The sequence below is a fragment of the Meriones unguiculatus genome, chromosome 20 (genome assembly GCF_030254825.1).
Source record: "Meriones unguiculatus strain TT.TT164.6M chromosome 20, Bangor_MerUng_6.1, whole genome shotgun sequence".
NCBI lineage: Eukaryota > Metazoa > Chordata > Mammalia > Rodentia > Muridae > Meriones > Meriones unguiculatus.
In genome coordinates this window covers 10378841-10450929 of record NC_083367.1, presented here as the reverse complement: position 1 = coordinate 10450929, position 72089 = coordinate 10378841, and positions in this window count along the sequence as shown.

Below are 72089 nucleotides of genomic sequence, written 5' to 3'. Positions count from 1 at the left end.
TGTGAATCTTCAGTAAAGCTGAGAATTCACACTGACACACATTGTTAAATAAATGCCAAGAAGACTTGAAAACAGTCTAAGAAAAGGTGTAGGGTTTTTCTTTCTTTCTTTCTTTCTTTCTTTCTTTCTTTCTTTCTTTCTTTCTTTCTTTCGTAAGTAAAATACCAAATCATAGCAAGAGTTTTCTCACCTGAAACTAATAAGACAAAAAGAAAGAACTGACCATATTTCAGTTATTAAAAAGAAAGCAATTTGAGCCACAAATTCTAAAATCAGACATTCAGATTTCTTTTGAAAATGAAAAGAATATTGAGATATTTGAGATGAAAGAAAATGGATGATTTGTTACTAGCATTCAGATCCTCATATAATGGCTCACTGATGTTCCGTCAAGAAAATGAAATTATAACATAAGAAGGCTTGGAATTTTAGAAAGCAAAGGAGTTTGGCACAAATAGGAGGGAATGTCATAAATGGTCATGACAGCCCCAAATTCTATTTGACATTTTACATTTAAATGTGTTTTTATTTTAATTTTTTCATGTTATATATTTTGATCACATTGTTTCCTCTCCCCCAAGTCTGCCCAGCTCCTACAAACCTCCTTCCCATATCTAACTTCTTGCTCTCCCTGTTTTTTCAGAAATACAAAAAAAAAAAAAATCACTGAAGAACAAAATGAAAATCAAAAGAGAGAGAATGAGAGAGAGGAGAAACAAGACAGCAAAACCAACAAAACCCTAAACAAGAAAAACAACAATGAAAAGCACATTCTTTAAAAATCCAGAGATCCATCACTGTGCTGTATGGCCAAAGGGCAGCAGGAGCCACTAAGATGTTCAATTATGTGTTGGAGAGATGGGAGAGAAAGAGAAGTGAAACAGTTTGACCATTACAAAGAGGAGAAGTAAGGGAGGAGAAGTAAGTAGCCTGATGTTCACATATATAAATACACTTAAATATATATATATATATATATATATATATTCTTAGATAGAGGAATATATTTCCTTCTATGTTCTGTATATTGATCCTCAATCCTCTGAGCATCTATATCTATATTTATCATCCATACCTCTTTATTATGTATACTTAAATATAGATATAATTGAGGATTGAGGTTTAATATCTACAATATACAAGAAAGAATAACAAGCTATCAAGAAAACAACAATCTAATAAAAATGACTTTTAGCGTTTTCAAAAGAAGAAATATAGGTGCTAAGGAATAATTTTTTAAATGTTCTTCATCCTTAGAAATAAGGTAAGTATAAATTAAAGCTACTTTGAGATATCAGCTTACCCTAGTCAGAATGGCTGATGAGATGGATCAGTGTTTAATTGAATACTTATTGCTATTGTGGAGGATCTAGATTCAGGTTCTAGCACCCAAATGGAAGCTCACAATTATTCATAACCTTCCAGGGAATCTGATACTTTTCAGCCCTCCATGGACACCAGGCACACATGTGGTGAACATACAGACAGGTAAGCTTAATACTCATATATAAAATAAATATATGTTTAAGATTACACACACACACACACACAAATAGAAGAGAAAAGAAATGGAAAAGGTATTTAAGGGGGGAAAGGGGAAACTTACTCAGTGTTGATGGGAATGCAACTAATTTGGAATGGCATGAGATTTCAACAGCTCTGAAAATCAGTACAGAGATTTCTCATGGCATAAACTCAACCTATTCTACATGCTGCTATTTCCATGTTAGCTGCTGCTCTACTCATAATAGCTAGAAAATGCAATTAGTCCTTGAAATCATGAATGGATGATGAAAATGTGGTATATATACACAATGAAATTCTATTCAGCTACAAATTAAAAACAATGAGAGCTCTTAGGCTACAGTCAGATGGACTGGGGGAGGGTAATGGAAAATGAGGGAGGAAGGATGCTATTGGGAGGAGATGAGGGAGAGGACTACAGCTGGGATACAAAATGAATAAATTATAATTAATAAAAATAAATTAATTTAAAAATAAAAAAACAAAATAATGTAATTTGCAGGTAAATGGATGGAACTAGAAAATATTATAATGAATGAGGAAGCCCACACCCAACAGAGAATTTTTAAATGTTGTCTTTTATGTTTGGATCCTAGCTTTGAATATTTATTTTTCAGTGAATAAAACGAAGTAAATGTAGAATCAAATAAAGTAGAAAAGACCATTAGGGAACTTTGGGGAAGACTTAACTGTGGAGCAGGATGAGTGATAAATATGAATTAGAAAAGGAGGGATAGATACATACTGAAGTGATTGGGTAGCCTTCGGAATTGGTACAGGCCACACCAGGCTTCAAGTTTTGAGAACAAAGGAGATTTTTTACTTGGTGGGGCAAGTAAGTAGGGATCTAGGGTGGATGCCTCTGATTGGGGCAAATGCAGATAAAAAGCAGCAGCAGCAGCAGCAGCAGAAGAGGAAGAAGAAGAAGAAGAAGAAGAAGAAGAGGAAGAGGAAGAGGAAGAGGAAGAGGAAAAAGAAGAAGAAGAAGAGAAGAAGAAGAAGAAGAAGAAGAAGAAGAAGAAGAAGAAGAAGAAGAAGAAGAAGAAGAAGAAGAAGAAGAAGGCATTTTTTTGTTGGTTGGTTGGTTAGTTGGTTGGTTGATCATTGGTTGGTGGTTGGTTGGTTGGTTGGTTGGTGTTGTACAGTAGTTGAGTTTTTAAGGAGAAAATGGGGGAGTCTGTGTTAGGATGAACTGGTAAATCCCGATTGGACAGGTTAGTCAGGGTAGCCAAATAATAAAATTTGGCTGTTGGACGTTAGTGTTTAGTCTCAAGAATGAGTCAATCTTCAAATAAGTGAGCGGGCCTTGAAGAGAGCTTTAGAATTGTACTCTAACGGGTTTTAGCAAGGAACAGAAAAGGGTAGAGTATAAAACATGGCGGTTTGTATTTTCGCCATGCTCAGATCTGTTAGAGAACACTCCATATACCACAAAGTGTGTTTGAAATGCCGTAAGGAAAAGTAATAATTTATAAGCTTCATTTAAAAATATATAACATATATTAAACCAAATACATGAGTAAAGTATGTATATATATTATGAGTATTTTTATATATATTATATAACTATACATAGTTTAATACAGTAATATATAATATATATTTATATATAAACACACATATTTATATATAAAGCTATATCTACAGTTAATACATATTATAAAATAAAGCATACAACTACATATATATATGTAGTTTCATAATTTACTCCAAATAGGACTATAATGATACCCCAAGAAGGCATAGAGTATCAAATAAGAAGACTAAAAAAAATGTGTCACTCCCACTTCCCATCTAATAAACTTCTTTTTGCAGCAAATAGAGGCTATTACTACAGCTGGTCAAGGTGAAGAGATGAAATGACTTTAGAATGCCCATTCTGAATGGGGACATCTATAATACAACTCCTATATGAAGAGAGCAGTGTGGAAGAAATGACAGAAAGTTAGGACTGGAGGGTGTGTGTGGGATGGGCCGAGCTAATATGAAATAGTATTTTCGGGACATGACCAGGATGTTGCATCAATCACATCCCTGCATGGAAAGGGCAAGGACTCACAAGTTTCCACACCTAACTGAAGAGCTACAGGCAGGATAACTGCTAAGGTAGAAAGTTTTTATTCAGGGACAGCTCTTTGATAGATAAGATGAAGACATTTTGAGAAGAGAATATAGGGAAAGATGAGAGGAGTTGGGAGGGAGTTCATGATGAAAAAATGATAATCATGTGTGAAAATCTAAACAAAATAATACACATTTTAAAATCATTATGTTTATAAAGAAGAGACTGAAGTAAATGAATTGTATATAAGTCTTCCAAATTAAAGTATAATCCACTAGATATGGGATAATGTACTGTGACATCAAATTATATATATATATATATATATATATATATATTAATATTTGAATATATCATTAAGAAAAATTCCAAAAGAAATATTCTTATAAATAAATTAAATCCTGAGAAAATATTAACCTGCTACATTGGAAAGAAAAAAAGACCAAAGTCTGAGAAATGGAGACAAAAAATATAAAACAAAATATATTGGGTATAAATCATAAAATATCAATAAGTACCTTAAATATTAATTGTATTAATGTATAAATGGGGAGTTTGGCAGACTGGAAAAAACAAAAACAAAGTGCCGTTTAGAAGACATCCCCTTCAAGTGCTACTATACTTACAGGTAAATGTAAGCTGACAGACCATTTTTGGGTTCTAGAACTACACAAGTAATTCTTAGATGACAAAAAGCAGAGACACTTTACATTAACAGTTGCAGGTTGAACTAAAAGTGCTAAAATATTTTCTTTGAGAATTATTCTGATTAAAAAAGTAATGATAGTCTACAGACTCAAAATAAATATTTTCAAAACATGTATTAGACAGAAATGTTGTATCTAGAATGCCTGAAGAATCAAAGACCTGGGACTAAACAAAGCATCCACTCAGTGAGTGGGCAAAGCTATAAGCAGGCATCTTAGTGTAGAGGATACAGTTAGAAACTACATGCAAAGATATCAGCATTAATAGTCATTAGAGAGAAAGTTGATGTTATAATGAAACATTACGTCTGTATCAGAATGTCAAGGTAAAAATAATCTAGCATAATTGTAAAAGTCATGAAGCAATGAAAAATTTTTAACAAAACATACAAATAATAATAAAAACCATGCAGCTCTACCCTAGCAGTTTTTAAACCAGTGAAGAAATGCAGCATAACAAAGATCCAAGGGAAACAATCTTCTTGGTGCAGTCAGGGCTTTGAGAGCATCTAACGTTTTATTCCCAGCACCAACAATGGTTTCCTCTCAGCTCTTGAGGCTGTTGAAGTGTGTGTGTTAATACATTTTATACTCCCCTGCTGAAGATGTCACTGGTGTTTGTCCTCTTCTCACCAAAGCAATCTCTTAAGTGTTTGTCCTCAGCCTTCTTTTGGTGGACACGTTCCTACAGACTGAGCGTCAGCTGCAGTCCTCAGCACTGGCCTCTTTTGATGACTGTAAACAGTTTATTCAGAACACTCTCTGAAGCTGGCCCCAACAGGTGAGCTGTGAGCTTTCTCCTGAGCACAGCCCTGTGTAGCCTGAGGCTGGGGGAGCTTGCAGAGAGAGTGCGCTCACATTTTCAGCAAAGTTAGCAGTCCGTGGCCCACGTCTTAGCGTCCTCTTCGCCGCTAATGACGCCTTCTTCCACCCCGCACCTGCTCTGGTGTTCTCCACTTAGACTTAGATTGACGTGATGGATGCTGCCACTTTAACAAGTCATTTCTGCGAGTGGGTGCTCAGTCTCAAGGTCTTTCCACCTCTTCAGGTGTTTCATAGACAACAACATACGTGTGCTCTATTTTAATTAGCAAAATATATTTGTGTACGTGGAGGTATAATGAGCCCTGTGTGAAACTTGAGATTGATTCCCTCTTAGTCTAATGAGACTGGATTATTGAAATTTCCTAACCACTACGAAAGATAAAAGGAATAGAATCCAACAGGAGCCGTGATTTCACATGGCCTGGTGTGTGCATGTGTGTGGGGTGGAGGGCAGAGGTCAGCGGTCAGCGTCAGTGTCCTCCTCTGTAGAGCCATGTTTGCTATAAATTAATTCTCTTCTTCATCTTCTTATTTAGACTTATTTAGACTTATTTTAGACTTATCTTATTTAGACTTATTTAGTAGAGCTTATGAATGGGTGCTTTCTTCTGCTAGAGAACCTCAATGTTTCTGACATTGCTAACTATTCAGACATCTCATCCAAGTCCAGTTTTTTTCTCCTTTAATTGGAAATATTCATCCTGCTTAATAAATTATCATAGTTTCAGCAGGGTTTTTTGTTGTTCCTGGAGGTAGAAGGTTATTACTATGCTGATGGAACTGTCATAAATTAAGCTAGCTCTTCACAAGTATGTGCTGCAGGAATTTGTCCTCTTCTCACCAATGGACTCTCTCAGGTGTTTGTCCTCAACCTTTCCTCAAAATGTTTTCATGAAAATGACTACATACTCACTTTCGGGGAACACCGTTACGGAGAGGTTCAATGGTACTCTCTGTGAATGTGCAGCATCTAGCAGCGATGAGTGAAAAGGAGAAGAAGAGCATTTATTTAATAAGTTCCCATTAGTGATCTAGAATCTGGACCATATACTAGTTCCAAAACCTTTCTAACAAGCAGACAAACAAATAACTCACTGTTGTACTGTTGTAGTGGCTGCTGATATTTTATTTAATTTACAGCCAATCACTCCAATGCCATAGCCTTCTATTTTCTACAAAATAAATTATTAAATGCACTAGAAAATTAGCCAAGTCACTTTCATGAAACTCTCCCTGTCCAAAACTTTATATAAACCAGGAGAAAGAAGTATTTATAAGGCTTAGTATCTAGGAAAAGTAAGGAAATGTGTCACTTTTAGGGATCCACGCTATCACCATGAGTTGAGTCTACACACTTACATATGTACTGGGATTGTCTACCAATGTTCTGTATGTAAATTCCATCTGCCTAGTTTTTGCTGCTACAGCATAACACTTGAGTCAAGAGCTTTATTAGAAAAAAAAGTGAGGCTCACTTAGACCATTTTTAGAAGCTTAGTGCTGGTTTCACACTGAGTGTCTGTGAAAGCAAGAGAGAGAACATTATGAGAGAGGAGTTCACAGATTAGGAAGGGGATGTCCTTGCTCTTTGGTAATGAACTTCTCTTGAGAACTACCTTGGGTCCTATGAGAATCCCCTTAGCCCTTTCCACAGGCAGAGCCTTCAGTGACCTAAAAACCTCTTAACAGGTCCCTACCCCTTGAATGTGCAACCTCATCTTAACCTTGCCACTCTGGCATGCAAGCTTCAGACACATGAGTCTCTGGGGGGATACATACAAACCATATCCAACCTACAGCAATGTCTCGAGCATATTACGGACAGGCTACTGCTAATATTGACATCTAGCCTCGCCTTGTGCCTTTATTTTCACGGGGGTCCAAGATAGATTACAGTCATTTAAAAATTACTATCAGAGATATTAAAATCAAGTAGAATGATGGGCTCTCACCTGAGTTCCCTCCCACGAAAGCTTTGTTGTAGACCCTGACTAATATTTTTTAACAATATTTTGCTTCCTACCATGTAATGACACTTAAACACGGTCCCAATTTTAGTGTTAAATGTTCTAGTAATTTCCTATCATGTCTCCTTTAATTCTTTTGTTTTAGCTAAAGCTAAAGCTGGTTTATGTATATATTTGCAGCTCTCTTTCCCTTTTATAAAAAATCCTTCTGTCTTTTCCACTCTCTCATTAGATTATAAGTGTTTTTGTAATCCCCCACAGTTCCATGTATAGTCAACTCTTGATTATCTGAGCTAATGGAGGGGAGCATTAGCATGGATGATATCAGAGGACAAATAAATTTCCCAGGGGTGTGCATCAATTCTATGAAAGCGTCTGAGTCCCGGAGGCAGCAAAGTGAAATAAGCACAGAGCAGGAAGCATTTTGAATGAAAGAGTGAGATGTCACATTCTCACAGGGCCGTGAACTGCTGCTGCAGCTGCTAGTGAAATTTCATTCCACCCTGGCCAGGCTGTCAGGAGATTCTCAGTAGAGGGGCTCTGGGGCTCTTTGGGCATGAATTCTTTACCATTGGATCTCTTGCTTTTGGCATCAGTGTTTGGCATGGCACAACATGAGGCCAGGACAATGAAAATGCAATGAAATAGAAGTAATAGGGAATTCTTGGCAGAGCAGTCAACAAAATAGAGGCCCTTTGAAGCACGGGAATGGGAGCTCTGTTAGTGAGAGCCTTGCCTTCAGGGGAGAGCATGGTGACTGGATAAAGTGTTCCTGTTTCTTCATCCCCAGCTGGCAGCTCATGCATTCAACATAAGGACTTTGTCAGTGTTGGAGGAAGGTGAACAAGCAAACAGGAAAGGAGAGAAACAAGTGATTAATAAGTGATAGAAATTCCTAAGTCATCTGGAAGCCATTATTCATGAAATTCACTTACTGGGCTCACCAAAGATACTTTAGCAATCATTATGAGACGGTTTTTCAAGTTATCTGGTTGTAGCTTTTTCTTGTTTTTGAATCATGTCTACTTCTCTCTCTCTCTGATGTATTTTATATGTATGTATATATATATATATATGTGTGTGTGTGTGTATGTGTGTGTATGTATATTTATATGTATATGTATATAGTCTCCTATTGAGTCCAGTTAGTGTTATCTGTACAGTGTTTAGGGCTGACAAGCTAGGATTGGAGCTCATCTCTGGAAAAACATATTTGTTCTTCCTCAGAAGACATGGATTTTAGGTACACCTTCATCTAGGAGTGGGGTAATGTGAAGTTTTTTCTATCCATATTGGCATATTGATTGATGTGGTCTTTGCAGGTCCTGTGAAGGCAATTGCGCTTTTGAGAGTTTATGGGACCAGCATCCTTGTCCTTTTCCTCAGGTTCTTACAATAGCTCCATCCACAATTCTGAGGTATTTCTTGAGCCTTGGGTATAAGGGCTGTGTTTTAAATGTCTCATTTAGAAATGAGCAACCTATCATCTCTTGTTTTCTGCATTTTGACTAATGTGGCTCTCTATAATATCCTCCTCACTGTGCATAAGAAGCTTTTTTGATGATGGGTCAAAGCTTTACTTATTTGTTAGTATACAGATAAATATTCAGAAGTCAGTGGGAAACAGTAGCAACTTAGCAATATACCTTTTGTTGGTTCTCCTCCAAAGCCTATGACCTTTTTTCCTCATGTTTAGGTTTTACAGTACCAGACTTGACATCCCTCCAATTGATCGTGATTTAGATTCAATTAGATTAATGTCTGTTGCTTTCAAGACATGACTCCCACTAACTCACCATTGAGGGATGTTCTTTTGGCCTGGCCAGTGTTTGTGGTTCTCAAGTTTTATAGCTATGTAAAGGACTTGAGCTATTACTAATTTTTCTTCCCTGACAGCATGCAGAGCATCTTCCAACATTATGAAAGGTAGTCCTCAGGAAAGAGGCTCTTAAGCCAGCAGCAGCTTGATGTCTCCTAGTGTTGTAAAGAAAGCATGTGGTGTTTTTAGCAATGGGTCTTAATTCATGTTCTGACAGACAACCAAGAACAATAGAATCAGTCTATATTGACTCTGTGGTCTCTTGACCCTTATCAAGTTGAATAGAATTATACTTTCCCGGCAGTAGGACCTTTGTAAATCGTTTTTTATTCCTGGGGGAGCATTATCCCACCATGGGGACAACTCCATTAGTATGTAATGACAAGGAGATGAGCCTTCCCAAGGATGAGCCTCTCTAGCGGTTGTCCAATGCAGAGAGTTCCACCCCAAAGCATGTACACAGACACACACACACACACTCACACACACACACACACACACACAACTGGACTCCACAGGTTGTATTTATATCTTTTTTCATAAACATGCATGCAACTATATGTAATAAAAATAATCGAAGTAAAAAACATTATCAACTTGAAAATGCAGGTCATGGAGAGTATCTAGCGGGTATGAAGAGAAGCTAGTGGGAAAGAAAGTGATTTAATACTATTTCAATTAAAGATTTTTTTAAAGATTTGAACATATTACATACAGGTACTAGTTTATGTATGCTTCTAAAATAAAAAAAAGTTTCTCTATGATTTTTCTAAACATTCTTGGTTTTTAATGTTGACAGATCCCTTCAAAAGCAGATCCATTTTACTTAGTATCATGAACGTCAATGACATTATCATTTTTGGAGCATGGACTCTATTCTATGATTCACTTATCCTATTTAATCTTAGCAAACCTGTTTAATCTAGCACTTACAACAACATTATGAAATAATTACTATTACATTCATGTGATATATGAGGCATCAAGATCACACTTTATGAGTAGAGTTCCCAGTTTCACTCTGCTAGTAAATATTAAATTGGACTTTCTTTTTCCTTAAAGATGTTTAGTTTTCCTTCCACATTAAACTACATACTTTTTAATAATTTTGACTATAATTTATGGAAAGTTTCCCTTGGAGTGCACGATAACATTATTACTAACATTTATTTTAGCTTAAGTAGATACTTAAGCTCACCATCTCCATCTCTCAGATGGTTGTGGAGTGGAACAGCCAAGGTCACTGGCATGTTAGAGTCAAGAAATTTGTTTTGACCTTTGCCCCTTGTGCTTCGTTCCTCAGGGTCACATTATTTTCCTTAGGCCACATGTGCTTTATTATGATTAATCTTGAAATTGTGGTTTGGCGGTCTCTATGATTAATTATTTTAAAAATTCTTGAGCAGCAGTGCACTTCAATTGTGTAAGGACTGCGTATATGTCCGTATTCACAGGGAAATGCTCGTGTGTAAGAGGCACCACCCTCTTATGACAGAGTCCAGTCCCAGATGCTGTTAGGACGTGTGTCTAAGGAGGATGATAAAACTCTAACGTTAACACAGCATCACTTTATATAAAAGATGCTTACATAGGAGTCTCTTTTAGACAATTGCTTCTGGTTCTACCTTGTGGCAACCAAAAAGTGACTTGAAGAAAAACAATTTTTTCCTAGATATCGGTCACTGTCTATGAAAGGAATGGGGAAATTTTGATCCAGTGAATTGCTTATTCACAGAACAGGGAGGAAGTTAATGTTCTGAGTTCATCAAGAGTCTGCACTGTATTTACTTGTGAATGTGAATGCATTTCCTTCTTGCAGATATGTACACCACCAAGGAAGGGGAACAGGCCAGGCCTTGTGAGAAAGTCTAGGAGACTTGCCATTCCGTCTCGTGTGGAATGATCTGCCCAGGCAGTGTCTTTTTGGGGACATAAGAGAAGGTGACTACTCTTCAGGAAGAAGGTAGCTGGAACACAGCGATGCCTGTAGCATCTAGGGTTCAATCTCTTTTCTCCAGGGTACAGCTACTCTTACCATCTGGCTTCCTCACACAGCAGACTAGTGCAGTGTTTCTGATGGTTAAGGGGAGAGGACTGGATGAGATTTTCTAATAATAGTGAATTTGGGGGCTAGAGAAAAGACCCCTCAGGGTCTAGATTGTCACCCTCAGAGCTGTCCAAGTTAATACCAGCCCATTATTCTTCTGCCACACCTCAGAGATTTGGGTAAAAACTTCAGCCAGAATCCTAAGAGCTGCACACTGGGTCCATCACCTGTTCTTTCATAGACCTGTCCTTCCATGAACAAAAAAGTAAGAAAGATTTATAAAAAGAAAGAAAAAAAAATGAACAGACTAGATTTCAGGGTAACTATTGCTTACCAACTCCATGATGCTGTTTGACCCTTCCCCACTTCAAGGTGACACAGTAATCTGGCTGACAGGGATGTCTGGGTCTCAGACCTCTATGGAACAGGCCTGCAAAGAGCCCCAGACTTCAGGGTTGAATCTTCTTGAGTGTCCATGAACACAGAGGCTGGCTCTCTGACTTTCCTTCAAGGTCATGGGCTTTTCTTTGTACTCATACATCCTTTCAGGATTTTCTGCTTTCTTTTTGATTTTACTGCTTTTCAATTTATTTGTGTGTGACAGCCTCAATCATCTGGCGGTTATCAATTCAGTAAAATCTGTCTTGCAGAATGTCCATTTTATCATTCAAGCCTGAAATCTGTTCTGCAATCCTTTTATTTCCCTCCTGAATTGCTTTCAAAGCCCTCTAGGGAGCTGGCCTGCAAAAATAGAGAATTCTCACATTGTTTCCATGAAAGGTGCTATATAACCACACAGCAGGGTCATTGTTCCCCTTTTCCTTTCATTTTGGTCGCCCTGACTGGTCTGTTCTGCATTGCTAGCACAGTGGCTTTTTCCATCTTAATTTTATTCACTGCTGTGGTTACTTTCTTTCAGAGACATCAGATAGGTGTTAAGTAAAAGACAGGCATAGGTGTTACAAGGAGGTCTAGGCACCTCCCGTCCCTCATTACTGATTTCTAACACTGACCATTTAGCTGAGACAGGCCTTCATTGCCCTGGTTCCTTCCTGGATGAGATTCAATTTTCCCGTGTACTTTCTGCTTTGTGCACAGAACTATCCTCACCCAATCAAGGCAAACTACAAAATTAAATTAATTTAACTTGTTCATCTAGGTTTCTAATGTAATATTTTGACAGATCTGCATAAACTGAACTTCCTAAATTTTGCATAAGGGAATAAAATTGATGGATTCAAATTCATTTCTGTTGGTGAAATGCGGAGATTTGTAATCCATCAGCTGTTCTCCCTGGTGCACCATCAAGACAGCTCGTGCTGCCTTCGGTTGGCATTAAGTGCAAACACCATTGCTTAAATAAGAGTGGCTGAAGAACAGAAACCAGCAAAAGTGACTTTGTAAATGAAGATGTGACATGAAGTCAATGTTTAAAAAACAATGCAAAGCAAGAAAAAAAGGGGAGATAATAGAAATATTGTTGTTTTTAGAGCCAAGAAGTGGGATTGACGTAGATAATGGAAAAAAAACATTAACTATTAAAGACAAAACAATAAAAATCTCATTGAAGAAAGTCTCTGTGGCTGTGGGGGTGTTGTATATGGATTCATCCAGATGTTGGCTTTGTGGATACTGTTTGTGTTTGTGGTGAATGTGTTCATGCAGATTCTTCTTCTTCCTTTTTTTTCTAGAGGATTTTCTGGTAAAATTAATTGAAGTAGACTGTGCATAGAATGCTGAAACACAAAATAATGAATAGGAAATGACAGAGCCATTCTGAAGAAGAGACAGTCTCAATAAATACAGCATTTATCAAGATATATCAAGTTATTCAAATACACAATGTCTGATTCATAAGAATAAAAATCTAGCATGGTGTGAAAGGATATGAAAAGTGGCAAAGCATTTATTTCTAGCCTTTTATAGTGTGTATTCTGTCATGCTGAGCAGGGAAATGAAGCTTCTTATTTGAAGAATTTAGGTTGAAGACTGTTTTCTCAGCCAGAAAAGAGTGTCTTCAGGTGAATATGTATGGTTTAGTGGCATTTGAGTTATGTTTGAAAGATACTAAAATATGTGCATGCACACACACTCATATACAGCCAAACATATACCATATATATAAATGAATAACTATACACATACACACATATTATATTTCCCTGGCTGATCTCAAACTCCAAGGCTTAAGAACATTTCTTTCTATTTTTTTTACAACTAATAGGTACTCGAGACAAATGTCATCGCATCTAGTTACTATAAATGTTTCAATGTCACGTATGAGCCTAAACATCCAGACTGTTTTGACCAACAAAATAGCTCACAGGAATCAGGTCAGTGATGCACACACCTCACCACTGTTCTCTAAATGTTTATTATTCCCTCTATAATGATCTCAATATTAGAGAATGAGTAATAAAATAATGTAAAATAATAAAGGATCGCGGCTACTTCATGGAATTTGAGATGTTTGGTCATTAAGGCGTATTGACCCGTTTTAGAAATGCGAAGAGAAGGCTCCTGGGTATGTCACTCACAACTGTGCCTGGCGAGAACAGACTGACTGTATAAAGAACATGAAAGCATCGTGTCAGTGAGGTTGCAATGCAAAACCAATGCATTTTAAAGTTTGCAAACTGAAGTTTTGTGGCGATCTTCTATGTCCACGTTCCGTTATAAAAGGTGACTATAAGTGCAGAGTGCTGCTTGGCCAGGCAGCTTGGCTCACACCTTGACCATCTGTTCGGGTTTTCTCAGGTGCCCTTATACCCTGCCCTGTGGCACTCACCCGTATTTACTGGACTGTACTCACTTTAGTAAAAGCATTTACTTTAGTTACTCATAAGTTAGTAAACTTTTTTGATGCTAAACTGCAGTCAGGCATGTGTGTGTTTGAGAGAGAGGGAGAGAGACAGAGAGGCAGAGAGGGACAAAGCCAGATGGACACAGACAGAGACAGACAGGCAGAGAGAGACAAAAAGGGATAGATTTTGAATAGATTTCTGTTATGTCAGTACTGAGACTACCATATTAAATGCAAAAGTTAAATTTAACTTGACATTACCAATAGTTTTAGTTCTAAACTTCTAAATTTCATTTATGAGACAACCATTTTTTTTCATATTTTACACTTGGTGCTAAATATTTCTGAGAATCTGATCTGTTTTGCTAAGCATGTTCTATGTAGGGGGTTAAGCATGATGTTGTAACTTCGAGGATAATTATGAAATGATCATACAATTACAATTCTGGCAATTTCACTAAAGAAAGGAACATCCTATGTAAGTACACATCAGAATTAAGACTACTTTAAAACAGAGTGTTATTAATCTGACATGTAAAGAAGGAAGCTGGGTGGGTTAAAGGTGGGATTAGGGGGGTGTCTTTAGGTAAAGAGCCTCAAGTAAGATTGCCTGGAATCAGGCTTGGATGTGAACAGAGGTACCTGTAACAGGGATTTAAACCCAGCGTCTGACTAAGAATGAAAAAAGAAGACTGGTGGCTGGATGGTGTTTCCCATAACATCAGACCAAACACCCATGTCTATGCTAATATGTTACTTTTTGAATAGAGAAACTAGGATTATAATAGAGTTGGGATCTTTTGTATTGAGTATTGTGCTTTTTTCTCCACAACCCTTGTCTCAGTGGTTCAGTATGTTCTGCTTAAATTAGTTAAGGCAATGGAATAAAGAAAATTAGCAGAATAATAAAGCATCTAGGAATGTTGAGATAAAGCTGGAGAAACATACACTAAAACCTTAGGGGCAGCAGGAAGAAGAAAAGACAAAGCTACGTAGCAAGGTTTGTCTGCAGCTGAAAGAGTGAGCAAGTAAGTGCTTAACCTGTGACATGGGGCTCCCTTCAATTTCTTTTGGCCAACTTATAGGTAGAGCGTGTAGTGTAAGGTAATAAAAACTGAACTACATGGAGTACTAACAGTGGACCAGGTCTGTACTGGCCAAAAGATAGTCACATGTGTGATTACTGAACGCTTATCCCATTGAGAGGATGTAAACACATAAAATGAATTTTAAAGACAATCAACAAAATTAACGAGAAATGGGATGTCCTTTTCATGCTGAGTTCATGGTGAATGTTGGGATGATAATATTTTTACATCAGTCTTTTTAGTTTTTTTTTTTTAATGTGGCTGTTGGAACATTTAAAAATATACTTGTATTGGATTATGTCTTTATTGGAGATTTTACGGTACTTTAGAATGCTGCTAAAGATGATCCTACCCAGAAATAAGGTTGGTTTATAATAAATGCAGTTAAGCAGTATAGAGAACAAAGGTCTGGAGCTGAATATTTCATCAAGATGGAGCATAGTGTACTGACAGTTCATAGTAAACACCGAAAGGAAGATGAGCAACAAATCACTGCTCGGTGAACACAGAATTCTATTGTGATGGCCTTTTGTTGTGCCTGCTTTTTCTTTTTAGTGTTATTATTATTATTATTTATTACAGTTTATTCACTCTGTATTCCAACTGTGCCCCCCCCCAATCCCAGCCTCCCACCTTCTTCCTCTATGCCCCTCCTCTAGTCCATTGCCTTGGCAGGCCACAGAGGAAGACAATGAAGCCAGTCCTGATGCTTGCTCTTTTTTTTTTTTTTAAACTAAACTGTATATGTAAGTTTAAAGATGTTGGACTTAAAAAAGACATTAGTCCTAATAACTTGGGTAGTCTGGGAACAATGTTTAATACTGCAAAAGGAAATATTACACTAGCATAGGTGTTAGCATGGCTGAAAATGCTTCCTGTAATGCCATTGACGTGAACTGGATTTGTACATTAGTCTCTCAAGTAATACTTTCTAATGTGAATATTCCTTCCATAGGGTTTTCTAGCAAAAACAAATGCACAGCTAAAATTAAGTACAATGAAGAGTGATGACACAGATAAAAGGCATCATAACATATTTCTAAGATTTCAAAAAAGTTTCAGAAATTTAAACTATTATTGCATTGAAAATATTTTTGTAAAGTCGAGTCATATTGTTATTCTTGCTGCTCCTATGTACCCAATCTGACACCACAGAATGTCAGTTTTAAAATTAGTAGAAAACCAGGTTAAAAAATAAATTTGTCCATTCATTGAACAAGGATGGTTTGAAGAATAATTAATGAGATGGCTAAGGATGTTAAAATCAACTATAAAATGAACTACAGGGTCCAAAGCAAGCACAAAACTCTGGGCCTAATATTAAGCATCCCCAATCCTGATAGTGGGCATGCATAAGGCACATGAGGCACACAGTGGCACATGACTTCAAGCTGGAGGTGTTCCTCTCCTACAGGGGCAAGTGCAGCAAGCACAAGGTGCAGGAGACTCGATTCCAAAAACAACAAGGAATAAGAAACCACACACACACACACACACACACACACACACACACGCTTTATTAAAAAATCCATACAAATGGGTGAAATCTCCTTTGAAAGTGTTATGCAGAATGAAAATGGGTACACTGTGTCTTTTACCATTCTTGGTAATAATCATAAAGGAGTTGTCTGTTCTCTCCAGAATCATTTCATCTTCTGGAGTCAGTGCCTCCGCTATAGGTGCAACATCAGCGATGGACAACTAGAAATTCTGGCTATAAAACTGTGCCAGGAACAGCAGGACCAGGAGTATTAGAGATGTTACCTCTTTCCCTTTCTCTCCTATTGCTCCCTCTCCTTCCCACCTCGTGTTTTGGGGTACAGGGGATCCACTACAGAGCTACATTCTCCCCCTTCATTATATTATTATGAACCTATACGAGTTTAATTTTTGCAAACACTCTATGCCAGTACATGTATTTACTAGTGTTAATGAAATTAAAAATAATTCCAAGTAAATTTTTTTCTCTGGGGTACTCAGTAAGAGTTCGAGCATTTTACCCTAAATAATTCATTGGTTATTAATCAATGCAGTTTTAAAACAGATTTTTAAATTTAAAATTACGATTGTTTTGTGTCTGAGTGCAGAAATGCAGGTTCCGTGGCATGTCTGTGTAAGTCAGAGGAAAGCTTTAGGGAGCTGGTTTTCTCCCTCACTCATGTGTGCTCCAGCAATTGAACTTGGTTTGCTTGGCTTTCGCAGAAAGTGCCTTTACCTGTACTGCACATCCTGTTGGCCCAAGTTGTGTTTTGTTCAGAGCACAGATTAACAAAAAGAAAACAAACAAACACAATGTTTAGTTCACTCACAGGAATGTCAGAATCCTCATTCTGACCACTGGCATGATGTAATTTAGCTTATGTTATTATTTCTTAAGTCCTTTAACAGTGTGTTATTCCATATGGACAAGCCTGAGCCATCTAATTAATACATATCTATCTTTTCTCTATTTCTTTGGTCTGCCTATATTGAATGATTTTTCTTCATATTTATGTGAGATCCTAACTTAGTCATAATTACATAAGATGATAGCATAGCTATGAATTCACATCAGCATATATATTCTATTTATTATACACTGGTGTCATTACCCCCATAAAATTATAGTTGAAGACAGACAATGTTACGAAGAATGTAAAAGGCTTAACAAATTCTTGCTTTATAAAAGAGATTCTTGATCATAAATGGTATGCATAGGCATAATTGAGCAGTAAGTTTTATCAGACTAACCTTAGCATTTTAATTTCTTTACCTATTAATGATATGTTATAGAATTTTTGAGTTAGGAACAGTACTGACTACATTTCCTGTGGCCTATCATAGAAATGAAATTGTATAGCCTACCTTTCAAGGTCAAAAGAGAACTCTGAATGATGTAATTCCTCATAGATTATAAAAAGAAAGAAAAGGGCACAAACAAAAACAAAATAAACAAAAAAATCACCTTTTTCTTCTTTTTCTTCCACTAAAATTTATTAGAAATGACTTATACAGTGAATTCCTAGAACACATATCTGAGGCACAAAACCTAATTCTTAACCATTACACATTTTTAGGGTTCAGTGTAAATTAAATTTTAGGTTATCATTAGCAATGAATAGCTGTGCTTAGATTTTTCTCACAGTCTCTTGTTTTGATGACCTTTTTGTACTTCAATCCTTTGCTTAATTGTATTCAGTTAGAAAATATGGTAATTTAGAATAACTTCTTAGTAATTCTGCAAATGAAAAGGAAGTTTATAAAAAGCAGATATTGAAAATGAATCAATTTGATTCCAAAGCTGATATTAACATATTTTAATACAGTGAAAAGAGCGAGCTGCATCTTAAGGTTATAAAGGTTCATCAGATTGACCTATATGCGCCCACAGAAGTTACATGTTTCCGAAGGCCAAGGATGTGTTTCATGACCTTGAAGGGTATATTAGTATTTCTATTTAAGTCACTGCATTTTCAAACATTGGAAGTGCTCAGGTTTGGTTCAGTGCACAAACCAATCACTTAGAATGTTAAGGAGCATGACTCTGGCTCCTGGAGACAGCTCCTCTGTAATTGAGCTCTCGTTTGCATGGCCTGTCTACCTTCCCTGCTAATGTTTTTTCCTTTGATGGTCCTTTTTTCTTTCCTTTTTTTTTATTCTTCCCTTGTCAGCCTACATTATGAATGCAGCAGATAGAACAAACAGCAGCCTTCCACTGGAAATTGTCTCCCAAGAACTCATTTAAAACACAAGCTGAAGTTCTCAAGCTCAAGTTTGAGAAAATGTCAGAGCATTTTAGAGTGAATCTTATACACACATAGAAATGACTGTGTGTGTGTGTGTGTGTGTGTGTGTGTGTGTGTGTGTGTGTGAAAGTAGAAAAGCAGCAGTCATACTTAGGTAAATTCTCTTGAACTTCTCTGGGCTGAAGGAGGACACAGATATTTAGAGAAGAAGCTATTCCTGTGGATTTTGTGTTGGACTAGTGCCATTGGATCAAATGAAAACAATTCAGAATGTTTTTAGCTTGTCTAGGGTTGTGCAACAAGACAGCAGTGAAGTGGCAAGTAAAGGCCGTAATTCCTGATGTTAGGTGCTGCCTCTGCAATGTTTTGAAACTAATATTTGAGAGGTATTCTTCCACAAAACTTCAGATATAAATATGCCCTGAGTGTCAATTTAGGAGCTATGGATAGCAAAATGCCTCTTTCTTAAGTGACCAATTCCATTGGATACAATGCATTGAAAGATAGTTTCATTTAGAAAATTCTTCATGTTTTGTACAAAGAAGGAAGGATGGGTATTGTGCTGAATGATAAAGCCGGGGATGTGCAAATAGTCTGTACCCTTAAGAGAGTTTCTGAAAAGCAGAACAATCACGAGTTACAGTCCAATCCCTTTGAAGCCTAAGACACGGCAAAAATATCTTGCTAAGAATTTAAACCAAATCAATTTCAACGGTATTATTCATAGCACATCATCGCTGCTGACCGCTCACATGAAAATGGATTCATGATTGCAATGAATCTTTACTCCACTCAACTTTACAGTGACAGAATTTACAACAGCAACAGAAAGACACGAAACGAAGATGGTTTAAGGGCTGCACTTGGCCTTTGTTGACAGAGCTCTTTCAGCTCTGCCTGATGCTGAGCGCTCAGGTGTTGAGCCCTTGGGTGGGTGATGTGCTCAACAATGGCAGCTGAACATCACGCTTGCTTTAAGTCCTTTTTCTCACTCGTGTTTACACTATCACAAGCGCTAGTGGTGGGAGTGTTTTGGACGTTCTATATTTGCTGTAATAACTCTTCGGCAAAGATAAAGAGTATATTTTCAGTGTGAATGCAAGTGTCTTATGTAGAGATACTCACCGAATCATTTTGCTGTGATTAATTCTTCTACTTTTTTCAAATGAAACATTTCGCTTGGATGTGCACTTCAATAATCATATGGAAAGCAACAGGTTAACAAATCGTTGCTGATCCAAAACCTATGAGCACTTGAACTGTTGGTGAATTGTTAAGGATTTCTATAAATTACCACAACTATGACTATGGAAGAAAGCAACATATGAACTCAGACTTAGAATACTTTATGTCCAGGAGAAACTGGAATTGAAAGAGAATGACATAAAGATAAAAATGACAAAAAACTAAAAATAGATTAAATGATATGTAAATTATTCTGCATGCATTTCTAAAGACTTTGATTATTAAGTATGGCCAGTAGAAAAAAAAACAAACAAAACATTTGTTAAGAGTTCAGTTGAACAGTGTGTGCTTGTGTTGAATATATATAACAGTATAATAGTTACACTGATGAACAGAAAATGAATGAGAAATTAAATATCATGAGATTAAAAGCTGATTTAATTTTAGGAGGACAGAAAAATAAAAGATGCTTTTTTTGAAAAGTGGAGTTTTGAATTGCTAATTTAGAACAAAGGAAAAGTATTTATGAATTAAAGAATTAAACTTTGACTGTATATATATATATATATATATATATATATATATACCTGTATGTCTAATTTATGTGTATTGACTTAAAGTAAAAACATAAGAAAAATGTGGACTTTTCATTTAAATGAAAGGATATATTACTATTTTGTTGTGTGGGATGAATAGATTCTATGTCTTAGGGGACTTGGCTAAGACCTCATTTGACTAGAACTGAACAGAGGTTTGAAAGCCATCCCACCCAAACACCCAGCCAGTGCCAGACAGCGCTATCACTTAGGCATCCAGGTTCATGGTGGTGTATGTGTTGTTGCCTGCATCTTAAGATAAAAGGAAACAGAGAACGTTATGGATGACATAGCTTTTTCTTCTCAAAGTCTGAAGATTTCTTTTGAATTTGAAATATTTAAAGTGCAATCTAACTCCCGTCTTTTAGAGTTTAAAAGCCTCAAGGACTAGTATTGGATCTTATTCATTTCTCTACTGTGTACTTAGTAAAAAGAGATCTCTCAATATTCACTTATTCAGTGCATGTGATGTTGAATGAGCAAATAAATTAATTAACTCTTATTTTCCAAAAAAAGTACATAAATATTTTACCCATGTATTGTTATTCTGTGTTTTTGTTTTTTCTTGATAAAACAGATTTGTAAGGTGTGTCACCACAAAATGATTATCTGTGCAATTTTTAGATTGATTTTTTACTACAGAGGAAAGAAAGGTAGATGAGGCGTGGTCACATCCATATTTTTAAGGGATTCAGACTGGCCCTGTTTGTTTTCCCTAATCGTTCTGCTTGTTACCCAGAACCACAAAATCTAGAGAAAAAAAAAAGAGTTGCATGAGAAGTCAGATTCTGTGAAATGAAGGTGGAAGCGAGTTAATGCTTGAGAGTTTACACTGTACACTTTGACAGTTCATCTTGGAAACGATTCTTAGTCTCTCTGCTTGTCCTAGACAGCCTCCTTGACTCTGAAAGCTTCAATTGATGTCTTAACAACACCTAATTCTCTGCTCTTACTCTCAAATTGTCTGCTACATCTTGTTCTTATATGTCTAACTACCTGTGTGTATTTCTCCTCAAGTGATCGACTTCTCAATCCCATAACTTCTAAAACTTATTTCAGCAGTTTCACAGTGAGAATTTTGTCAGTCTGTGCATAGTTTTAATTTGGTTTGTACTCTTATAATCTATCTATTTAAGGAACCCGTAGGCTTGGTTCTGGGGTAGAAATGCCTCTAAATCTGCTCTATTCACCTCACCAGATTTGCTCACCTATCTTTCTCCTGTGTTTCTGAACTTCACTTCAGTTTACACTCAGGTCCCCACCTCTTTCAGAGACTCACAACTTTCCCATCCACTGCAGTATCATCTAGACTGTTCTCTCAAACATTTCCTCTCTGGATGTGCTTAGTTTTCTTTGTCAACTCCCTACAGGGCAGGGTCACCTGGGACGAGGGAAGTTCAACTGAGAAAATTCCTCCACCAGCCTGGCCCATGGGTACAACTGCAGGAAAATTTCTTGATTGATGGTGGCTGTGGGAGGGCACAGCCCTACTGAAGGAAGTGCTCTTCTTGGACAGGTAGTTCTGGGCTGTAAGAAGGCAGGATGAGCTAGCCTGGGGAGCAAGGCAGTAAGCAACAGTCCTCCTTAGTTTCTGCTTCAGTTCTTGACTCCAAATATCTTCACTGCTTGAATTCCTGCCTTGGCTTCCCCTGATAATGGACTATGAAGTGTAAGATAAAATTGACCCCCTTTTCCCCATGTTGCTTTGGGTCATAGCAGCTGTCAAAGCAGCTGAAATCAAACTACTGCTATCCTATTTTTCTGTTTTTCAACTGAACTATAAAGCTAGCTATATTGTCCACCTGTTAAATTTTCTCAGGGCTCCATTTCACCCATCTATGAAGTTCCCACTTCCTCCAACAGAGAGCATGCTGCCTTCTGTCTAAATCCTTGCTTTTACTACACATTAATTTTTCACTATCTCAGATTTTGCACAGTTTTTATTCACTGAGAAAAAGAAAGCTATTATTTACTCTTAAGAAACAGCAATGTCACAGGTTTGTTCTCAGCATGACCCAGGCCCGAGGGCTTTGCTTTTTGTTGCTACTACCATCTTATGACTGAAATGTTTTACTTTTCATTCAAAACCTACATTGTCGTGTAAATATTTAGTAGTAGTTTAGTACTGACATCATTAGAATATTGTACTCAGCTTGTACTTAACAGTTTAAAATCACTTTTACAAAATTGTCATGTATAATGTCAAAGCACCCTAACAGGCAGTAGGAAGGTCTTATCTTCAATAAATATTGTAGTATAAATTCCAGGGGACAAAAACTTTCACTGACTATAGAATACACACACACACACACAACACACACACACACACTCACACACATACACACACACACACAGAAAGAGAGAGAGAGAAGAGAGAGAGAGAGAGAGAGAGAGAGAGAGAGAGAGAGAGAGAGAATGGAGGACAATAGGCTATTGGATTGCTCTTCTAGAGAACTCATAATTTTGAAAGAAAAAAGATGGCATTTAGAGTAAAATTTTATGATCTCATGTTACTTAAACAGAGAAAAAATAATGAAGAAATAAACAAATCCGGTGAAAGAATGAGTGAGTGCTTGGGAAACATGGATTCAGTGTCTGCCAAATGCTAAGAATAGAGTGCTCCGGGACAAAGATCACAAGGTATTGAAATACTTTTTCTCAGTTGGCGAATTAGTCAGTCTCTTTGACACTCATGGTTTGGGTACTTCATGAAGCCTCTTGGCCACAAGGAAGAGGGCTCACTTTTATGATCACTTTGTTATTAAGTTGGAAGGCTTGTGTTTGCCTAAAGTGTTTCACAGGAAAATGTTAATGGGAACCTGAATGTAAACATGGGAAGAAGGCTGCTCCAGACATTTTTTCCATGGTTCCCCTTGATAGGGAAATCTTATGTACATATTCAGTGGTTGAGCCTCACTTGCTTTCAGCTCCATATTCAACTAATTAATGTCATTCAAGCATTAAATGCTTGGCATTGACATTTGATCGAATTTCAAATCCTCTTTGAATGAATTGTACCTCAAAAAGAACTTATTTTGTATTTTATTTTTCATAGAGTTTGTCTGCTTCTAATCCCTATATTCTTAGAGAAGGTTTTAACTACTCTTTTTGGAATAAATTGAAGCTACTGCAACTGCGATAAATAGATTCCCCGCTTCTCTTGCTGCTGCAAAGAGTTGTTTGTTTGTTTGTATACTTGGGAATGGTATATCCCCCTCATATCTCATCATTATGTACTGAAGTTGATTGTAAAAGTTACTATTGACAAAGTGGCTCTGAATGAAATTGAGAGAAGATAGAAAACTCCAGCCAATGTCAAGTAGGCAGGAAGTCCCCTAGGAATGCCTTAACCAGTTGACAGATCAACAACTTGAATTTTTAATCATGCACTTATTGAATACGAAAAAAGAGCAATCTTTTATGTAAAAGATGCACATTTTATATTTATTTCACTTTAAGTTTTATATGAAAAAATAATCACAGAAAATGACTTATTGTATATCCATTTGTTTATATTGGACTCATCTTTACTTTTGGCAATTTTTATTTTCCAAAATGTCATTGTTAGTAGCTCCTAATTTTGCATAATCTTGAAGGAGAATGTGCTTCCTCTCCCTCAGGACAGAAAGTCTAATCAGCTTGCCCTGGGGTAAAGATGAGTTCATAACTACTCCATAAATAGCAGATTCTGAGGCTTATTTTTTATTTGCAAAATTTACTTTGATACTTGTTAGCATAGTGAGAGGATATAAAATCGGAGGTGGAGACTTTATGAAGGCATCAGCTTGACATCTCCATGTTCAAGTTGTTCTGTTGACAATGCGGTCTTTGTTATAGTTTTTACAATAGTCTGGGTTGTTTGGGAACACCTGTGAGACCCCTTTGGTCAATAACTCAGTTAAATATGCTCTAATCACTGTCCTGGAAACTATGTTGGGTGACAAGAGATGACTACTTGGGACTGTTTTACCCCAATATTTGGCAATTTTGTTTAGATTGACTTCATATAGGTTTCAGAATGTTTCTACTCTGTGAGGTTTCCTTGCTGCCTCTCAAAAGCCCCTGGGTGAATGAGTGGATGGTCTCTCAAAAGCCCTTGGGTGAGTGAGTGGATGGTCTCTGATTCTCCTGCCTTATCTTGGGCTTTTTTCCTTCTATGGGTTTATTTTGTCCAATGCCAAAGTGATAGATATTGTTTTATCTTATTATATTTTATTTTGTTGTATTAAAAAATGACTGACTTATTGAATGACCGACTGACTGAATGGATGAATGAATTAAAACCTAGCCAATAAGGTAAAGATTACAGCTGAACTGTCATTTACATCTGTGTGTGTGTCCAAGTGTGTATGTGCTTGTGTGGGCACAAACACACTCTGATTTGGTTAAAGTTTCCTTTATTTTAATTATTTTATGGTTTTGGATTTTTGTTGTTGTATTTGGTTTTTCTTTGTTTTTTGAGAAAAAACTCAAAGGTGGTGGGTAAGGTTGAGGAGAGGACCTGAAAGGACTTGGGGAAGGGAAAATATAATTAAAATATATCTACATTTAAAAATTGGTGTTTTAAATATAACTTTATTTATTTATTTAACTTTAATATAATTTATTCAGTTACATCTCAATTATAGCCCCCTCCTTTGTCTCCTTCCTCATGTCCTCTCTGTCTCACCTTCACTTCCTCTTCGCCATGCCCTCATTCCTCTCTAGTACTTCTCAGAAAGGGGAGCTCTCCTCCTACACCATCTGACCCTGGTCTATCAAATCTCATTAGGACTGCTTGTATCCTTTTCCTCTTTTGCCTGGCAAAGCCCTCAACCCCACCAGAGGAAAGTGATCGATCAGCAGGCAACAGAGTCCATATTAGAGATAGCCACCTATCCCCTTACTAGGAAGCACACATGAAGACTGAGCTGTCCATCTGAGCAGGGGTCTAGGTCCTTTCCATGCATGGTCTTTGGTTGATGCATCAGTCTCTGCAGGCCCACATGGGCCCAGATTTGTTGGCTCTGTTGCTCTTCTTATGAAGCTCATGTCTGCTCGGGGTCCTTCTATTTCCACACTCTTTCCTAAAACTCTCTGAGTTCTGCCCAAAATTTGGCTGTGAGTCTTATCATCTGCTTCAATCCCTGTTGGGTGGAATCTTTCAAAGAACATTTATGGTAGACTCCCATTCTGTTCTTACAACCACTTCCAGTGTCTATTCTATTTGCCTTTCTGAATGAGAATTAATCATCCTCCTAGGGTCATCCTTGTTTAGGTTCTTTCGGTCTGTGGATTGTAGTAGGGTTAATGTGGACCGTAGTATGGCTAATATCTGCTTATAAATGAGTATAGTGCAAGAGTGTCTTTCTAGTTCTGGGTTACCTCACTGAAGGCAATCTTTTATAACTCCATCCATTTGCCTGTAAATTCCATGCTTTCCTTGTTTTTAATAGCTGGCTGGTGTGTTTATTTGATATTTAGTAGTTGCTTATTAAATGGTAGCAATGACTATTTTTATAGTAAAGTATTTTTGAAGGTAGGAGGGTTAGTCAATAATAGGTAATGGATAAATAGGGAAGCTTTCTGCTACATATCTTCCAAGAAACCAAAAGCTACATAGTTTCTCTTTCTTTTTTTAATTCTTTATTAATTACACTTTATTCACTTTGCATCAACCCTGTTGTTCCCTCCCTCCTCCCGTCCTAATCCCCCCTCCCTTCCTCCACCCTCTGCATGCATGCTCCTCCCCAAATCCACTGATAGGGGAGGACTTCTTTTCCTTCCTTCTGATCTTAGTCAATTAGGTCTCATCAGGAGTGGCTGCATTGTCTTCTTTTGTGGCTTGGTAATGCTGCTTCCCCCTCAGAGGGAGGTAATTAAAGAGCAGGCCAATCAGTTCATGTCAGAGACAGTCCCTGTTCCTATGGGCAGAGTGCAGAGAATCTTATGAAAGAAGTGGGAAACAGTAAGATCTGGAGAGGACAGGAACTCCACAAAGAGAGCAACAGAACCAGAAAATCTGAGCACAGGGATCTTTCCTGAGACTGATACTCCAACCAAGAACCATGCATGGAGATAACCTAAGACTCCTGCACAGATGTAGCCCATGGCAGTTCAGTATCCAAGTGGGTTCCATTGTAATAGGAACAGGGACTGTCTCTGAAATGAAAGGATTGGCCAGCTACATAATTTCTTATCCCAAATAGTTCTGCAACATTTTGTTATGACTGCATGATATTAATTAACCACACTCCTGTTTGAAGAAACTTATGGAAAACTGTAGCCTATAACCTGAGGCTACTGTGTTTGTCAATCATCTGCTGTGCATTGTTTAATGTAGGTTGTTTTATACAAGGGTATCATTTTCATATGAATTCTAACAAATTTGTGGTTAACAGAAATACTAGAGAATGATGTCATTTCTCAATTAGAATTATTGGATTGAATTTCACAAATCCTGGACACTGCCCAGAAAGCACGTACTGTGACAATGATTGTCATGCTTTTGAACCTGTCCCACTGGGATATATTGCCAATAGTTCATGCATGTTATCTCATTAATTTCTACAACAGATTTATAGTAAATACACCTGTATTTTGTAGGTAGGAAAACTGAGACACTGAGTAGCTACTTTTTCAGTGTATTAGTTAGTTTTTTTCATTATCATGACAAAATCCCTGCAAGTTAATGAGGAAGGGCTTAATTCACTTCCGTTCCTGGTATAGACTGTCATGGAAGGGGAGCTATGGCAACAGGAGCCTTTGAATCTAATCTGCATTCTGAAGCAGATGAAGGCTTGTGCCCCACCCCCACTTACCTCTTTGTACTCTAAAACCTCATTCATGGGAGGGTACCACCCACAGGTAAGGTGGATCTCTTCACTTCAGTTAAGCAAACCTAGAAAGGGCTTCACAGATGCACCAGCGATTTATCTTCTAGGAGAGTCTAGATACCATCAAGTCGATATTCAGTGTTAATCTTCACTTATAGTTAATATGTTAATAATTGTTTTGAGCTCAGTTGAACTGGTTTCGAGCTCAAAAGTTGTTAACTGTGCTATTATCATTCTGCCCTGTTCTAGGTATCTGTTGCATTGCTGAGAACACTATGCTATACATATTACATTTCCCAACAGAATAGCTGACTCTAATACATTTTCACCAATAATCCCATCTTTACTCTTATCAAGAAAATAAATATTTTGATAACTAAATTTACAATACTTCAAGAGACAATAATTTTAACAAAGTATGTTCTGTGTCGTATGTCACACAAAGAACCCTTTGATATGGGGGCTTGAAGTAGAATTTTAGTAACATTGTAACAAAATTTGACAAGCAAGTTCTGAACCTTACAAAATATTTCCATCAAGATATATTTTAAGCTGGATGTGGTGGTGGTGCGTGCCTTTGATATCAGAGCTCAGGGAGGCAGAGCCAGGTGGATCTCTGTGAATCTGTGAATTCAAGGCCAGCCTGGTCTAAAAAGAGTCCAGACCAGACATGACTACACAGAGAAACCCTGTCTCAAAAAAAAAAAAAAAAAAGAAGAAGAAGAAGAAGAAGAAGAAGAAGAAAAAGAAAGAAAGAAAGAAAGAAAGAAAGAAAGAAAGAAAGAAAGAAAGAAAAAGAAAAAGGTGTTTTATATTTTAGGTAGTTTGCCATTAATGCAAGTAACCATTGAGTTCAAAGCACTAAATTCTTCAGGGAGAAAGTTGAATGGTCCCCTCACTACTACTGTCATCGTATTTATCCTGCTTTTAAACTTAGAGATATTTGACATAACAAATAAAATCATCGTTATTAGGGCATAACAAATACATTTCCAAATAGTAGGATATTTCTGAACTCTTGAGGAATTTATATAGAAACTTACTGTTTTATAAGAAGACATGAAAAGCTATTGGAATAACAAAAGCAATTGTCACAAGAAAAAAATATTTTTTTCCTCAAGAAATTCCCCCTCAACTGAAGAATGGATGCAGAAACTGTGGTACATCTATACAATGGAATATTACTCAGCAATGAAAAATAAGGAAATTTGCAGGTAAATGGTGGGACCTGGAAAGGATCATCCTGAGTGAGTTGTCCCAGAAGCAAAAAGACACAAACGGTATATACTCACTCATATAAACATACAACATACAATAAACCCACTAAAATCTGCACATCTAAACATACTAAGCAAAAGAGAGGACCCTAACTAAAATGTTCAATCCCCATCCTGAAAGGCAAAGAGGATGGACATCAGAAGAAAAAGAAAACAGGAAACAACCTAGGAACCTGCTACAGAGGGCCTCTGAAAGCCAGAAGAAGAAAACAGGAAACAACCTCAGAACCTGTCACAGAGGGCCTCTGAAAGCCTCTGCCATGCAGACTGTGAAAGCAGATGCTGAGCCTGATGGCCAACTGACGGGCAGAGTGAATGGAATTTTATGTAAGAACTGGGAAATAGTAAGAGCTGGAGAGGACAGGGTCTCCACAAGGAGAGCAACAGAACAAGAAAATTTGAACACAGGGAACTTCCCAGAGACTCATACTCCAACCAAGGACTATTCATGGAGATAACCTAGAACCCTGACAATGCAGCCACTTCTGATGAGAACTGATGGTCTAAGATCAGAAAGAAGGAGAGGAGGACCTTCCCTATCAGTGGACTTGGGGAGGGGCATGCATGCAGAAAAGGGGGGATTGTGGGACCGGGAGGGGAGGAGGGAGGAGCTTATGGGAGGATACAAAATGAATAAAGTTTAATTAATAAAAGTTAAATAAAAAATTTAAAAAAATAAAAAAAGAAATTCCATAAATAAATTGTGTGAAATAATGTTAACGTAAATTTTCAGTTTAATTTTGCATAATGACTATAGTGTTCCTTTTTTATTTTCTTGGCAATTGGATGTGCAAAGTAACCTAAGATTGCTAGGTAGATATTTTTAAATTTCTCACCATGTTTTAGGTACTGTTGTAGTTAGGTGGTATACATACATCAAGTTAACTTTACCTCATGAAAGACCCTTAACATCTCCATCCTGTAGACATAATTCTGTGACCCAAGAGGAGTAAAGAATTCTCAGAGATGTATTCAGCCACATGGCTTTATCTTATGAATAACCATAATATATTTCTTATGTATTTCACAATTTCATGTTTTCCCTACTTATTAAATATTTTGTCAAGAGCAACAATTTTTCATGATTTTTATAGAAAATTTAAAAAGCCACTACTGTCTCAGATATTTTGCCTATTATTCCTCAAGAACATCCTACATTTAAAATCATAGCAATCTCCCTCCCACAGATGTAATTTGTTTTAATTAGGTCACCTAAATGTCAATTATTTATATTGACTGCAGCAATCCTAATTTGGGGATTTCACAGGCCTTCATTCTTGCCTAGTATTCTGGCAATCGTCTCTGCTTTGCATAATCTTAATTATATTACTTTATTGAAGAGATGCAAGAAAAATGACATTCTTGTAAAGTGACTTCTCAATTAAATCAAACAGATCTGATAAGATTAAAGAAAATGCTGGCAAAGCACTGAGTGGTAAGAAAAAGACCATCCACATTAAAGGAGTTACCAGGGACGAAACACAGAATTCTATCAGGGTACTGTTCACTTGGCATAATTAGTAGTTTTTCTTACCATCGCGCTAAATGATTTATTAACTGTCAGGGTTACGAGGAAGTAGCAAAATAATTATTCTAAAACACCATGTTTTGATTTATGCAGCAACTTTAATTTCCAAACACTCTAGTCATCTTTAGTGTTTATCATGCTTTGATGAGATAAGAGTAAGTCTTATAGTTACAAATGTAAAGAGAGAGATGAGGTCATACATTCTCTTCAATAACCAGAAGGGAATCTTGTAGTTCCTGCAGCGAGCCTACAGTTTTGTCTCTTAATTGTTCTGTTCTCACCATCACCGTTTCCTAGAAATCATTTTATGTTGAACAGAAGAGCCCCAGGGGAGAAAGACAGAAATTAAAAAATATATATTTCAATACTTGGAATTAGAGTATTTTCTACAAAAATAGCACTGCCTCTATACAGAGGCCAATGCCAATCTTCAGGTTATAGCATCAAAATACTATCAGCTTTAATAAGTACTTTGAAAGCTGTGGTGGGCTATATATATATATATATATATATATATATATATATTCTTTCTTTCTTTCTTTCTTTCTTTCTTTCTTTCTTTCTTTCTTTCTTTCTTTCTTTCTTCTTTTCTTTTCTTAGCTCCTGAGAGGTTGAGACAGGAGGATTCCAACACAGAGGACAGCCCTGATTACCTGAGGGAAAGTTTTAGGCCATTCTGGACCATAACATTCTCTTTCTTCAAACAAACAAACAAACAAAACTAGCCTTAGCACTCTCAGGTTCTCCTCAATTGAGGGAGATACTGGTGGAGACAGCAGTAGAGCTGTGCTTACGAAACTAGCAGAACATTGTTGGACTAACTTGGATCATAAAACTCAAAGCTTAGCTTGAATTTAATCCCTGCTGTGTGTACATCATAGTATTCTATGAAAGTAAATTCTTTACACATACACAACCAGGAGGAAAACTGAACAGAGAATTATCACATAAATCTTCCATGTCATTAGTTATTTAATGATCACTGTAGATTTTTGAGAGAGTGGGAACGATGAAAGCATCGGAAACACACAGCATAGAATCGTAGGGCTTTGTTTAAACTGTAAAACATACACATAGCACAAGCCCTCATTTGTTTAAACACAGTACAGTGAACCATGAAACAGCTTCATACCTACACACATTTGTTTTGTGTCGTGCCTGGGTAAACGTCAAATGTACTTCTAGGAGATTGACATATATGACATTGACATGGTACATATAGTCTCTTAAGAACTGAGTGTATATCTTCACATTATTCTATTCTAACTCACATACTAAATATTTTCTTAAAATAAATCAATATTTAGCCATTATTTTCTTGCTACAAAATTATTTGCTATTATCCCATAAAAGTTATGAAGCATATATATGCTAAACAAAACTCAAATTCCCCAGGTACATAGTACCTATTTCTGTCATTATTGGCAATTATATCCATAATTCACTAATATTTATCAAAAAATAAAATCAAACATAATATGATTTCTATAACATTTAGAAATACTGGCAGCAAATACATTACTGATGTAGTTCTAGGCTTTTGTTGAAATGACATATCAAAATTCATGCAAGGAAATGCTGAACACTTTTGCTGTGCTCAGGATTTGCCTTTGTTTTAGTGATACTGAAACCAGCTGTAACTTTTTATTTTGACAATGTGTGTTCCTAGACAACTGACAAATAGTATCTCATCCTAAAATTCTTACTAGTATAATTATTTAAGACAATGTCAAAAGTGAATGTGATGAAGGCTTCCACAGCTTTTGATGCAACTGCCAAAATACATGTGGGAAAGAGTAAATCAATTTGTGTTTCCCCAAGAAATGAAGTTTTTCAAGAAACCTGGACGACTTTATGTATGTAGTATCTTGTATGCATAGACTTATGTATGCATGTACACGTAGTGTGCACACGTATATTCAGTTTCAATGACCTAGTCAGAAATTAAGGACTTTTTCTAGGATTAAAAGCATGGTGCCAGGGACATGGGGAAGGGGTGGCTAGGAACTGTATGGAAACAAGGGCCAGAAATGCATCTTTATTTGTGTTTCTGTTCTTTATATGTTGTTGTAATACTCTGAGTTATATAGGGCCAAAGAGATAAATGGTGTTTGTAGAGACTGGGGATTTTTACATATATCACCTCATATTCCAGAGACATTCCTCATGTTTTCCTTCAAATATTTATGTTATCAAATGCTACTTTTGTGCTTTGATATAAATTATTTTTTGTAGTTCATATGCACATATGTGCCTATTTTCAAGAATGTGACACCTTACATCTTGTTGATTTAGTTGACCTCCTACTGAAGGAATACACAACTGTCTACCATTACACAAATCTCTTGTCAATTTTATTTTTGTAATTTTGCATTTGGAAAACATTTTTTCTTTGAATTAAATTTATTTTAAAACATAAAATCTTTAAAATTAAGCTCATTATCTTGACTCTTAGATATTTTGAATTTCTATTATTATCATTTTATCTTTTCTTTGTCGGGAGAGAAATTACTTGGCAATTGCTTTTATTCCTAGGTGTCTTGCATACCAATTAGAGATAATAACTTGATAGTTTGATTTCCTAATTGTTCTTAAATAATATATAGAAACAAAATGGAAATTGTTGTACTAATTACTTTTTAATTGAATGTGGTCTCTTTTTGAGGAAAGCAGGTATAGCTTGCAGGCACATCTGGGGAGCCAACAGTCATCCAGAGAAGTTTTCAGGTCTACCCTGCCCATGCTGGACAATAGAAACAGGAGCCAAGTGCTGGAAGCCGAGTGTTCAAGAGCCAGCCTGCGTCACGGTCCTCTAAATCTATGTCATGTTCACATAGAACTGGTCTGCACTGCTATGTCACCTGCCCTCCTGAAGCCCTTCCAAGTTCTATAAGCTGTGGGGTTTTGTTTGTTTGTTTTATTTATGATTTGGTGATCTGTACTGATGCAATGGTCCTAAGAGCTGACTGGACACTGTACATCTCCCTCTGTTCTCAACCGTATCGAACTGGGTGGTTTGTCTCACTGTAATCATCTGAGCATCTTAGTAAACACCTGCCCCCAAACCATGTGTGTCTCCTCTTCCCTTGGAGGCTACTGGGCACCAGTCCACAAGGCAGGGAGGAACAGGTGTGGGGAGAAAGGCTTAGAAGGCCATGAGCAAGACTGAATAACATCTGGGACCAGCCACAGGTAGGCAGATCGACTTTACTCCATACTTATATAGGAAAAGGGAGCAGCCGTAAGGTAGCCTGATATGTGCTCCCAGTGTACTTCATTTGCATTAGGCAGCAGGGTCCTACACCAGTGCCTGGGCATACTATCTAATTATCCTATGGGCAATGAGGGAAGCTGTGTCAGAGCTACTTTTAAGAGAAGCCACATCTTGCTCAAAGACATCATCTAAATAAGGACAGGAAGAGAAAGTAGTAAGCCCTTCTGGGGGAAGGGAATCTTCCATCTTTACTGAGTTCAGAGGGCTATCAGGTCATGGAGGCTGCAACCTGCAGCAGCAGGGCCCTCCAACAAAACACCAAACACATAAACTTTCCAAAAAGTTGAAAACCTACACTGTCATTCAAGCATTCAGTGACTGAATGTTAACAGCTCTACTTACAGGATTTACTGTTGTCCCCTTACCAGAAACTTACCCTTGGTTTCTGTGTGCCTAGTCTCCGTTTAACTCAGTCCTCTGAGAGCTGTGTCTGTGTATGTACATGAGTGCAAGAATGTGTGTGCCTGTATATCTTCTTATTTTAATATTTGAGTTATAATTACAACATTCTTCCCTTCCCTTTTTGTCGGGAGCCCTGACTCAGCGGCCTGCTTTGATATTTTAATCTCAGCGGAGAGATGGTTTTTAGCAGGCCTTTACTAATGGCAGAGGAGAACTTGCAAGTCCATCTCCTTTTGTTTGTGACAACAGGTGGGATAGCTTGTGAGGGTTACACCTCTTCCTCTGGCTCCTTGTGCAAATTAACCTATTGTTCTGAGATATTTTACTGGCTAAAGTAACTCCTCAAATAATAAAGTGGTCAGAAGGCTGGAGGCAGAGGATGAGGCAGCACTTGAGACTTGCTGCTTGCTGCAGCAGTCTGCAAAAGCTGTCGAGTCTGGACCGTTAAAAAGTTTCCTGTGTGCTGTGTGTTTATTTTATTAATTTTAATCCTCACTCCCAACTCAAGAACTGTTCGACTCTGCACGGCTGGCTCTGGCACCTTTTCTCCCTCCAAACCATCACATATACCTTTCCTAGCTCCCTTTGAAATTAATTACCCCCTTTTCATTTTTATCGCACACATATATGTGTATATATAGGCATATATATGTGTGTGGGTATATGTATACATATACATATATATGTATAGAGTATATATATATATATATATATATATATATATATATATATACTAAGTATATCCTGCTCTCTCTATATTATGATACTTTGTATGTGTTCTTTCAGGGCTGTTTGGCACTGAACAACTGATTTGTGCTCTCTTATCCTGGAACCTCTTCACCCCCACTGCATCAGAGTTCTCGGTTTCTGCCAGGACCTGCCCTATGTGCATCCATACCCAGACTTCCCAGTCCTCTGCCAGGGTCTGGTGTCATATCCATCACAACCTTATTACTGAATTATTCCTACAACCTGCCAGATCTAGCCTGGATTGAACACCATAACCCAGGCATAATCTGGCCACCAGTGCCTGCCAAGAAGCCAAATTAGGCTTCCACAGGCTGACAGACATGGTTCCCTGTCCTAATCTGACCACTCCTGTCTGACAGCAAGGTGGTCAAACCTTAGGCTTCTACCAGGATTTGTTCTACTTGCCACCACCCACAGTTCCCTTTGGACCACTTTCTCCACCCTCTCTAGATACTCAGACTTCCCATGCATTCTTTGGGGGTCTAGCCTGGTGAGTACCATGAACATTCATGCCTTTTCATATACCAATCAGATTTAGCCTGGGTCCAACAACCAATGTCCTGCCTCATCTGGCCTTCCTACCTTCATTGCAGGGAAGGTTGGGTTAGGATACTCCCCACCTATCCTGCAAAACAAAGGATTCTCCTATATCATATTCGACCTTTTCATCCAGTCTCAGTTTAAGTTGACTAGATTCCACTGCTAGATGGAATATTAACTTTTCCAGTGTTAGATAGTTTCTCAGATATATTTCAGTTTTCGAGAAAAAAAAAACCCCTCCATTTTCTTCTTCATTTTCTTACTGTAAGTTGTAGATAAGTTAAGATTTAGTTATCTTCTTTTCTTGGGTTTAGTCATTTCATCTCTGTCTTCTAGTGAACATATCTATTTTTTAAATGAGTAGTTTAATTCACAAATAAGAGGGTCCGGATGATGTTATGTTCTGTTAAAGGTAAATTGATCATCTTCTAAAACAGGAAAAACAACAACTACTACAAAACAAAACAACAAAAACTGTAAACTGAGCACCTTCTGGTTATCTGATCGCTGGAAGCCCGTGCCCATGCTGTGGTCACTTCTCTGATGCATCTTGAAATCAGGTTTTGATATTTTCAGTTCCACAACAATGCCAACAGCTCTGCTTATTGCTTATTGTATTACCTTCTATTTGCTTATTTTCAGAAATATGCTGAGTTTAGAAATCATCAAATGCCTAAATTTGAAAGAAAATGTGATGTAAAGGTCAGGCTCACTTTTGTGTGAATGTCTTTTCCTGCACATAATGAACTCCCAAGCCTGGGAAGGCTTGGTAGAATCTAGTTTTACTTCCTCAGTGTGTGCCAATGAGGCTCTCTCACCTTCCAATAGCGGCTTAATAAGGCCCCGATACTGTCCCTCAGAGTTACAAATATCTTGAAATGCCATTCACTGTGAAACTACCACACTGCATTTCTTTTTCTCCAGTATATTGGCCCTTTATATCCTGATAACAATAGCAACTTTCCATATCATTTAAACATCTGTTTTTCTTCCTCTGTTCTTTCCTCATTTCCCCCTCCCTTCCTTTCTTCTGTTGCCCTTTTACTTATATTATTTGGTTATGCAAAGAAAAAGTAGCTCTGATACCAGGAACTCTATCATAGCATGAAGTTCAAGGCATCTTTCAGCCTTTAAAAGAACTGGTAAGAACAGGAAAGAGACATTGTTGTTTTGTGGTCTTTTAAAGATAGAGCAGAAAAAGTAAGAATCTTCATCAATCAGCCATAAAAGAACCATGGATCCAAAGTGATGTGTGAAAACAAAGATTTTCTTGTCATGTTTTGAGTATTTATAATGTCTATTGAGAAACATATGCCTTAACTTGTATCTTCCTTGGATTTTAGTGACAATATTATCTAGGCCATATGTCTTCCCCAAGTTTTGAAATAACTATTTCAGGTCTTTCTATCTCCCCCTTCTTCCATAAGATTTTTTGCACTCTGCCCAATGTTTGGCTATGAGTCTCAGGATCGGCTTTGATACCATGATGGGTAGAGACTTTTAGAGTTCCCCAGTGAAAGGCTCCTGTCTTGTTCCCTGCCTTCTCCTACTTCTGATGTCTATCTTGTTTGCCCTTCTTAATGAGGATTAAGATTCTTCCCTAGGGTCCTCCTTGTTTAGTTTCTTAGGACTATAGATTTTAATATGTTTATCCTATATTATGTGGCTAATATACACTTATAAGTGAGTATATACCATGTGTGTCTTTCTCCTTCTGGGATGCCTCACTCAGGATGATCTTTTCTAGGTCCCATTATTTGCCTGCAAATTTCATGATTTCTTTTTTTTTTAATTGCTGAGTAGTATTTGATATTTGATCCACTTAGACTTTAGTTTTGTACAGGGTGATAAATATGAATCTATTTGCATTTTTCTGCATGTAGACATCCAGTTATACCAACACCATTTGATGAAGATACTATCTTTTTCATTGTATGGTTTTGGCCTCTTTGGTTAAGAGCACTGTTTGTTCTTCCAAAGGAACCAGTTTCTATTCCTAGCATACACATGCTAGCTCACAATTATCTGTAACTCCAGTCTTATGGATCTGGTGTCCTTTCCTCCCTTCCCTGAGGATATCACACTCACACATGTGGTGCACATACAGGTATCTATCTATCTATCTATCTATCTATCTATCTATCTATCTATCTATGAAAAAAATAATAAAATAAAAAAATTAACTAAAAAAATTAGCAGAAATAAATTTAAAACAATTAGCTGATGTAAGTCAGGGTCAGATATCTCTATAAAAATGGACACACTAAACCTGTTAGGTCAGATATGGTGGTACATGCCTTTAATCTGTGCAGAACCAAACCTGGGCCCAGGAGGGCATGCATAGACTGATACTCCAACTAAAGACCATGCATGAAGAGAACCTAGACCCAGTACACATTTGAAGCTCATAGGTGCTCCGTTTCCAAGTGGGTTCTTTAGTAAGGGGAATAGAGGATATCTCTGATATGAACTCAGTGGCTGGCTCTTTGATCACCTCCCCTTGGGGGTTGCAGCCTTGCCAGGACACAAAGGAAAACATTGTAGCTTATCTTTATGAGACCTGATAGGCAGGCTACAGTCTGATAGAAGGGGAGGAGGACCTCCCCTATCAGTGGACTTGGAGATGGGCATAGGGAGAGAAGGATAGGACTGGAAGAAGTCAAGGGGGGTCTATAGCTGAGATCCAAAGTGAATAAATTGTAAAAATAAATAAAGGGTTTCAGTGATACAAACTTTAGAATTCTCACATGAGGAAAAAAAAAAAAGATGGCTTTTTTTTTTTTTTTTTACCACCGGTAGTTTAAAAATAAAACCTGTGAAAACAAAGGAAACAATCTACCATAAAGGCTAAAAGTAATTTTAAAAAAAGTCTAAACTTACAAAGTTGAAATATGTGTATTTTTTAAAGTAAATTTAAAGAGAGATAATGAAATCATAACCAAGAAGATACAAGTGTCATAATTTTGATCTTAGTCATTTTTAGGGAAAATGAAAACAAATAAAAAAATACAACAAACCCAAACCAAATACAGCAAAGCACAGACGCATGGGAAGTTTCATCCAATTTAACTTCCCTTAAAACTGCATGAATCTGTGTATCCAGCTGATTGAGTAAAGCCAAAGAATGGGTAGATTCTAGGGGAATGGAATGTAGATGAGAGGAACCGAAATACAGTAGGAATAATGAATATTGTGGAGAATTTAATATACAGGTACATCTTGTTCAAGAAAGAAATTTGGCAACACAAGAATGGTTTTGAATTTTTCAAAGAAAAATTCACAGAAAGATATTTTTTCACAGAAAGAAATATAACATGAAAACAAAATGAATCTACATTTATATTGTTAGGCAACAGCAAACATATTTTTTTAAATTATGTAGTAAACTGATAGAGAAAATTGAATCCAAAAGGCCAACACTCTTGAAGTTACTTGATTATCAGTAAGTCCTAAATGCTACAATGAAATAATTAAACAAATAAAAATACAGATAATAGAGACAAAAAATTAATAGTCTTTATGACAACTTACAAATATGTAAAAACATGAAATTAAAAATATTGGATTACAAATAAATTTAAAATATATAAAAGAGAGGAGGAGCCAAGATGGCAGCGCTGGGAAAGCACCACGTTTGAGAAGCAGGACAGCACTCTCCGTGCAGAGACCAGGAGACTGAACTCTGGGCCCTGAAACTACATCAATCGTGTTTCCCAGGTGAGGGGAGGCTCCCACGGCATGGGAATCGGTCAGGTCCACTCACGGCTACCCAGCCAGAACCCGGAAGAAATCCCAGGTAACGCGGGCTTTGTGTCTTCGGGCTGGAGCCGCAAGCGTGCATGTCCCCAATCACTTTCCCAGGCTGATCCGTGGGCCAAAGGGTACCTGAGACTAGGAGTCCCAGTCCCAAGAAAACCCCACGGGGAAGCAAAGTTGCCAGTCTGATCGCGGGTCACCCAGTCTTTCCCGGAAGGTCTCTAGGACGGCGGGTACCCACCGCCAACACAACTGAGCTCCTGCCGCCTCCACACTCAGCTCAGTGGTACAGACAAGCTGCGCGCCCCAGTACAACAGGGACTGGGAACCCCTGTCCAGAGAGGACCCCACAGGGAAAGAAGAAACCGTGCTGCTGGGGTCACCTAGGGAAAATCTAGCAGACTGCAGATCGCAAACAGGTGGGTACGCCCAGCCATCACAGATCTGGGCCCAAACAGGGAGCTCAGAGTGATTGGAAACTCCGCTCCCGCAGACTAGCAGGTGGGCGCACGCTCCGCCAGCCCAGAGGCCTGCTGTGTACCAACTATACCTTACAGGCAGAACTGTGTGCCCCAAGACACCAGAGCAGTACTCACCCGCCACAGATTACCTTTTGGGTTCTGGGGCACAGAGCCCCAACCTCAGACCTACAAAAGACCGGGAACCCTGAGATCAACCCCCAGATACTGCTCCAAGGGGCAACCAGTTATCCCTAACAAAACTGACCAAACCACGGGACACACAGGTTACAGCAGTTGATCACTAAATTTACAGCAAGAAACCCAGAAGGAGAGCAGCTGTCTCAAGGACTTCTCCCAGTGAGAGGAGAGCCCTCTTGACTAATCAGGACCACAGTTACCACCCAGGTCTCTATGCCTGAGGTGAGCTGTAGCAACTCCTGAAAAACACTGGACATCCAGTGACTATACCCAAAAAGCTAGGAAGGATTCCTTCAGGAAAAAACCATCTTCCTGCCAAAGGGATTCTCTCCACTACAAGAGTCCAGGAACAACCAGAAACTAAGGTCAAATAACTAAGATAGCCCAAAGGGTAGAAGACAGCATAAAAGTTCAACCAACAAAAGCCAGAGCAATATGGCATCTCCAGAACCCAGTTATCCAGGGGCAAATAGCCCTAGACACCATAGCATAAATGAAATTCAAGGAGATGACCTAACATCTATGCTCATGAAGAAGATAACAGAGGAAACAAATAAAATACAAAAAGAATTAGAGGAAGATAAAAACAAACAGATCATGGCTATCTGTAAAGAAATGGAGGAAATTAAAGACAAGGAGATTATGGCCATTGGTGAAGAAATACAGGAAGCTGCAGCCAAACAGTATGTGGCATTTGGAGAGGAAATGCTTAAATCACTGAATGAAATAAAAGAAACAGTGGATTGTTCAAACAAACAGCTGAAGGAATTGATGGAAAAACATGAAAATACAGTCAGATAGGGGAAGGAAACCAACAAAATAGCTCAAGACCTGAAGATAGAATTGGAAAAATTAAAAAAAAAAAAACACAAATGCAAGAAATTGTGGAGAGAAAGAACTTAGGGAAGAAAGCAGGAACTACAGAGGTTAGCATAACCAATAGGCTACAAGAAATGGAAGAAAGAATCTCAGGGGTGGAAGATACAATGGAAGAAATAGATGTATCTGTCAAAGAAAATGTTAAATCTAAAAAATTCCTGACACACACCATCCAAGAAATTCAAGACAACATAAAAAGAAAAAAACCTAAGAATAATAGGAATAGAGGAAAAAGAAGATTCCCTGAACCAAGGCCCAGAAAATATTTTCAACAAAATCATTGAAGAAAATTTCCCCAACTTAAAGGAGAGGCCAATAAGAATAAAAGAGGCCTATAGAACACCCAATAAATTTGACCAGAAAAGAAAATCCTCCCTCCACATAATAATCAAAACCGTAAGTATACAGAACAAAGAAAAAATACTAAAAGCTGCAAGAGAAAAAGGCCAAGTAACATATAATGGCAAACCCATTAGAATCACACCTGACTTTTCAACAGAGACTATGAAAGCCAAAATGCCTGGACGGATATCATGCAGACCCTAAGAGAACACAGATGTCAGCCCAGGCTACAAAACTCTCAGTCCTCATAGATGGAGAAAACAAGATATTCAATGACAAAAACAAATTTCAACTATACCTACAAACAAATCCAGCATTACAGAAGACACTGGAAGGGAAAATACAACCCAAGAAAACTAGCTACATTCAAGAAAACACAGGAAATAAATAACCACACTACAGTAAAATAAAAAGGAACCAAGCACACAACCGTATGACCACAGCCAACATCAAATTCAAAGGATCTAACAGCCACTGGTCATTACTCTCTCTCAATATCAATGGACTTAATTCTCCAATAAAAAGACACAGACTAACAGAATGGATGCGTAAACAAAACCCAGCAATCTGTTGTATACAAGAAACACACCTAAGTCACAAAGATAGACATTACTTGAGGGTAAAGGGATGGAAGACGGCTTTTCAAGCAAATGGACGCAAGAAGCAAGCAGGAGTAGCCATTCTAATATCTGATAAAATAGTCTTTCAACCAAAATTAATCAAAAGAGATGGGGAAGGACACTTCATACTCATCAAGGGAAAATTCCACCAAGAAGACATCACAATCCTGAACATCTATGCCCCAAATACAAGGGCACACACATTTGTGAAAGAAACATTGATAAAACTTAAACCACACATAGATCCCCACACACTAATAGTGGGAGACTTCAACACCCCACTCTCAACAAAGAACAGGTCAACAAAACAGAAATTAAACAAAGAAACAATATCTCTAACAGAGGTCATGAATCAAATGGACCTAACAGACACTTTCAGAACCTTACACCCAAACACAAAACAATTTACCTTCTTCTCAGCACCTCATGGAAACTTCTCCAAAATAGACCATATAGTGGGTCACAAAGCAAGCCTCAACAGATACAAGAAGATTGAAATAATCTCTTGTATCCTGTCTGATCACCATGGAATGAAGCTGGACCTCAGTAACAACAGAAATAGCAAAAAGCCTACCCATACATGGAAACTGAACAACTTGCTACTAAAAGACAGCTGGGTTAGGGAAGAAATAAAAAAAGAAATAAAAATCTTCCTAGAACTCAATGAAAACGAAGACATAACATACCCAAACTTGTGGGACACAATGAAAGCAGTGCTAAGAGGAAAGTTCATAGCACTAAGTGCCTTCAAGAAGAAATTTGAGACAGCGCATTCAAGCAACTTAATGGCTCACTTAAAAACCCTAGAAAAAGAAGAAGCAGACACACCAAGAAGGAACAGACAGCTGGAAATAATCAAACTCACGGCTGAAATCAATCAATTAGAAACAAATAAAACAATTCAAAGAATCAATGAAACCAAGAGCTGGTTCTTTGAGAAAATCAACAAGATAGACAAACCCTTAGCCAAGCTAACTAAAAGGCAGCGAGACACCATCTAAATCAACAAAATCAGAAATGAAAAGGGGGACATAACTACAGACACTGAGGAAATCCAAGCAATCATTAGGACTTACTTCAAAAGTCTATATGCAACAAAATTTGAAAATTTAAATGAAATAGACAATTTTCTTGATCGATTCCACTTACCAAAGCTAAATCAGGACCAGGTAAATCAATTAAATAGTCCTATATCCCCCATGAAAATAGAAGCAGTCATCGAAAGTCTCCCATCCAAAAAAAGCCCAGGACCTGATGGTTTCAGCGCAGAATTCTACCAAACATTCAAAAAAGAGCTAACTCCAATTCTCTTCAAACTATTCCACAAAATCAAAACAGAAGCAACATTACCAAACTCATTCTATGAAGCCACAGTCACCTTGGTACCTAAACCTCACAAAGACCCAACAAAAAAAGAGAACGTCAGGCCAATCTTATGAACATTGATGCAAAAATACTCAACAAAATACTCACAAACCAAATACCAGAACACATCAAAAATATCATCCACCATGACCAAGTAGGCTTCATCCCAGGTATGCAGGGGTGGTTCAATATACGGAAATCCATCAATGTGATCCACCATATTAACAAACTGAAAGAAAAAAACCACATGATAATCTCCCTAGATGCTGAAAAAGCCTTTGACAAAATCCAACATCCATTCATGGTCAAAGTATTGGAGAAATCAGGGATACAAGGCACATATCTAAACATAGTAAAGGCGATATACAGCAAGCCTATAGCCAACATCAAACTGAACGGAGAGAAACTTAAAGCAATCCCACTAAAATCAGGGACAAGACAAGGCTGCCCACTCTCTCCATATCTCTTCAACATAGTTCTGGAAGTCCTTGCTAGAGCAGTAAGACAGTTGAAGGAGATCAAGGGGATACAAATTGGAAAGGAAGAAGTTAAATTATCACTATTTGCAGATGATATGATAGTATACGTGAGTGAACCCAAAAACTCTATCAGGGAACTCCTACAGCTGATAAACACCTTCAGCAAAGTTGCCAGATACAAAATTAACTCAAAAAAATCAGTAGCCCTCCTGCATACAAAAGACAAAAGGGCTGAGAAAGAAATTAGGGAAACAACACCCTTCACAATAGCCACAAATGACATAAGGTACCTCGGAGTAACCCTAACCAAGGAAGTCAAAGACTTGTATGAAAAAAATTTCAAGTCTCTGAAGAAAGAATTAGAAGAAGATATGAGAAGATGGAAAGATCTCCCATGTTCATGGCTTGGCAGGATTAACATAGTAAAAATGGCCATTTTACCAAAAGCAATCTACAGATTCAATGCAATTCCCATCAAATTACCAACACAATTCTTTACAGACCTGGAAAGAAAAATTCTCAATTTCATATGGAATAACAAGAAACCCAGAATTGCTAAAACAATCCTCTACAGTAAAAGATCTTCTGGAGATATCTCCATCCCTGATCTTAAGTTGTACTATAGAGCAACAGTTTTAAAAACTGCATGGTACTGGCATAATAACAAAATAGTGGATCAATGGAACTGAACAGAGGACCCAGAAATAAACCCACACACTTATGGACACCTGATCTTTGACAAAGGTGCCACTACCATACAATGGAAAAAAGATAGCATCTTCAACAAATGGTGGTGGTCCAACTGGATGTCTACATGTAGACAAATGAAAATAGATCCATACTTATCACCCTGCACAAAACTGAAGTCCAAGTGGATCAAAGACCTCAACATAAAACCTGACACATTAAATGGGCTAGAAAAAAAAGTGGGGAATACCCTAGAACTCATTGGTACAGGAGAAAACTTCCTAAACAGAACACCAACAGCACAGGCTCTAAGAGCAACAATCAATAAATGGGACCTCATGAAACTGAAAAGCTTCTGTAAAGCAAAGGAGACCATCACCAAAACAAAGCAACTCCCTACAGATTGGGAAAGAATCTTCACCAACCCTTTATCTGACAGAGGACTCATATCCAGTATATATAAAGAACTGAAGAAGCTGAAAAGCAGCAAACCAAGTAATCCACTTTAAAAATGGTGAACAGAGCTAAATAGAGAATTCTCTGTAGAGGAATATCGAATGGCAGAGAAGCACTTAAAGAAATGCTCAACCTCACTAGCCATTAGGGAAATGCAAATCAAAACAACCGTGAGATTTCACCTTACACCCATGAGAATGGCCAAGATCAAAAACTCAAGTGACAACACATGCTGAAGGGGTTGTGGAGAAAGGGGAACCCTTCTCCACTGCTGGTGGGAATGTAAACTTGTACAACCACTCTGGAAATCAATCTCGCGCTTTCTCAGACAACTAAGAATAGCACTTCTCCAAGATACAGCCATACCACTCCTAGGCATATATCCAAAAGAGGCTCAAGTACACAAAAAGGACATTTGCTCAACCATGTTTGTAGCAGCTTTATTTGTAATAGCCAGAAGCTGGAAACAGCCCAGATGCCCCTCAACTGAAGAATGGATGCAGAAATTGTGGTACATCTACACAATGAAATATTACTCAGCAATGAAAAATAAGGAAATCATGAAAATTGCAGGTAAATGGTGGGATTTGGAAAGGATCATCCTGAGTGAGTTGTCCCAGAAGCAAAAAGACAGACATGGTATATACTCACTCATATAGACATACAACATAGGACAAACCCAGTAAAACCTGTGTATCTAAAAAAACTAAACAAGAGAGAGGACCCTAACTAAAATGTCCAATCCCTATCCAGAAAGGCAAAGAAGATGGACATCAGAAGGAGAAAACAGGAAACAACCTAGGAACCTACCACAGAGGGCCTCTGAAAGCCTCTGCCCTACAGACTATCAAAGAAGATGCTGAGCCTGATGGGCAACTGTTGGGCAGAGTGAATGGAATTTTATGTAAGAACTGGGAAATAGTAAGAGCTGGAGAGGACAGGGTCTCCACAAGGAGAGCAACAGAACAAGAAAATTTGAACACAGGAGGTTCCCAGACAACGTACTCCAACCAAAGACTATTCTTGGAGATAACTCAGAACCCCTGCACAGATGTAGCCCAGGGCAGTTTAGAGTCCAATTGGGTTACATAGTGATGTGAAGAGGGACTGCCTCTAACATAATCTGATTGGCCTGCTCTTTGATCACCTCCCCCTGGGAGGGAGCAGCCTTACCAGGCCATAGTACAGGACAATGCAGCCACTTTTGATGTGAACTGATGGACTAAGATCAGAAAGGAGAGGAGAACCTCCCCTATCAGTGGACTTGGGGAGTGACATGCAAGCAGAGGGAGGAGGGAGGGTGGGATTGGGAGGGGAAGAGGGAGCGGCTTATGGGGGATGCAGAATGAATAAAGTGTAATTGATGAAAAATTTTAAAAAAAGGGAAAAAATAATTTAAGAACCTTAAATGACTTTCAAAAGTGGAGAAAAACATGGAGTTAGTCAATTTACGTAGAGCACGTCTCGCCCCTGGGGGCAATGGTCTCCTGAACCTACTCAGACCTCGGACACTACCACTACTAGTTCTAGAACTGATGCAAGATGTTCCAACGAGGGGGTTAAGGCTTCTCATAATATTTCCTATAAGCCCACACCTGTTGGTTTATATCCCCCATTTTTATTCATTATTAGCCAGATAGAGCCAAGTAATTGTGGTAATGATACTTGCTTTTTTGCCCAAAGCTGGAATGCTAGTGGATTTAGGTATGCCCTGGTTACTCGCATGCCTCGCTGGGTGCCTGTGCCCATTGATGCCCCTCATGCTATGACTCTCTTCAGACAGAAAAGGGATCTTGGAACTACAGCCGCCACTGTTACTGCGATCTCATTGGCAGCTGTTGGAGCTACCACCGCGGCATTAGCCAGGAGTCATACTGTGCAGACTGCTCAGACCCTGAATAATCTTTTAGCCAATGTAGCTCATGCCTTAGATGTACAAAAAGGAATTAATGCTCAACTAAAAGGAGGCTTGATGGTGTTCAATCAGAGGATTGACCTCGTGCAGGAGCAAATTGATACCCTATGGCAAATCGCTCAACTTGGCTGTCAATGAAAGTATGCTGGACTTTGTGTCACTAGCATACAACATGAGAATTTTTCCTGTGCTGCAAATCTGTCTAAACAATTGTCGAGCTATATTTTAGGTAATTGGACTGGAGAATTTGATACTACGATGGAGCAGCTGAGAGTGGCCATTATCACGGTAAACTCTACCAGAGTGGATGCAGGACTAGCCACAGGATTATCACCATGGATTGCTGCAGCCATGAATCATCTGAAGGAATGGGCTGGCATGGGAGTGTTAGCAGGCCTTTTGGTGTTGGTCTCCTTGGTTTGCCTGTGGTGTATATGCAAGATTAGAGTCTCACAACAGCGTAATGCAGCCATGATCATTCAGGCCTTTATAGCCATTGAAGCAGGACAGTCTCCCCAAGCATGGTTGGCTACCATAAAAAGCTAAAATTTTATGCTCAGGATGCGAGGCTAAGCACTGCACTCAGGGTCAGCTGCTTTGGACCCAGAGAAGAGCAAGTCTGATTGCATGCGGGTTGATGCCCCAGGTCCCGCCTCTTAGAAAAAGGTATCAGACGGGTCTGATGCTCTTTGGGTGGATGACACCTAAATGAACATCTGTACAAAGTCCCAATTTATTTCTAATATCAGAGATCAGACCTCTACTCTTGCCTGATGCGTCTAAAACAAAAAGGGGGAACTGTAGAGAGCTGCGGAATGCTATGCCTTAAAGATGGAGCTGGTTTCCGCCTTCCACATTCCCGATGGTGAGTGCTCTCTGTCATAAACAACTCCACATTTGGCTAAGGCTGAGGATCTGGCTTGCTTCCTTGTATGTGGACCTATCTGCATTGCCCACGTGGCACGCTGGGGTTGGCTACCCAGAGGCTATTTAAGGTGTGGGCTGGCTTTCCCCAGGGTCAGATGATTGTTCAAGGTTCCTGAATAAACTGCATTGAAAAAAAATATATATAGCAAAGAAAAATGTACAGAAATATAGAAAAATTGACAGATAGTTCATGTCCTTTTAACAACAATGGTACAGCTGTAGTTTCTCAACTGTGGCCGAAGACCTCCCTCCTCAGCCAACTGCTTTAAGCCAGCTTTAAGGCTTTATAACAATAGTTGTAAGTTCTTTTCTCTGGAGCAATTCAATTTCAATGAGGAAGGAGTTGGCTACCACCATAACAGACTTGCAAGCATTGCTCCAGTGGCTAATTTTAATATTGACACTGTAGCACATAGAACTCACATCTGAACAAGGCCATTGATAGCAAGTCTCTAAATTGCTTCCATCCCCAGAGAGGTGCTGTTGTCATCTTTGGTCAGAAAAGCTTCTTTTTGTAGTAAGGAAATGATGTACAGAGACTTATAGGTTGTCAGAGTACCAAAAATATGTGATTGTTGAATCCTCAGCCATAAATGGAACATCAATGTCATCTCGACACAGTACAGAGATTGTGTAGAAGAAACTGTAGAAAGAATTTCACAAGAGGAAGATATGGTGGACTGTTGTGGGTGTTGTCTTCTTGACATAATGTGGCTGTTGAGTTCTTCATGACATGATATGGATATACTCTTGAACTTCTAGCAGGTATGATTTTCTGCATAAGAGCTGTAGAGTCCTGGGACCATGCACACACTCTCAAGGACTAGGCAGAGACCCATGAGGCCTTACTCCACCATGAAGATCTATGCATAGTTAGTGTTGGATGGGGAAGGAAGAGACACTATTTCCAAAGGTAAAGCAGTGATATCATGTCTATTCTCTAGTAAGTAACCTTTCATCCATGGTCATTCAAGTGACTCTAATAAAAGAAAACACAGGATAGTACAACAAACAAACAAACAAACAACCCCAAGAAGAGATGAAAGTAGAATGGGTGTTAGTTGGGAAGAGGAGCGTAAACAGTGAGAATAAAAGGGGGACAAGAGAGGTCACTAAAAAGCGTGTGGGCCTGCATAGATGCTTCAGTAGTAAAGAGCTTTTACTGGCAGCCACAAGAACCAGAGTTAGGATCCCCGCACCTACCCAGCAAGCTGTGCATCTAGCACACACTTACACCTCGGTTTTTCAGAAGCTCAGAGAAAGATAGTGGGATCACTGGAGCTTTCTAGTTTCCAGTCCTGAGACTACTATTCCAACCAAGGACTATGCATGAAAATAACCTAAGACCCCTGCACAGATGTAGCCCATGGCAGTTCAGTATCCAAGTGGGTTCCATTGTGATAGGAACAGGGACTGTCTCTGACATGAACTGATTGGCCTGCTCTTTAATTACCTCCCCTGAGGGGGAAGCAGGATTACCAGGCCACAGAAGAGGACAAGGCAGCCACTCCTGATGAGACCTAATTGACTAGGATCAGAAGGAAGGAAAAGAAGTCCTCCCCATCAGTGGACTTGGGGAGGGGCTTGCATGCAGAGGATGGAGGAAGGGAGGGATTGGGACAGGAGGAGGGAGGGAACCACGGGGGGGGGGGGGTGGATACAAAGTTAGTAAACTGTAATTAATAAAGAAAAATAAAATTAAAAAAAAAAGAAAGAAAGGTGAAGGAAAGACCCGGACTCAAAGGAATAGGTGGAGAGTGAAAGAGGATATCTGAAATACATGTACAAAGGTATAAAAATAATTTACATACAAGAATGCAGTAAGTAACTAAATAAATCTTTAAAAAAGGAAAAATAAAGGTTTCTTTGAAAACAGTCAAAATAGGTCATCATTTGATATTGTTTATCAACAAATTAAACATATAACACTATTTTCTAAAATCATTAGAAATACTTTAAATATTTTCCTGCATATTATCAAAGCCAGATTAAGTTTTAAAAATTATACATATGTTTTAAAGACAGTTAGAATGAATGAGAACTTTAAATATAATCGTTATTAACAAAAATCCCCCAATTCTACTTTAGAAAAACTTAATTGTGCTGAGTAATTATAATGATCTTTCAGAAAAAGTATAAAAAAAGTAAATTTAATTTAGCCATGTGTAACTAAAACCAACTGCAAAATCAAAATATTACCTTGAAAAACATTCTGAGGGCTTTGAAAAATCTATGGCATTAGGCTTCTCTTTCCCCCAGTTCTCCACAGTGACATACTAAAGAGCAAATAACATCAGGAAACAAAGATGTATAAAATTATGACTTTGATGAATATTATTTTACAGAAAGCTTACCATCCACTTTGAAATAAAAGGTAATTTAAAAAAATAATACCTATTTGTGTTCGGGTGATGTTATAAAGTACCACCTAGTTAAAATCTTATTTTTCAAGGTTCTTAGCAGAAACTTGGTTGAATTAAGCAGATTACTGGGTTATGTCAACAGACAGGCTCAGGGACAAGCAAAATAAAACAGTGTCACCATTGTTACTGTTGAGGACAAAGGCTCTTAACTCAGCTGCCATTGTTGTCCAGCATCTTGCTGTCATATAACAACACTCTGTTCCACTGTCATTTCTGCACGGAAAAGTGTGAGTTTTGCAGACGCTGCAACTACCTATATAAGATAGAGGGGTGTACCACACAACCCTTGCTTGCTCACTCACTACTGTCTGCCTTATCAGTTTTAGAAAAAGCTTATCTTTGGTGTAATCTAGTTCTCATGCTGTCAGGGTTCAAGAAGTAAATTATTAGTTAATGTTATGTGTTATTTTTATTTTCCCTGCATTTATGTGCACATGCATTGCCCACAGAAACCTGAAGAGGGTATTGGATCCTACCCCCACCCCCACTCCCACCTGCCACAGCCCTCCACCACGCAGGAACTGAAGGTGCTGGGGAACCGAACACTTGGGTCCTCTGGAAGTGTAGCCAGTGCTCTTAACCATGGACCCATCCCTACAGCCTGAGGAAGTTAATATGTCACAAGTTCAGCTTTCTTTTTTAAGGCCAGGTTTTGCTTTCCACTAAGATTACTTATGGGCCCTTCAGGTGTCATTTAGCCAAAAGCATGTTAGTTAGCCATTAGCAGATAAACACCTCAAGATTTGAAATGACAGTAACTGAAGTATTCGGCAGTAAAGTATGAAAAAAGAAAACATACCTAAGAAAGCTAAGGAAAGAAGGATTTATTTTGGCAATGGTTTCAAAAATTTCAGCTCATGTTTGGCTGTCTGTGTTTTCTGTAGTGTGGAGACAGAGCCCCTTTATGGAAGGGCTGCAAAAGGACTAGTTGGTGGCTAGGAAAGGGACAGGCAAGGGAGACGTAGCTTAGGATATGACTCTTTTAACAGGGAAAAACTCCAGTGACCGAATTACCCAATAAAGCCCACCTTCTGCTGTTACCCCTTCTCAGCAGCCTATGGAAATGTGAAGGCTAACGAAGGCAGACTTCTTCAAGTCAGAGCTTAGTCAGGAGCCACTCTTTCACAGCCCAGCATGTGTGGGGGCATGCCACTTTTTAGCAAGAAGAACAGCTCAGTGAAGAAACAAAACTTGCCTTTTACACAAATGTTATGATTGTCTACATAGAAAATCTTAAGAATATTTACAGCCATTTTTTTTTTTTTACTTAATAGAATTTAGAAGCTTGGTGGAAAAAAATCATTGTAATAATCAATGTTTTTCTAGACACAGCCAAGGACATTAAAAGTGAATCTTCATAAATGTACCACTTGCAATAGCAATAAAAGCAAATTAGCACATGCAAATAAATTTAGCAAATGCTTTTTAAAAAACAGAACGATGATATTACTCATGGACCTAATAGAAGATTGCGAAAAGGAGATAAATTCTACCCCTATTTACAAATAATAAATATTGTAAAGACAAGAATTCTCAAATAAATCTGTATATCCGATGTAATTCCATTCAAAATGTGTAATGACATTTTTTTTTCAAAAATCGAAACTCGTAAATCAAAGAAGAAATAGCAAAATCACATTCAATTGTTCTGTGATAACATCAAAAGTTACATGCACCCTCATACTTAATATGCAGCCAGGCAGAAGCATTAAGGAGAGATGCTGCAGGCTTCTATGACCTCTTCAGATTAAAATATGTTCTTTCATATTCCAGTTTGCTATTGTTTTAATCATAAAAGGATGATGAATTTTATCAAAATATTGGATGTCTGTTGAGATAATTGCAGGCTTTTTATTGCTCTCCTTTATTAGTATGGTGAATATGCTTTATGTCATTAACCTTTCTTCCCTTCCTTTGATAAACTGTCTTACTGTGATTTTAAAAATAATTGATAAATATAGTTTAGTAATTGTATTATAAGTTTTCACTTCTACTTTGAAAGTTAAACTTTCTTGCTTAAATTCTCATCTACAGTGCTGTGAAGAGTTTGTGTGGGGCTTCCCCCACTGCCTTTTTTTTCTCAGGAACAGTGCTTATTAAGAATGCACCACAGTATTCTTGAGGATACCTAGAACATACCTGGAAAATCTACTGCTTTGTCTCTGTTGTTTTGTGACTGTATTTTAAGATGATGATTTGAGCCCTTTAATTGTTTCAGCATGTATTGATCAGGGTTCTCCAGAGAAACAAAATTGATATAATGAATCTATGTATCTATCTATGTATCTATCTACATATCTACCTACCTACCTATCTATCTATCTCTCTAACTAGCTAGCTACTATCTATCAACTATGTATCTCTGTATCTATCTGTCTATATATCTATGTATCTATGTATTCATCTATCTAGAAGGGTATTTTTTTTTAATTAGAATTGTTTACAGGCTGTGGTCCAGCTAATCCAACAATGGCTGACTACCAACTAATGCAAGCACTAAGCTCCTAAAATTCTGAGCAGTGGTCTTACCCTGTGCCTTGTCATTTCATATGATATTTACTTGCAACAAGTCTGGTCATTCCTTCTTTTCATTGAATGTTAGTTTTTGGTTAACAGTTTCTGTAGTATGAAAATTATGCTAATCTCTCTGTGTGTGTGTGTGTGCATTCTTGAGTTTGTGTATGTGTATGCTACTGTGCATGTCTGTGTGGGTGGGGTATGGGTGAGTATGTATATTAGGAGAGATTTTATTATTCAAGTAAACAGCCCATCAATGCACTGGCTTCTCGGTGCCATCTCTACTTCTGCTAGTGATCATGTCTCTACTCCTCCCTGGCTGTTTAATTTCAGTTTTCCTTGTGGTTGGTACTGGCAATCTGACTGTAGTCTTATGTCAAGGTTGGCACAATCTCCTGATCATGCCCTATATTTTTCCGATTATTTTAATTATAACCAATCATATTTTTAAAGCCCAAGCAAATTCTTCTTTTTTTTCATCAATCTAATGTTTATTCAATATTTATAACTACCCTCCATAGAGGGTCTGCAAGGAAGTTTCATTAAGGATAAGTCTCACTGACAGGTCTAGGGTTCCCAGGCTTCCTTGTCTTCAGTGGGGTTCTTCTGATGTCTGTTTTCTATAGCTTCTGATGGTTCCTAGCTGGATAGCACTCCAGTTTCTGGAAATTGTAACTCTTAGTCATGCACAGTTGATTGGACTTTTTAATTTATTCTCTGTACAGAATTGCTCATATCCTTTTTTCTAAGATTACTTAACAATAACTAATAACTGTAGGAAATTTTTGTCTCTTGTTCTGCTTTTAGTAGAAATAAATATATCCCTCTGGAAGAATGGACTGTACTACCAAGTATCAACCCACTGCTTGGAAATGAAAATAATCCTAGCTGAGTTCAGGTTCATGGAAAAGCTCTTCCCCTCCTCACCCCCTGTCATTTTTGATATATATATATATATATATATATATATATACATATATATATATTTCATGTTTTTTTCTATTTTCTATGTTCTTCCTTTTCTTAGAGTCATGTTTAGGAAAAAGACTTTTTATAATTATCTTAAAAAATAACAAAGTAAGATAACTTTTGACTTTCTTATCATTAAATTCAGTCATTAGTTCTTAGTCTTTCTTTTCTTGAGAGGTTAAGAAAGCAGCTATTCCTGTCTCATCTGATTCTTGGGCCACAATTTCACTGGTCTCTGCTGTTACTAGACTCTAAAATTTTGAGCCTAGCCATTTATGTTGTTGCTCTCTGTCCCACTTATGTTTGCCTCACCACAGCATGAAGACATAAGAGAGCTAGCAGCTTCCTCTGTCCACTTAGTGCTTGAATGAGAAATGTTCCCCTCCTGCAGAGATTCACAGTTCAGTTCTTCTACCAAATTATGGCAAGCGGATGGTGAAATTCACAAAGGTTTTACAGGAACTCTTCACTTACGTTTTGCACTTAGTTAAGTGATTTGATCTTCCCTGGTTTGATTTAGGAGCCAGAAGTCCAACCATCAACCTTGATGAGAGCCATTGAAATAGATGGTTAATGCAGCAAGCCAGAGCTGCTCAAGCACTCTAAATTGTGGTAAGTGCCTTCAGCAGCTGGCTGTCCTGAGCCTTCTGGGAGATAACCTTTGAGACTTTGAGACGCCCAGTGTTCAGGCTTTAGGCTCTTCATGAAAGGCTAGTTTACTTGAATAAAGTAACTTCTGATGGCTGCCTGGTTTTTATATGCAGAAGACTGCAAAACAAGAAGAATCACTTTGACCTCTAGGAGGCAGGTAACTGAATATCAGAGGTTAGTCATATGTAACTAATTTCCTACACTGCACACTATCCATGGATGCCAAAACTTGGAGCAGCTCTCTGGCTGGTAATGTTGTAGCTTTTTGTCACACGTTCTTCCTAAACCAGTTCAGTCTATCCTCATATGGCTTCACTTCTAGGGACACAGATTAATATCAAGTTTTTATGGACTTTGTGATGTTTTCTGTTTGTCGGCTTTGTTCTGCCTTCTTCTAGTGGATTGTAACCATGATTATAAAAGTGTCTCAAGTCCTGTGCATTCTAAAGATTCACTGGTCCTGATATTGTCTTGGGAATTCTTACACAGAGTCAGACACAAGGTGTAAGAAGGCTGTGATTACAGGGATCCAATCACCTGAAGCAGATTTCTCTGCCAAGAGGTGTAATGTGACTACCAGTTACCTCAAGTATGGTAAGAAAGTTTATCATAATTTCCCAGAGCAAACAATATGTGTCTACCAAAAGGTGGTCATTACAGAAGATGAATATTTTACTAGCTCATGAAAAACATGTCCTGGTTGTTCTCCCTAACTAGTGCCTTCTAATGTGATGATGGTGAGTGTTCTGTTGTGCTAAGTGTGGTTGGCATTCTCAGTGTTTGTTTAAACTTTTAGTACAGGTGAGCTTTCTGTATACAATATGGGCCATGTCAACCATCACAGACACACACGTGCATATATATCTACTCGTGTCAACAGTGTGGAACTTCTTTAGTCTTGTCTGCTCCTCATAAAAACAACAACAAAACCCTCAGCACAAGAAAAGTCTACAGACCAAACTGAAATAACACCATAACTTCATGAGAGTAATGCCTGATAAATTTGTCCAAAAATCCTATGAAACTTTCATTTGACTCTAAATCCATACTATGTCTGAGGAGCAAGAAGTCAACAAATCCTCAAGAGGGAAGAACCGTCTGACTGAGGACTAAGGGTTTGAAAACAGTCTTTTCCCTGTACTGAATAATATTTCAGATTGATTTTCTTCTGTTCCTCCTTTTTTGGGTGCATGGCAGGATGTAATAGATACCTTGGCTGGGAAGACAAGGCCGAAGGACACATCTACCTGGGAAGGAGAAGAGAGCAATGACCACAAAGGTCCTCCTGCTTATTCCTTGTTACAAGTCCAGTAAGAGGTAGAAAAGATTTAACTTCAAAACACTTCTAGAATTTTTATTAAGTTAGTGATTAGATAGTTTTGAGGACTAAACTGTGATTAATTATAATTAAACCATATCCCTTTTGTTGTCTAAGCATAATTGAAACAGTTTTGAGATTATGGAAAGTTGCTTATTTTTGTTTTTTCCTAGGAATGTGTAAGATATCTTTCCCACAAAATATGTTTTGAAAAGCTGCTGATAGATAAGTAGAGAGATGATAGATAGATAGATGGTAGATAGATTGATGATAGATTATTCTACAAGGAATCTTTCTTGTTTAATGAATCTATAATGGGTAAATCCTACATGTTTATTAGAATGTAACACAAATTTCCTCAACTACAGATGGATGTAAACACATCAATAGAAAGGACTAATCAAAAGATGGTCTTTTTCTTTGTTCTGAACAATCTCTCTCTCTCATATATATATATATATATATATATATATATATATATATATATATGTGTGTGTATGTATATATGTATAAAATTGCTGGAGTGGTGCAACAGTAGTGACTGTTCTTTATTGTTATGACAAAATACACAATAAAGGCAATTAAGGAGGAAGGATTTATTGTGACTTCCAGTTTAAAAGGGAGTAGAATCTATAATGACAGGAAGTCATGTGAAGGAAGCATGAGGAGCCTGGACACATCACATCTAAGTCAGGAAGTAGAAGAAATAAACAATGATGTCCAGCTCTTTTTTTACTCAAAACCCCCTTCACTTTTTAACAAACATTAATTCAATTGTAATATGTCTTGAATAGCATATAGTATTCCAGCTTAAAAACAGTTTCCAAATTTTTAGGTGATTTAAAGTGGAACTGGAAGCAAATGTGTGTGTGTGTGTGTGTGTGTGTGTGCGTGTGTATTAGTGTGTGTATGTATAAACATATAAATGCTACATACTGAGATCATTTAATGTTGCTTGTATGTATACATTGTAGGGCTGACAGGGGAGATTGGATAACCCCTGAGGGTGCTTATCTCTAGGAAAAGATGAATGATCCCCTTTTCAGCAATTAGTAATTGCTTATAGTTCTTCATCTGGGGACCCCATGCATCTTTCCACCCCCTTTTCCTTTATGTTCCCTGTAATGGTTGGAATGTACCAATTGGATCTGGGCACATCATAATAAGTTGTTTTCTATATTTTATCCAGTTATGTCTTTGTAATCATCTCTGTTCTGTGAAAACAAGTCTGTTTTAAAGAATTATTGGCTTAACATTTTTTCACACAATATACTTTTATCATGTTCTTTCCACTCCTCCAAGTTCTCCCTAGCTTCCCTACCAACTTCTTGTTTTTATCTCAGTGTCTCGCAAAACAATGAATAAATAAATAAAAATAAGAAAAAAAGTAACCTGAAGAGAACAACAGCAAAAACAACAACAGCAAAACCAACAACAGTGACACAAGCATATAGAAAACTTTGTGTTGTTGTGTTGGCCTAGTACACTTGGGCACGGGACCTGCCCTGGAGTGTTGCTTATACCCAGCATCAGTCCATTCAAGAAAACTGTTTTCCCTCTGTATCAATTATCCATAGCTTCTTGGAAAAAGGTAGGCTTTTGTGCCTACTTCCCATTCTCTGTGCTCAGATTTTGTCTGGCCTAAACTTGTGCAGGTCTTGTGTGTGCTGTTATAGTCTCTGTGAATTCACGTGTGCATCAACCCTTTTATAGAGAACTGTTTCCTTAGAGCCATTCTCAATCACCAACTCTGGCTTTTACAATCTTTCTGTGACCAATTCTGCATAGATCCCTGAGTTTGAGGTGAGATGTTTAATAAAGACATCTTACTTAAGGTCGGGTGCTTTAATGTTCCTCCCCCTTTACCACAGATGTTCTCAACCCGTGGGTCATTACTCCACTGGGGACTGAAGGACCCTTTAACATGAGTTGCATATCAGATGCCGTGCATGGAAGATATTTGCATTACAATTCATAACAGTAGCAAAAGTATAGTTAAGAAGTAATAACAAAATAATTTTGTGGTTGGGAGTCAGCACAACATGAAGCTATATTAGGAAGGTTGAGAGACAATGTGAGAGACAATGCTGTATACACTCAAGAGCTCTGACCCACGGCCAAAGCCCAAAGTGAGCAGAGCTTTTCAAGTTTAGCAGAATGAATCCCAGTAGTGTGTCAAGACATTAGGGAGCAGCTGGGAGAAAAAGGCAGACATGACACAGAAGTTGTTCCCAGTCATACATGTCCTAGGGAAGCCCATAACAATGGAGAAAATGATTCTGATGCTCTTGTCAAATAAACACTACTGGGTTTTGCATCTGAAATACACAAATCTATGCTTGGTGGGTTAAAGCAGTCTGGAATCATGGGTTTGTGATCTATAGTCAATTGTTAGTTCTCAAACTTACTTCTTAAGTAGCAGGTAAGGCCGCATAACTAAAACATGCCTCTTAGTTTAATTCTAGGAAGATAGTAAAAGCGTTATGTTTATATGCTCAATACTTATACCCAATAGACTTTTTCCTATATTATCCATTTAAGTAAGATAATTATTTGCCACTCTGCCGTTTACAATGCTTTGCCTGATCTACATAGTTTGAAGGGGAAAACCACTTTGTATGTCGTTTGTGATTGGTGTGAACATTTTTAAACTGTAGGAGAGATTGCTTGGGAAAATGCAGAGGTTGGTCCCAAGAGCTCTTGATTAACTTCTGTAGCAAGTCATTTTTTTTTTCAAAGTCAGCTGTACTATTGCAGCCAAATTTCAAGGTGACCACCTGTCAAGAGCTTCTAGGGAGAAGAAAGCAAAATGCCTGTCTTATTTGTGTACTTATTTTTATCAGCATTTCTAATTTACCAGAGGGTATTTTAGGCTAAAATTTTAATGGGATGGTAATAGTTAGCAATGAGTAAATAATATGAATTCCCAGTTGCTGTAAGTTTCATGTTAGCTTTGCATGGTGAGGCTAGGAGCTACCATGGAGTGTGGGATTATGCAGGAGAGATGGACATGAATAATGAAGCTTGTGCTGTTTCCCAGCCAACCTCAGTTACTCTTTTTCCAGGAAGGGCATGGCCCTTTGCTCTGAGCTGAGTCCTAATTAAGCTATACAGAGAAAACATCCAAGTGACAATGATTTACAAATGATCAAGTTATTGTGCGCTTTGCTTAGGCCCTCACCAACTGAAGTGATTTCTTTATTATGACTGTCTGTCTGATACTACATTTGAGTCAAATATAAAACAATTATAGATATTTGAAAGGCTGTGCAGAGCAATTAAAAACAAATGCTGCTGCTCTTGTGCCACAGTGTTAAAATGAATGAAGAACTGAAATTTATGAAAGTAAATGATTTTTATAACGAATACAGAATCTGATAAAGCCATCACGTTCAGATTCTCACCCCCTCAGATTTACTGTGTTGACTAAGCACACAGCATAGCTGGATGGAGTGGAAAGGAGAACAGTGAAGACACGGCAAGTCTCAAAGGGTCTTCCCTGGTATCCAGGATTTATCTCATGCATATTTCAATGAATGATGTAGAGAAAGATTATTAGCACAGTGGACTTGCAGAGAGATCATCTGGGGCAAAAATGTACTTGACTTTAAGAGTTACCGCGTTGACTATAGGGGGAAGTGAAAGGGACAGTTTAGAGTAATTCATAGCCTTTGCAAGAGAGGAGTCTTTGTCTTTTGGAAATTTGTTGTTCTTTCATCTTTCCTAGCTCTTACTTTAGAGAGCTCTGACTTCTAACAGCAGCCCAGATGAAAGGACACAGAAGAGGAGACATTTTCCAGGAACCCGTACGCCTTCACTGCCATGTTGTGACTGCTGAGACGCCTACCCCATGTACTAAGCAAGTATCATGTTTTGGCCTTTCCAGGGTGAGATAGCCATTGCTGGATTATTTTACCTATGTCTTGAAAGCCAGACTAGTTAAAATATATACATATATATATTTATATATATATGTGTGTGTGTGTGTGTATGTGGTTTATTTTTAAAACTACCTATAATTGAATATATATACATATATGCTACTAAATTTTATTATTATTAAAATTGAGCTATATGATTGAATGTATTTAATATTTAAGCATAGGTAATTTTAATAATGTATATATATTCAATTATAAGTAAACATACATACCCATATTCGCTCAGTTCTATTTTTTTAGAGAACCCTGACTAATAGAGGACTTTTTAAAAATATTCTGATCTTCAAAGTCCCACTGTCCCCTATCACATGTACTAGGGTAGTGTACCTGAGAGCACAGAGTAAAATTCTACATCACTTTACAAATTCATTATGTTCCTGCGAATGGTGTGACTAAAGCTGCTGCCCTCTTCCTCACATTTTACAATACGTTCCTGACAGCTTCATTAGCAAACTGTAAACCTAGAAATGAAAGCCTTGCTGTAAAAAGGTCATTGCACCTCAGAAACGGTAACACAGAGACTCTGGGGAAGCTACAGATTGGAAAGTACCCCAGGAAGGCACAGGGCTCTGGGGCTGGTTCAGTATAGTCAAACTTCTGAAAATTTGTTTAATGGCTAGAATGGTTTATATGCTTCTGAAAAGCAATGGATTCATGAAGCCATATGACTAAAGTTCTTCTCTTAACCAGCTTAAAAAAATCTAACACTTTGTTCTAATTTACACAAAAGGAATATTGTTTTAGGAAAGAGTGACCATTCTAACCCAAATTTGCCTTGAGAGGTGCAGGATCTCTTTAGGAAAGAGTTTAAAATCATTTTGAAAGATTTATTTATTTACTTATTATCTTATTGTATGTGTTTGTTTGTTTGTTTGACTGCCTGCCAAATATGAGCAAATGCCCATGGAGGCCATAAGCAGATGTTTGTATCCTTTCGAGCTGGATTTGCACGTGATTCTGAACCACCCAAGGTAAGTGCCAGGAACCAAATTCTAGCGCAATAGAGGAAGAGCAAACACTCTTAACCCTAATCCATACTGCCAGCTCCCAGTTTGCTAATATTAAGAACTACTGTAAGTTGTCTTTATCAAATCAGTGGCACATTTTGCTGTCCAAACCAATAAAGAATAGACACAAGAAGTGCCTTGTGAACACAGTCATTTAGGTTTTCTTTCTGGCAATTCTAACGTCAAGGTTAAACAGAGCTTCTCTGAAGAACAGTTCCTGATTGTCTTCTCAAGAGCGCGTTGGTATCTACTCTCATTTAATAGTCTCAGTTTCATGAAGGATGGCCTAGTGAGAAAATGGAATTTTAGATATTGATAAACTCTCTAAGGTCACCAGTGGCTAGCCTCTGGGCATGACCATCAGACAGTATTTTGTAAGACGATTAGAATGTTTAAGTTATATTGTATTATATCATATTCTATTAGGACCATTGCAGCTTTTGCAATACTTGTTTGGCTTACTATTTAATATAGGATTAGAAATTTGATTTTAAAGGCAGGACAGCTATTGTCACTTCCTTACAGATAAACACACCGAGGTATTATGAAGTCAACAGAATTTTTCAAGTTCAATTAGAAAAGAGAAGAGACTGAAACAAAGGATATTTGACTTCTAATTCAAGGTTGCCTAACATTACAGCATTGGAGACCAAATAAATGTATATGTTTACAACAGAGTTGATAAATCCTTAGATGTCAGATCCAGCAGATTATTAAAGGTCATCAGGTGTTCTTAATATACATCTCCTGCTTCTTCAGGCTAATGTCAGGGAGGGTAACCATGCAAGTCTGTATAAAACCCTTTGCTGTCACTGCTGGAGACAGAATCCTGGACTCCAGCCCCATTGGCCTGCCCCAGTGAACCATTTCTCAAGGCCTTATCTTTTGGATACAGAAGCATATTACTAAGGACTGTGAAAGGGAAGTTGACTTTAATCTTAATTGACTGCAGAACACTATTTATTAAATGATCTTTCTGTGTAAAATACCACTACCATAGAAGTCAGGAATCCTAGGGCAGAGCAAAGGTTATTAGAAAAGTCATGCTTGCAGTAACTGTAACATCTGTCACTCTGAATTTGCCATCAAAACACAGATGCAGTTCTAAACAGACCATAGCCGATTACAGAAAGTGCTGTCCACTGCTGTTCCTCCTCTGCTCAATTTGCATGCCAGACTAGGACAAGGTTTTATCTGAGAACCATATGAGGTATTTTTTGTTGCTGATTTGTTTCCTTGATGCTAGAATAAACTTATGTTTTTCCTCTCATTTGTGAAAACAGTTCAATGAATATTGTAGGTAGAGCATATGTGGCTTCTTCTGCAGTACTTGTTTAGTTAATCAAGATTTAGTTTTCCTACGGCCATAGAATAATTAAAGCAGCATCTAACTCTATCTAAGAAATTGACTATTTGTACTAAAAGAGCTATGGATACCAAATCCCCTTTTTCTCTTAGGATATCTGTATCTTTTGGTCTGACAGTATGAGGTAATACAGCCCAGCTTCATTAGTTAGCACTATATTTTGGTGAGTATATGCATTCAAATCTATGCCAATGATAACTTATTATTTAATATAATAAAGACATTAGACACATAATACGCTTAGTTCCTAAGTCTTGGATAAGTAATCTGGGTAGTATGGATAGGCTTGTTGCTAGATTGATTCCCAATAAAGGTTACCCTTAGACAAGTTCCTTTTGCTCATCATGAAAAGAAAGTATATGAGTATATTGTGTACAAGAAACTGAAACATGTACGGCACATGCCAGGAGTGAGTTTCAAACATTTTCCACCACATTTAGGAGCGTAGGCATTTTACAGGTTTGCAATAGTTTCTTGCTTTTCATGATGGCCAAAGCAAAGTGATCATATATATAAAACCATGGCTGAAGTACATGTGTCTTCAGCAATAGAGACTCACCTTCCACTTTTAGCTGGCAACCGAGGCCAAAAATAGTCTCTTGTAACAGTTTGGGAATCTCTCCAGCAACCCTGACTAACCCTGGCTAAAGACAGCTTTCAGGCCTGGTGTTTTTCTTAGAATATATTTGGCTCTTGATGGGGAGCATTGTCAGTCCAGAACGGAAAATTATATTTTAACTATATATGTATATTTATACACTAACTTACATGTAGTTGGGATATTTTAGGTAAGTAATAATATGATTCCTTATGATTTTTTCAGTCATCTTTGCAGTTATTTTATCCACCTTATTCTGTATTCATCTCCCCCTTCAATTGTTTTTTTTTTTTCCTTTTCCCATAGGTTCACAGGTAACATGTAACTGATTCCCTCACATCTCACCTCACCAGTAGCCTATTTTACTTTCTCAGCTTCTGCAGCTACTACAGGATATGCACTCACAGCTCAAGATTTGGACCTATGAACCTCAGAGGAGAGAGAACACATGATGTCTGTCTTTCTGGGCCTGGGGTATCTCATTTACTATAATCTTTCTAGTTCTATATACTTACCTGGGCATTTTATAATTTTGTTTTTCTTTACTGCTGAATAGAATTCCATAGTGTATATATACCACATTTTTGTTATCCCTTCATCGGCTGACAGACAAAAGGAACTGTCCTGAAAGCCTTCTCCTTGAGTCTAGTTTTCATGGTACCAAAATGTGCCATGCAAGCTTCCAAAGTAGAGAAGCAACCAATAGCCCCACTGAGCTATGACATCTATGAACCACAGCAATGACTAGCATAGCATGATAGCCCCAAGGGTGAAATCATTGTATACATCCCTTGGTAGTAACAAACATCCCTCTATTTGGACTTAAGATCCTTTCAACAACAGGGAAATCAAGCTTTGTACTGGAAACTTAGCCGACTGCCCAGGTATAGTGACCTTACGGACCTTGAAGAGAAACTACAAACTCTGCTTTGCTAAACTAGCATAATCCTCAACTACATTCTAAATATTTGCACTTATACTCATATAAAAGCATAGTCTTCACCTCTCATGAAGGAAACTTCTCTCTGCATCAGATAGAAACCATTACAAAAATTACAGATAATAGAAGTACAGAGCTATGGAGTCAAGTCTTAACTGATACATGTACAAAACAATTCCAGCACCTAAGGCTTAGAGATCACTGTGGAAGAGGTGAGCAGAAAGACTCTAAGAGTCAGAGGAACATGGAGTTTGCTGTGATATTTTGTCTCTTAGTTATGTCAGATGCTACATCCATAGTCTCACCAACATGACTGCCTAAACATGAGCTAAACAAATACCAAAACAATAGTCATGACAGCACAGATCTGGGAGAGGAGCAGGAGGACTGTGAGGGAATGTCTAAGAGGCCTTAACCTGTTAGAAACATCTAATGATAACTAAGAAATGCTAAAAGTTGGAGAAATAGTCTTCCCTAGAGAAGAACATAACAGTTGCGTTTCAAAACTAAATGGTCAGCCCCGAAAACATACATATGAGTAAAGTTATATGAGGTTTAATGACATTTGTAAGGATTTCCCACTTATTAAAGATGATATCTCAAGACAATTTGTAGAGTAGACTCTGTGTTAAAAAAAATTAATTAAATCAGTTGAGGGTATGATCTGTGGCAACGACAAAGGAGTGTGCAGCATAGGTCCTGCACATTATCCCCACAGCTTAGAGTTAGTAAAAATTTAGGTAAATACATGTGTTGATCCAAAAATGGCTCCCATAGATCCTATATCTGCTCCTTTCCCTGATAGTAGTTCTCTGATTATGCAAGCTTTTCAAGCTTCAGTCTAAGCCATTATGGAATGTTTTCATGTGTCAGGTTCCTAAAAAAAAAAAATCCAATTAAAAGCTCAGAAGTTAAAAGCTCAGGGTCCTCTCTGATTAAAAAACAAGAACATATACACAAGGATATTCTTGCCTCTAAACTGTATCAAATTACTCTTCCTAATATATGGATTGCTTTTGGAAGAAGTGGAACATTATTAGAGTTGAAAGAGAAGTGCTATAGGCTAAATTAAAAGTAATTATTCACCTCTGTTTAACTCATATTCAGCTAATAATGAAGTCTTTGAAGATCTGTTTCTAAGTAATCCTTCATCATTTAAATTCTTCAATAGATATATATGACCCCAAATTTACCCTGCCAACAAGATGTGGAGGGATAAAGATAGAGCAGATAGAGCAGATATTGAAAGAATGCCCACCAATGCCTGGCCCAAGAAAAGACCCACCCTATTGGAGATTGCCAGTCCCTGACACCATGAAGGATACACTGTTAAGTTTGCAGACAGGAGCCTTTCAGAGTTCTTCTCTGAGAGACTCTGCCCAGCATTGCATCAAAACAGATGCTGAGACTCATAGCCAAACATTGGACAATGAGTATGGAGTCTTGTGGAAAAATGGAAAGATAGAGAAAAGGACCTGGAAGTGACAGGAGCTCTACAAGAAGACTAACAGAGCCAACTAACCATGTCTGCTGAGACTGAAGCATCAACTAAGGACCATGCACAAACTCGACCTGGGTCCCCCACAATGATTTAGCAGATGGACAATTTAGGCTTCATGTAGGTTCTCTAGTAATGGAAGTTGGGACTGTATCAGACAAGGATTTATTGCTAGCTTTTTGATCATTTCACCCTGGTGGCACTGCCTTGGCAGGCTACAGGGGACAAGCTCAGTCCTGCTGTAATTTGATGAACTGGGGAGAACGGGAAAGGGAGCTCCCATTTTCTGAGAAATAGACAGAATAAGGGAAGGGGAGAGAGAGTGAGACTGGGAGGAGAGGAGGTATAGGGCTACAACCAAAATACAAAGTGAATAACAAATAACTAAAATTTAAAAAAATAAAGAGAAATTTCTTTTAAAGGGAATTTTACTGCTAAATAACACCTATAAGATGATTAATTTATTTTTTCTTTATTAATTACACTTTATTCACTTTGTATCCCCGCTGTGGTTCCTTCCCTCCTCCCATCCCAATCCCTCCCTTCTTCCACCCTCTGCATGCATGCCCCTCCCCAAGTCCACTGATAGGGGAGGTATTCTTTTCCTTCCTTCTGATCCTAGTCAATTAGGTCTCATCAGGAGTGGCTGCATTGTCATCTTCTGTGGGCTAGTAATGCTGCTTCCCCTTCAGGGGGAGGTAATTAAAGAACAAGCCAATCAGTTCATGTCTGTTCCTATTACAATGGAACCCACTTGGATACTGAACTGCCATGGGCTACATCTGTGCAGGGGTCTTAGGTTATCTCCATGCATAGTCCTTGGTTGGAATATTAGTCTCAGGAAAGACCCCTGTGATCAGATTTTGTGGTTCTGTTGCTCTCCTTGTGGAGTTCCTGTCCTCTCCAGATCTTACTTTTTCCCAGTTTTTTTCCTAAGATTCCCTGCACTCTGCCCAAAGCTTGCCCATAAGTCTCAGCATCTACATTGATAGTCTGAAGCTTCTGTAAGGCAAAGGACACTGTCCTCAGAACAAAACGACAGCCTACAGATTGGGAAAGGATCTTCATCAACCCTATATCTGACAGAGGGCTAATATCCAGTATATATAAAGAACTAAAGAAGTTAAACAGCAACAAATCAAGTAATCCAATTAAAAAATGGGGTACAGAGCTAAACAGAGAATTCTCTGCAGAGGAATATCAAATGGCAGAGAAACACTTAAAGAAATGCTCAACCTCATTAGCCATCAGGGAAATGCAAATCAAAACGACCCTAAGATTTCACCTTACACCCATCAGAATGGCTAAGATCAAAAACTCAAGAGACAACACATGCTGGAGAGGTTGTGGAGAAAGGGGAACCCTTCTCCACTGCTGGTGGGAATGTAAACTTTTACAACCACTCTGAAAATCAATCTGGCGCTTTCTCAGACAACAAGGAATAGCGCTTCCTCAAGATCCAGCTATACCACTCCTAGGCATATATCCAAAAGATTCTCAAATACACAATAAGGACATTTGCTCAACCGTGTTTGTAGCAGCCTTATTAGTAATAGCCAAAAGCTGGAAACAGCCCAGATGCCCCTCAATGGAGGAGTGGCTGCACAAATTGTGGTATATCTACACAATGGAATATTACTCAGCAATAAAAAACAAGGAAATCATGAAATTTGCAGGTAAATGGTGGGATCTGGAAAAGATCATCCTGAGTGAGCTATCCCAGAAGCAGAAAGATGCACACAGTATATACTCACTCATATAGACATATAATATAGGGTAAACCTACTAAAATCTGTACACCTAAAGATGATTAATTTAAAATTGTATTTCATGAACCATCAGAATATCTCTGTATTCTGTTTTCATTCTTTTTCTAGTTCTTGTTGGATTTAAGCCACTTTTAATTTTACTATCTTAAGAAGTATGCTAACTGAAAGTCCCTAGGATTTTAAAAAGTATTTTTTATTAAAATTTATTATATCACCTTTCCTTTTTCTTTCCTATCTGTCTCAGGATCCCCACTTCCTCTCAAATTGATGGCCTAATTAATTATTTATTTAATAATTTAATTATTATTGTTTTACCTACACACATGCACACATACTACTCACTGAATTCATTTTTATTGTTTGTGTGTATGTGATTTCAGTTCTAATGATTTTTTTTTATTACCTAATCAGGTTTAACCTTGGAATAGGCTAATCTCCTTTTCTCAGCTGTTGTCAGTTACCTGTAGTTTTTTATCATATTTTTACCCTTCCATGTTTGCATGTCTACTTCATGTCAGCATATCTGTTGATAGTGTCAATGTTTAGGTCTTCTTTAATCAGTTGATATAGAAGACACAGTCAAACAGCAGGCTTTTTGGTGTGTATGGCTTATATAATCTTTCCTCCTCCTCATTTATAATGCCCACTGAGACTTTGGCGTCTTTCTGCCACCTTGCTTACAATGCTCACTGAGACTTTGGTGTGAGAATCGCCTGGTAGATGTGCCTGTCAAGGCTGGGCTTTCCATGTTCTGAAATCATGCCCGGTGATAGTAATCTAAGCAATTACCTGGGACTAGTGAGGTCATGGATCTTAGAAGAGGACCTACTACCACAGCTTTACTAGACAAGCATAACTCCCAGCTACATTCTAAAACTTAACCATATACCTACAGATAAATGTAGCTCTCATTCCTGCTCACAGAATATTATATTTTCTGCAAATAGAGATCATTACAGAAAACCACAATTGGACACAATGAATGTTTAAATCTCTAAGATTAAAAGGCCAAATAGCTTACAAAATTCCAGGAAAGCCAGGATTATTTAAACATAAATTTTAAAACTCAGTGTTTTTAGTGAAAAAAAAAAAGAAAAACAACAACTTTTATTATGTACCCTGTATTACAAATTAGAAAATACTAGCTACATAAGAAATGTTTCAGAATGTCCCAAAATAAAAGTGCTATCTGGTAAGGTGGGGCTTCCATTACAGTGCCTATGCTGAAAGAGAGGCTGCCTCTGAGAGGCTGTCTATGACAGAGAAGTAATATTGTGTCATTGCAGTTTCATGCAAAGACTTTAGAATCTATGTTAGTCTTTTTGGTTTAAGTTTATTGAAATTCGGTTACTAACAGCTTTCATTGTATTAAATAAAAATATGCCTTTTCCCCCTCCATTCTCTGAATACATATATAGTAACACATTCTCTTGAAGGCCTATTTTTAGATGCTGGAAAACAACATAGATTTAGACTGAGATCAAAATATTCAGGCAGCACACTAAGGTCCCAAGAGCTTTCTCTACCTGAAAAGAAGAAAAGGAAAATCCAAACACTTTATTAGCAACTGTATACTTCTCTCCAAAGGCACAGGCTTAGCCTGCTGTGTTCCCATCACTTAGTCTTCCCTCCTCCAGGGAGATACTCAAAACCAAGCTCATCATGGCTGCAAAGCATTCTGTGAAGGAACAAAGCATCTGTGGTTAATGAACTGGTCCAGCAGGACCACCCTGCTAATGGGAAACTGGTCCTCTAACACTCAGGTGAAATGTGTTCCTTGTCCTTGCGGACCCCCACTTTTTTCTTTTGCTTTTTCTTTTCTTCTTTAAATAGAAGGGAAACCTCTTTGACAGTATTAAATGTTCAGGAGGTCATGAAAATCTGCTATTAGAATCACTATAATTGTGTAACATCAGAATTGACCCAAATGTTCTGCAGTAAGCAAGAATTCCACAATGTACATACAGTTTTCCACATTTCCTTTGGCTCAGAGTGTTTTTACTCCCTTCCAATTATTTATGCCTCAAAGAAAAACTAAAGTAGACATCATAAGTGACATAGATTAATGAGATATTTAGTATTTCCAACACAGATATATTTTGGAATGAACTACGTAACTCTCAGGCCTTCATATTTTCCATAAAAATATTCTCGTTACACTATGTAATTAACCTCATATTGGTTCTGTCATTGTTGTCTCTTGTTTTGCCTAACTCATCCAGTTTTTTTTCAAAGAATTAATACCATATTTGTTTAAAAAATATGTGTGTTATTTGTCTCAAATTCAAAGTTAAACTATACTATATTTTAAAGTACTAGCAAATTGACATTCCTCCACTTTTAAAACATCCTGAGGTAGTAACTAAGGTTCTAATATTTTTGAATTATCACTAGTTTTTATAAATCTTTTTTTAATTTAAATTTATTTTTAAATTTATTCACTTTATATCCTGATCATATCTCCCTCCCTCATCATCTAGTTCTTTAGTGGAAGATTCACCGGTTTTACTATGGTCCTTTGTTCTTACCTATATTCCATGGTCTTTAGGATGCATGACCCTTTGGTATCATTCCATTAATTTGTACCTTCGTGATAACTGTTTCAAGTCAATACCAATCATTGTTGACCTATAGATAGAGCCTTCTCTTCCTTTCTTCCTTCCTTCCTTCCTTCCTTCCTTCCTTCCTTCCTTCCTTCCTTCCTTCCTTCCTTCCTTCCTTCCTTTTTTCTTTCTTTCTTTCTTTCTTTCTTTCTTTCTTTCTTTCTTTCATTCAATTTATTCACTTTGTATCCCCACTGCAGCCCCCTCTGTCATCTCCTCCCCATCCTTCTTTTTCTCCCATCTGACCTTTCCTTAGTCCCATGATAGGGGAGTACCTCCTCCCTTTCTATCTGACCATAGCCTAGCAGGTCTCATCAAGGATGGCTGCCTTGTCTTCCTATGTGAGCTGGTAAGGCTGCACCCTACAGGGGAAGGTGATCAGAGAGCCAGCCACTGAATTCATGCCAGAGACAGTCTCTGTACCACTTACTAGGGAACCCATTTGGAAACTGAGCAGCCAATGGGCTTCCTTCCTTATTTAGTAAGCATAATATTGTTCTTTAAGCTATAATTTGCTCTCATCAAATCCTGAAGAAGGCAATTCTTTCCAATTATCATCATTGGCTCTTAGTCTGAAGAGGATGTTGGAATGAATTCTGATTCTTGAAATATACCTTGGATAAATTATTAGATTTATCCTCTAATTAATATTCATGATATAGAAATAAGAAGGAAGCCATAGGCTGGTTTATGTAGAGTGAATATACTTTTCCTAATATTTTTGAATGGTATCCTTGTTTATACAATTTTTTTCACTTTGGAAATTCAGTTTAGTAATTTGGATAAAGTTTCTTGGTATTGATAGGCGTCTAGCTCCCATCCGAAGTCCTTTACAACCTCCTCAAATGACACACTGGTCTTAAAGCATTTTAGAGTTTGTGCTAATCAAATTCTTATTAAAATGTGTTTGTTCACTAAAAACAGAATTTTACTATTTGGTAATTGGTTCCAGTTTTATTTTTTTATTTATTTTATTTTTATTTTTTGAAGGGGTAGCTTTATTTTGTTTTCTTCGTTTGGGCGAGGTTATTGTATTGGAGTTTGGGGAGCTTTTTTTGGTGGTTGTAAAACTTTCTTTTATTTTTTTATATTAATTACAGTTTATTCACTTGGTATCCCAGCTATTGTCCCCTTTCTCCTCCCCTTCCAATTCCACCCTCCCTTCCTCATCTCCTCCCATGCCCTTCCTCAAGTCCACTGATAGGGCAGGTCCTTTTCCCCTTCCATCTGACCCTAGCTTATCTGATTCATCTGAACTGGCTGCATTGTCCTCCTCTGTGGCCTGGCAAGGCTGCTCCCTGATCCGGAGGAGGCAGTAAAAGAGCTAGCCACTGAATTCATGTCAGAGACAGCCCCTGTTCCCCTTACTAGGGACCCCATTTGGATATTGAGCTGCCATGGGCCACATCCGAGCAGGGGTTCTAGGTTATCTCCATGAATGGTCCTTGGTTGGAGTATCAGTCTCAGAAAAAAACCCTGTGTTTGAGGAGCTTTTTGAGAAAGAATTTAATTGGGTAGGGAAGGTGAGAGGATTTGAAAGGATTCAAGGGAAGGAAGAATTTGATGAAAATATATTAAAAGTTAAAAATCATTTAAAATAATAAAAATATAATATAAATACACAGATCAGAGAATTAATTCTTAGTTCACCTTAGTAAGCTTGTGACTCTATTTTTCTGCATGCACTAGAAGCATTTCATTAATTGTAAGTGAATACAAGTGTCAATCAACAATGTACCCAAACACAACCATCAGGCAAATACTTTGTAAGGAACTGTGGCTAAATTCATCTCAGGTGAAAAGCACGGGGGATGAAGGGCTGAAGGTAGTATACAACTTCAGATAACTGAACCCTGTTGATTTGGACTCATTTGGAGACACTGAGAGTAAAAGGATATGCTTTGATAGTACGGAACATGCAAAACAAACAGGATTTTCTTCTGAAGTTGGAAAGGATTCCATGGCTGCATAGCAATCAATTAACAAAACAAGTGGTTTTTGTTTGACTGAGATCAATTTACTTTCTCATTATTTTATTTAGAGACAAGCAAACAAAACTCAAATAGACATTATAAGGGTGCTTCACCAGCTAAAATGCCACAGCAGTGGGAAAGAGTTGTCTCTGGGGAGGCAGATCTCCAAGGATAGTTCCTGAAGGAGAGGATTTGACTAGCACTTTGTTCCACCAGAAAGGATGTCTGCAAAGCCATGACAGTGAAGTGGAAATTGAATATGTGTAAAATATGGAGCCACTCATTTTTTTTCCTTTTACAAGTAAATTTTTAACTTCATTTTTTTTATTAACTCTGCAGTTTTCAGAAACAGAAATTATAAAATTAAGTAATCATGATATAATGAAATTGACACATTAGAATCTGTCATAGTCTAAAAAACAAATTTAGCAGATTTACTGAAATTAGTGTAAAATTTTGTTTTATTTTCTAATTTTAGCCCAAAACACATTTTCAGCTAGTATGTTGCTCTTAGTATAAGGTCAACTTTTTCCTTTTTCAGGCAATGTCACTTAAAATAAGCATGCAGAGCCAGGACTCTGAGGCCCCGTGAGCTGTGCAAACATCAAAGACATTTCAGTCATGTTTGATGTTTTCTTCTTACAAAGGCAGAAAATTGAACTGTTTCTTTTTAGAAGGATTATAGACTATAGGTTCTAGTTTGGATTAAACAAAAGAAAGTGTTAAAACTTTAAAAATAGTGAATAGAGTTTAGCTTGATGCAGGTTTTATTTAGAGACAGTCACTTAGAGCATCATTAGTGTGTGTTTGTGTGTAGGTGAACTTGTCTATTATTTGCATGAAGGTTTCAGAATGAAGATCTTTGTAGGATGCAGCAACCAACAAAACTTGCTGAGAGTTCAGATTTGATATTCTCCTTGAGGACAGCTGGCAAGCCCTCTGATGGTTAGAAGGCTGTTGTTATGTAGTCTTCTCTGCCTCCATAAGCGTGAATGTATTTTTTAGGTCTATCTATGGGAAACAGCATATTTCTTTTCTGCCTTCTTTTCCTCATCCAAAGAAGTCCCGCCCTTTCCTTATCTGTGTCTACCCTTCTTGCCCTACTCATTTGTCTTCATGACCCTTTTCATCAAATGATACATTAGGTGTTTATCTTTCTGCCCAGCTTCCATGCATTAAAATAAATGATCAGAAGAGCAAGGACTTTTTCTGTTTTATTCATTTATATTGTCAGTACCTCCACTGGGGCTCAGCACAGTTGAATTCAATAAATATTTTTTTCATTGAATTAGTAAACTTGGAGAGTAAATGAGGCCAGTCACCTGCTCAGACAGTGTCTCAACTCATCTTTTATTATGACTGTAGTAGTTCTCATTGGGATTGTAAGAGGTGATTTAAGCTTTTCAGTTCTACTTGAATGCATTTTATGAGGGAAAATATAAGGTACAGCAGAGCCTGAGACATCTGTGAAGTCCTGACTATCAAGATATTTCTAAA